This window comes from Cavia porcellus, unplaced genomic scaffold, assembly GCF_034190915.1.
Source record: "Cavia porcellus strain 051 isolate PalLab524CR breed Dunkin Hartley unplaced genomic scaffold, mCavPor4.1 scaffold_15, whole genome shotgun sequence".
NCBI lineage: Eukaryota > Metazoa > Chordata > Mammalia > Rodentia > Caviidae > Cavia > Cavia porcellus.
In genome coordinates this window covers 15,746,491-15,818,579 of record NW_026947498.1, presented here as the reverse complement: position 1 = coordinate 15,818,579, position 72,089 = coordinate 15,746,491, and positions in this window count along the sequence as shown.

The window sequence follows — 72,089 nt, the reverse complement described above, 5'->3', positions numbered from 1 at the left end:
CTTGAAGAAGTGATTAGTCAAGAAGAGATATTAATATAATCATTGTAGTATTAGATCAGTTACCATGACAGCAAGTCATTAGGAAGGGAGGTTGCCACTTGTATTTTTTTTTTTTTCCTCCTGTGGACAGCTACTTGCTGGTGTGCTTCCCTGTCATCTTATGAGTCACCACGTGGCCCCTTACCTAGGACAAGTAGATGCTGATGTCATGCTACTGAATTTGAAGACCACAAAATTGTGAATTACATAAACTTATTTCTTTCTAAATCACCAAGTTTTAGGTATTTCTGTTTAATCAAGACTGAGGCAGAAAATTACTTATGAAAAATAGGATGCTATTAGAGAAATACCAGGAAATGTGAAAGTAATTTTGGGAATGGGTAATGAGTAAAGAGAGAAACTGTTCTGAAATGAATGCTTAGAAAAGCCTAGAATAGTATGAATATTTTCTTTATACTTTATTACTTATGCTTTATACTTGTGATGAAGATTCATAAGAGAAAAATGCTAAGAAAAGTATAGAACTTCTTAAAAATTGCCTAAGTGGTCATTATTAGAACACTGCCAGCAAAGTTTGCAATAAAGACTTTTCCAAAAAACTCTCAAAAAGAAATGGAGAATATCTCACAGGTGACTGGAAAAAAGACCATCCTTGTGATACAGTTGTAAGGAACCTGGGCACATTTTATTATATCATAGAGCCATGGAGGGCCAAAATGGTAACTGATCGGTTAGGTCAGGAAACTGAAGCTCTAGCGAAGCACAGAGCTTTTAACCTACTGGAAAGCTGATTTTACCAGCCAGTACTGAGATACAAGAGCAAAGTGACAACGCAAAGGCAAAATTTCTAAATACAAAGGAAGCAGAGCATGAAAGTCTGGAAAATATCATCTTGACCAGGTGAAGAGAAAAATAAAACAAACAAACAAAAACTTTGCAAGTGTGTGTTCAAACAAGACTACAGAAGGACAGACTGAAAGGAAGCAGGTGCTATTTTTCAGGAGAATGAGAAAAAAAGCCTAAAGGCATTTGACAAATGGTAGAGATTGGCTTTCCCATCACAGGGTGAGAATATGATGGCCAGCTCACCACAAGGAATGTAATCATTAACTACTACAAACATGTGCTGGTAAAAGTATTAAAACTGGCAAAAACACATTAAGATCTTCAGGACAGGAAGGGTTCCCTGCCCGAAGGCCACCTCTTGCTTCTGTACAACCTGGCACAGTATTTCTCAGCCACTCCCACTACCACGCTGGCCCAGGAAAGACTTAGGCCACAGCTCTAGAAGAACATGTCTGTGGCACAGTGCAAGCACACTGAAAGAAACAAGTGTGGAGGGACAGTTTCCTCAACCTAAACTGCAAAAAGGAACTCAGGGAATGTGCTGGCTGCCAGGAAGTGCCTTCCAAGGGGCAGGGCCACGAAGGGGTCGAGAAAATAATAAACCTATCAATACCTTTCATCAACCATTAGGGAAAGATGCTCATACGAGTTCAACTCCAAGCCAAAAAAACTGGATTGTGTAGTTATGCCCCCCAAACAATGGTAGTGAACTGACAACTAGGGAACAAGGTTTGGTATTGGCCAGAAAGATGCTTCACTGACACTGTAATAAAAATAATGATATAATTGTATTTCATATATTTGTTAGCTTTAGTGTTTCTAAGACTTTCTTCAGAATTTTCATTGATGTAAGAGTAACATAATTAAAAAAACAAAGCAGAGATTTCATTTAAGTCTGTTGGATATCAGCCATAGGCAACATTTCCTAGAATATATATATACACATATATATGTATATATATATATATATATATATATATATATATATATATATGTGTGTGTGTGTGTGTCTGTGTGTGTTTATCTGTATCAAATATAACTACATATGTATGTGCATGCACCTGAGCATACACCTTTATGTGATGTTTTCCAAAGACCGGTTGAAACTGGTTCCTTTGTATGTCTTTATTTTTCATTTTTGTATTCTATCATGAAGAAATGTGAGTAATCTCAAAATTAGTTGATATTTCAATGTACCTATTTCAAAGTAGCTCTGATTTTTTAACTCCAAGTACTATGAGAATGTACTAAACTAAAAGATAATTTATTATTTCAATATATTTCAAATTGTGCAACTCAAAATAAAATGCAAAAAAAACCCCAAAACAAAACAAAATCTAAAAATTAATTACATTGATGAGACATATTTTTCCAGTAGATTTAGAGGACTTGCTAATTGATAACTATGTTTCACTGATAAAAACTGCATTTTTGAGGAATGTTTGCAGCTAAGTGATTCAGATATAATTATAATATACTTGATAAATTAAATTAAAGAGATTCCTGAAAACAAAAACAGCTAGTATGATAAATATTTGTGTCTTCTCTTGTATTTAGTCCAATCAAATATGATAATTTTTTGTGCTTTTTCCTGATTATACCACTAAACCAAACTAAAAAACATCTCAAGATGTACATTCATCAGGTGTCAGATTTCTTTCCAGTTTTTTGTTTGTTTGTTTGTTTGTTTGTTTGTTTTTGTTTTTTGTTTTTTTTTTTACTGGTACCAGCGATTGAACTCGCAAACACAGGCTTGCAAGGCAGGCGCTTGTGCCACTGAGCTAAATCCCCAGCCCCTCTTTCCAGTTTTTATACTGTAATCTCAACATAGATGTATAAATATACTGTTTACAAAAGTAGACAGCATATACAGATGTTCATTTACAAGAAACAATTGCAATTTCTGCTCTTTTATAAATGCTTTCTCTAAAAATATAATTGGAGTGAGATTTATAAAACACCATCACCGTCCTGTTTAAACAAAAGAGTAATTAGGTCATTTTAACTAACATTAGAAAATTAAAAATAATAGATAATAAATTACCTTTCATGCAAAATATTTTATTTTTTGCTTATTTTCACTACTACGTGTTTGCAATACATAATGTAAGGGACAGGGATGTAGCCCAGTGACATAGCACCGGCCTGTAATGCATAATGCATACATTCCTTGTGGGGGATTCGTACATGCACATAATACTTTTTAATCCATTTTTCATCTCCTTTCCTTTCTCTCTTTCTCCTACCTCTTTGGTCTCATCCTTTGTTTTGTACATGTTTGTGGGACGTAATGTTCATAGTCCTTGTGTGGAGCTGGTATTTGTGAAAAACATCTTAATTTAGCCAACATACATCCTAGAAACATAAATTAGTGAACAGCAATTTATTCCTCTGAAATGCATATTTTGTCATATTATTTGGATGTAATTTGGTTGAATGCTGAAAAAATAATTGGGAAAGATTATGCAACAGAGTTTGCATAATAAGGTAACAGAGAAAGTCACATAGAATAACATAGCACTCGCTGCCTCTGCTTTTATTCAATGGCTGGAGTGATGGGGCCCCATTTTCTGCACCAGAATTCAAGATTATGACTAATGCTCCAAATTCATAGTCTATTTATTACTTTGCTAGAGGATACTAGAATAGGGAAAAACAGCAAATTGTCAGTGTCCTGATCAACCTTCAAATATTATTCTGCCTGTGTTTCGTAGCTAGGAGTGGGCAGGAAAATTTACCTCTACAACAACCACGAGGTACTTTAGTACATGCAAGAATTCTCAATTCCATTTTTGTTCCCCATAAGGATATGTTATAAACATGTATACTGAATAAGAATTTAGACAATATTCTAACACTTCAAGTAAAATAAATTAGGTAATTTCTTACCTTCAAATATTTAAGAAATATTTGAGTTATTTTCATTTAAATATTTTTCAATTGTTGGTGATACATCCACAGATTTTCCCCTGATACATGTTAGAATATACTGATGCCTTACATTTGAGCTGCTTCTTATAAACACACAAACGTTTGTAATCGGAAAACGGAGAAAATTTCTGGAGTGTAGAGGGATATATTAATTTCAAGATTTATTCAAAGTTATCATAGTTTAAAGGACAAGTAGAGGACTCAAAGTTTATAGTAAATGATTGATGACTAGCTTGTATTGATATCCTTGACCCCCAAATAAGAACATTTTATAATCATTTAATGAAAAGCTCTTATGGTTTGAATCATTAATGGCAGCCAAAGGCACCTATGTGAAAGGATTCATTCACTGCTGGTGATCCTAGAACCAGGCATTGGAATTTCTGAGTGGGGCCCCAAAAAATAAAAGGTTAAGACTTTGGGCATATTTTCTGGAGTGGGACATCAACTTCAGCTCACTCTGCTTTCTTTGCTTTCTTGCTGCCTAAACCTGAGCTACTTTGTTTTACCACATACTCCATTGTCATGATTCTCTACATCACCACTGGCCCAAAATAACAAAACCAAGAGACAGATCACTGAGGGAGTGCTTTGAAAGCATGAGCAAAAATCAGTCTTTTTCTCTCAAGCTATTTAACTCAGGTATTTTGTCACAGCCAAAGAAATCGAACATAAAATATACTCTTCTAAGTAATTAGATAACAAACTACACCTATTTAAGTAACTGTTTGTCAGTGTATGTATGAAGAAAGGTGATATAACTCATTATTTATATTTTTAATTCAACAATTGCCAGTGACTATCTCACAAGTAAACACTAGGACCAAATGATGATTTGAATGATTAGGTAAGCAATATTTTAAAGGGAAAAATAGGATCCTTACACATAAAATGTTATTTAATCTAACTATGAATTTGCTAATATGTTTTCCACATTTTCCCATAAAGAAATAGAGGTTAAAATGCATTAGAATTTTCTAAACTCATCCAGTAATTAATTTGCCTATCTACATGTGTACAACTTATGTAGTTTATAAAAAGAAAATGCTAGTCCACACATGTAAGGCATACAACATGATGTTATAAGATAAATATAGAAAGTAAAGGAGGTTAGTAATGGAAAGGAATTAACATATTCATCACCTCCCAGTTGCCTCTGTCTTGTTTGTTCATCTTTAGTGTTGTGTTATGGGTTAAGAACTGGTGGTCAGCTTAACACCAGCTGGATTACATCAGCACAGCATTGAGTGAAGATGCTCCACCTGAGGAAAGCTGCCACGATAAACAGGTGGAGAAGAAGGGAGGTGTAGGGGGGTTGAGGCGTTAAGGAGGCAGTGTGGGTTCTCCTATGAGTTGCTGTCTGAGTTGTTGGTTCTCCTGGAGGAGCTTTGGTCCTCACATCCAGCATTGCTTTCTGGCTCTTGAGGGAAAGACATGTGCTGCTTGGTCTCTAGGATGAACTTATCATTCTGGCAGGTACCCAACTGTGATTGTCATGGGAGGAGCTCGGGGCCTCCGTGTTGCTGAGGACAACTGTGGTGCCTTTTAGCACTGGTCTTTGTTGTGAGTGTGACTTTTTGGCTGCAGAGTAGAACCCTCATCCCACTAGCACAGCTCCTTCATCCTGCTGGCATAGATTTCCTGGCTTTCACCGCAGACCCTTGGGTCTTCCCGGCACGGATCTATAAAAGAGACTGGTATGAGTCCTTCTTGTGGTCTCTGGACCTCCGGTTGGACTCGTCAGAGGCACTGTCCTGAGCTCTGGGTTTTTATCTGGACTCATGTGGGAAATTGCTGTGGGGTTTAGGCTCTTGTCTAAATAATCTATGTCTTTGGTGTTGTGGATACATTTCCTGCATTTTCTTGTGTTAACTTCCGGTGATCATTATAAAAATATTATAAACTCCATTTCCTAATCCTAGTTGTTCTCTGTGTACAACCCCTGACTACAACATGTTGAGACAGCTAAATTCTACTGATTTAGCTGGTTACTAATTGTAGTACAACAATTTTGCTTATCATCTTCCTGTCGTTAGATATCTAAATTTATTCTCCTTATGAAGGTGACACTAAGTATCTTTTTTTTTCCCACATTTCCCATTTCCTTTATTATCTCACTTGCTCTTTATGTCTAAATATTTAATTGGTACTTTTTAAAATTTCACATAAAATGTAATCATGCTATATTTTATTTCTGTTCTAATTCACTAAGAGTAGTATCTTTAGGGTCACCCATGCCATGAAAAGTGTCTTACTTTTAAAAGAAGAATTAAATTTCATCGTTTATGTGTGCTACAGTGTCTGTATAAACCTTTTTTAATCAGTAAATATACATTGCTACAATATGGAACATAAATATTAGTCACCCCATAGCAAGTTGATCTGTACAAAATATAATGTGACTGAATTATGAAGTTTTTTTTTTTTTTTTTTTTTTTTTTTTTAAGAAATATTTACTTTACTGTTCAGGAGCCTGTTTACACAGAAGTACTACTCAGCTAGCAGCTTTTGATTTCTTCAAATATGTTCAAGATTAACTAAAATAGCTTATAGTTTTTGTGTGGAGGTATATGTCAAGTTGTAGAAAATTTAACATGTGTGAGGCCCTATCAGTCTATCTGTCTGTGCCTCTGTCTTTCTGTCTCTTTCTCTCTCTCTATCCTCTATCTCTCTGTCTCTATATCTCTATCTCTGTCTCTCCCTGTCTCTCTCTCTCTCTCTCTCTCTCTCTCTCTCTCTCTCACACACACACACACACACACACACACAGACACACACACACACGCCTGCATTTAATTAGGGAAATTATCTAGTAGTGCAAGTCAGATATTGGACTTGCTTTTACAACCATGAATCAAATTCTTATATATTATTTATGATAAGTTAACTATGTCCATTTAAAACCTAATCAAGTAACCAGAAATAAAAGTGGCAGATTTGGGGCTGGGGATTTAGCTCAGTGGCATAAGCACCTGCCTTGCAAGCAGGCAGTTGTGAGTTCAATCCCTGGTATTGGTAAAAAAGAAAAAAAAAAGTGGCAGATTTTTGCTGTCCCTTCTTTATACAGTTTATCCAAGGAGACAGCATGATAGCAGCCTTGCCTGTAATCTTCAATTATTACTATATCAATATTGAACCAATGTTTTAAACTGTGACACACTTTCCTCTTCTGGCAATCAGTCTTTGCTGACATAATGAAACCCAGTTAATCCCTGAGCACGTGGAACCACAGCACTTAACTTGCTCAGCCATGCCTGTAACAATTCAATTAGCAAGTCCCTGTGGACATTCTCAACTTCAGAGAAACTACACAGGGGTATTTTCACTAGACTTGTTTTCTAATCATGTTGGCAGCATAATTGCCTGTACAAAAGAGTATTATTGCCCTTGCCAAGGAGAAGGGTCAAATTTATTAATGATCCCATATGTCTGTATTTCCAAATTGCCATTTCACGTATGTGATGGCAATTATATTTAACAAAGGCTTTAAATCTTTGTTAGAGGTTAATAGTGAAAACCATATTCCTTTCATCTACTTATCCCAGAATTAATCTGGCAAGAAATCCAAAGAAATATAGAGTAATACAAAAACCAAATTTAGAAATTACAAAGAGATTATGCCCAGTAGTCAGCAAGATGCAAGGTCCGATGTCAGTGAGGCAGAGACTTAGAATGTATAGAAACTTACAGACGCAAATGGAGACAATTGTGAGACAATTTAGAGTTCAACAGCATAACTCAAAGCTTGTAAAATTGTGTACAAGAACGGTAATTTGTGTCTATACTTATTAACTAAAGCCTGTGGAGGAAATTTAAATAGGCTTGTTTGCATGATTTTCAATAAGGAATATGTGCAATATTAATTTATGAGTGTCAAACACCACAGTATTATTTTATTTTCATATATTCAAAACTAATTTGTACTGCTGTTGTAAGAATACAACTAACAATAATAAGTAGAGATACTGGATATATAGTGTCCATTAACATTTAATAGTAATTATATTGTAAACAAGTTCAACCCACCTTATACACTTTTCTAATTAAAATAAAGGAGCTTAAATTCATACCATAAATTTATGATCCTACAATTTTTTTTGTACAAGTAAAATCATGTTCTCACTTTATTCATGATTCTTCATTACCGAAGCCTCTGTGCACAAAGTATATAGAAGGGTAAAAAAACTTTTGGTTGTGATCAGAGTGGCTCACCAATAAAGAAGCAATAAAGGTTATTGGGGAACATAATTATAACTAACTACTCCAATACATTTTGGAGGGCAGACACCTATAACTAAGTATTCCAATTATCACTAAGTCTCCAATAAATTTTTGGGGGAACAATTATAACTTAGTAATTATTGATTTCAGTACTTCTCCCTTAAAAAGCAAACACATAGTCTTACAAAAAGGCTTCTAATAAATAGAAAATGTAGATTTTTAACTACCCTGATATACTAGCTAATGAATATATACATTCACATACCACATAACGCATTCAGTTCTGTGATGGACTCCATTACAGTACAGTGGATCTGTAAGAGTGATGTCATGCCTTAATTTGAGTGAGTGCATTCCCTGATGTTTGCCTGAGGAAAAATACTAAGAATGTTTTTCTGAATTTATACTTATTATTAAAAATGGATAAATGTATTGTTTCTCCTTAAATTTTTTCCCAATGTGGCTTTGATTATAACTTAAATAACATTCATATCAAAAAATGGCCTAGGCACACTTGAATGCATTTGCTCCTATTAATGATAAATGTAGTCATCTGTGTCTGAAAATGTCACAGTGATTATTTTGTTCATACTATTCATTCTATAATTTTGCTAATATCTTCCAGAGTTTTGTCAAGTACTGAGGGAATCTTTTAAGTTTCTGACTATAATTGTGCATTTATTTTTCCACTCAGTTTATCAGTTCCTTCTTTTTCAAACGCTTTACTGATATATATATATATATATATATATATATATATATATATATATATCAGAGAGTAAATATACTAAATAGATCCAAAAGCAATTTAGAGATGACTGAAATAAGACTAAGTGAATTTGAAGGTAAATCTAAAAAATTAAACAACATAAACCATACACATCCCTCCATCCTTCAACCTTCTCCCTTATTCTTGATTCTATTCTCTTCATTCTAATTTCCTTTCATTTGTCTTTTTCCCCTCTTAAGTGTTTCATTTCACATATGAGAGAAATCATGCAATATTTGACTTTCTGTGTTTGCCTTATTTCTTTTGACATGACGGTCTCCTATTTCATCCAATATCCTATAAATGACATGCTGTTTATGTTGGATGAGTTTCTGACAACGTTGCCTATTTTCACACTTATTTCCAACATGTTGAGGCATTACTAATCTTTGTTATAATAGCATTTTAAAAATCTTCATGTAGTGATCTTAAAATATGTGACATTTCAGTTTCCATGTCATTGACTTTTATTTTCATTTAAACTAAGATCTTATTTTTGTGTAGAGACATTTAGCCTGTATCCTGGTTATTATCAATATTAGCTTTTAAGACTAGTTCCTATTAAAACTATTTTAGTAGGATCCAGCCCATTAAAGAAGCTATTGTATAAACGTCAATTCAGTTTATAAAACCTCTAGAGCACTCTCCTCTCTCTGTGAGCTACAAACATGACTCGGTTCTAACTCCAAATCTCTTCAGTTGTGGCTGAAATTCAAAGAAGCACCAGCATATTACTTTATGATTAAGAATATGAACAAGGTTTGCTCCCCTAACTTATACTGAAGTCTGGCTTTCACCACTACCTTGCGAAATGTGTAGTTAGTAACTCTTGGATTGGTAGTGGGTGTATATTTAATGTAGAAAAACACCCATTATTTTCTTTAATATTTTTTGTTGCATTCCATTCTCTTTTCCATTCAAACTCCAATTTCATTCATTTCAGCTACTTGATACTCCCCACTGGTCATTAAAACTCTTCTAATATTTGTCGATTTGTATCTCATTTTTTCTCCCTGAAAATGCATAAAATTTCAATAAACTATTTAAAAGACTGCAATATTTCTACTTACATATATTCATTTTTATAAGTATATTTCTGTGAGTACCAAATTTATAGTCTGGTTTCACACAATTTCTAGACTGGAGAACCATCTCTCAGAGTGGCAGGGACTTGGAATCTATTCTCAGAGCCTTGTGGTCATCCAGGGACCCACAGGGAGACCCACGGGGACTGGGAGGCTGTATCTAGTGATCCATGTACATCCAGGAACCATGGATGAGGCTCCTGGTGACCAGGAAGCTGCACCCATTGACTCACACCCAACGACCTGTAGTCATATCAGAAGCCTCAGTAAACCCATGGGAGATGGAAGTTGATTCCTATTAACACAGTCTCACTTGATAACCCATTTCTGAGGCTTGCAGACACTGAGAATCTGCACTCAAGGACCTGCAGTCATCCAGAAACCCTTGATGAGGCTTCTGGGGGCTGAGAGTCTGTGCCCAATTACAGTTACCCAGGAACCTTCAGTGAGGTCCACAGGGACTAGAAGACCAACCTCAGCAACCATGCAACCAAAGGAACCATCTCTGAAGGGAATCAAGTGTCTCCACCCAGTGACCTATAACCATTGGCAACCCTCAGTGAGGTCCACTGCCAGATAGGCTGCCAGTTCAGGAAGCAAATAGAACTTAGCGTCCAAATGATTTGGAGGAACACAAGAAAATGCCAAAAGGAAAGAATATAGTACAATCTAAAACTTTCATCCCATCCGGATATAATACTGAATACCTAGACAAAGATGAACTTAGGAATTACATACTGAAATTTCTAAAATGATGAGAACACAGGTAAAGAAATAACTCTAGGCAAGCTGTGAATGATATCAGATCATAAATAATTTCTGAGGTATAAAACTGAAATTACAAATATAATGAAACATTTCGTGAGTATGTCTAACGAAGATATACATAAAATAGAGGAGCAAACACAAATGATGGAAATCTTGAAGCAAATATATAGGACACAATTAGAATACATGAGAAACACTCAGGAGTATATCTGGGAAATCGAAATAGCATTGAGATCTGGCAAAACCACAAAAGTGAAATTGAAGATAAACTTTTAGAACTTGATGAAGACAAGATTGCAGTTAGTGATCATGCTAGAAAGGATGGATCTCTTAAAATAACAAGGGATTAGGAACTAACAGTTCAACAGCTGCAAGATGATGCAAAGTGAAACTATACATGGTTGATAGGTGTCAATGAAAAAGAAGGAGACAACACAAACAACATAGACTACTTACAGGAGTAACAGCAAAAAATTTCCTAAACATGGTTAAACAACAAGAGATACAGCTAAGTGAGGCACATAACACTCCAATTAGCCATAACCAAAATAAATCTACACCCAACATGTAAGAAGCAATATCCCTGAAATTCAGCATAAGAACACATTATTGAAACTTATGAAAACAGGAAACATCACCCATAAAAGAAAGCCTATCAGAATCATGACAGGTTTCTCAACACAATTCCTCAAGTCAAAAAGAGCATGGAGTGAATGATTTCAAGTATTGAACTTCCAACCCAGATTGATGTACCCTGCAAAAGTATCCTTCAAAATCAATGGAGAAATAAGATATTTCCATGACAATGAACAAAAAAGAATTCCATGATCACTCAAAAAACCATAGTAAGTTACTGAAAGACATTCTAGAAAGATATAATAAAAACGTCACAATTCCAAGAACAACAGAAAAATAATCAAGTCTGACAAGCAGTTAAACAAAAATAAGGAATCAACAACCAAAAGATAACATGACAAAGATAAGCCAATGCACATGAGTTATAACGTTTAGTGTCAATTCACCACTCAAAAAAAAAGTAGACTGGAAAATGGATCAAGAAACAAAATCCAACAATGTTCTGTGCACTAGAAACAAATTTAATTCAAAAGGATATTCATAGAATGAAAGTCAAGGGATGAAAAACAATACTCCATGAGACAGGGAACCAGAAAAAAGCAGGGATCTATCTATTCTGGTTGCAGATAGTGTGAACTTCAAACCATAAATTACCAAAAGAGATAAAGAAAGGAACTATATATTTCTTAGAGGAAAACTTCAAGAAAAAGAGACAATAATCATAAATATATAAACACCTCAAATATGACAACACCCAACTATGTAAGATAAATATTAACAGACATGAAAAATCAAATAAGCAATCATATGGTAATAATGGGAGACCTTAGTACCCATTAGGACACAGAGACAGATTAACTAGACAAAAAATCAGCAAAGAAATAACAGAACTGAATGAAACTTGTTTATAAATTCACTTAGTAGGCATGAACAGAGTATTCCATCCAAAACAGCATCAGAATATGCATTCTTCTCAGCTTCACATGGGGTATTTTCTAAAAGAGACCATATACTAAAACATGGACTATTATTAAGTAAATGCACAGCAACTGAAATTATCCCATACATATTACCTGATCATGGTGCACTGAAATTGGAAATTAATGACAAAAGAAACTTCAAAAGCTCCATAAACACATGGAAATTAATTAGCACCCTATTCAACAACCAGTGGGTCACAGAGGAGATTAAAGAAGAAATTAAGCATTATATACAATCAAACAAAAATGCAAATACAACTTTCCAGAACCTGGGGGACTCAATGAAAGCAGTACTTAGAAGGAAATTCTAGTTGTGAAGTCTCATATTAGGAAAACAGAATGAGCAAAAATAAACAACCCAATGTTATGCTTCAAAATTCTAGAAAAAGGACAATTAAAATGCAAATCCCCAAAAAATGGAGTAAATTATAGCAATCAGAGCAGAAATTAATGTAACTGAGCCTAAATATGTGAGCCTAAAGAGAACAATACACAGAATTAATGAATCAAATAGTTGGTTCTTTGAAACAAAAAATAAATTTGATAAACTCCTAGCCAACTTTATCAAAAAAGGCAAGAAAAAAATCAAATTCATGGGATAAGGAATGAGAAGGATGAAATCACTACAGAATCTGTAGAAATACAGAAGATAATTAGTACCTACAATGAAGACCTTTACTCTCATAGGATCAAAACACAGGAGAAATGGACAGATTCCTAGAAACATATGAACTGTCAAAGCTGGATCAAAAAAATACAAAACTTATAAACAACCCAATATCATTTAATTAAATTGAAGATGTAATTAAAAGCTTACCAACAAAACCAAAGTCCAGGTATTGATGGATTCACAGCTGAATTCTACAAGAAATTTAGTGATGGTTTAATACCAATACTCCTCATACTCTTTAATGAAATTGAAAGCGAAGAAATTCTTCCTAATTCATCTAGGAGGAAGATATTACCTTGATACTGAAAGCAGAGAAAGACCCAATCAAAATAAATTATATATATACAGGTCAATCTCTCTAATGAACAGAGATGTAAAAATTCTCATAAAAATACCAGCAAACAGAATGTAGCAAGTCATCAACAAAATTATACACCACAGTGAAGTCAGATTTATCCCAGAAATGCAGGGATGGCTCCACTTTCACAAATCAATAAATGTAATATGTCATATTAACAGAGCAAAAGACAAAAGTCACATGATCATCTTAATAGATGCAGAAAAAAATTTTGATAAAGTCTAACATGCATTCATAGCAAAAATACTAGAGAAAATCAGAATACATAGTCTTTATCTCAATTTGATAAAAGCCATTTATGACAAACCAACATCACACTAAATGGCCCAAAACTAAAAGCTTTCACTCTGAAATCAAAAACAAGACAAGGTTGTCCACTATCACCATTCTATTCAAAACAGTTCTGGAAACATTAGCCAGAGCAACTAAAGAAGAGTGAGAGATAAAATGAATAAAGATAGGAAAGGGAGAAGGTAAATTACCTTTACTTGCAGATGGCATGATACTCTACATAAAATACTCCACCAATTGGCTTCTAGACCTAATAAACAAATTCAGCAACATAGCTGGGTACAAAGACAATACTCAAACGTCAATACCGTACATGTCCACAAACAGCAAACTCACTAAGAGAGAAATTAAGTAAATCATATCGTTCATAATAATATAAAAAATGAAATACATAGGAATCAATCTAGTCAATGAAGTAAAAGTTTTATACATTGAAAATTATGGTATGCACAAAATTGAAGAGGAATTTAGAAAATGGAAAGATATCCTTTGCTCATGGATAGGAAGAATGAACATTATGAAAATGCTCACACTCCCAAAACTTTTATAGGGGTTTAATGTAATCCTGATAAAAAATACCATTGACATACCTCACAGTTCTTGAGAAGACATTCCTAAAATTCACACGGAACTGTAAGAGACCTAGAATGTCAAAGACAATCCTAGGCAACAAGGTTCAGGGCAGGAAGCATCATAATTTCAGACTTCAAATTATAATACAAAAAGTTATAATCAACTTTGCATAGTACTGGAATACAAATAGACTGAGGATCGATGGAATGGATCAGAAAATACAGACACAACTGCAAACACACTCAACCACCTCATCTTTGACAAAGTGACCAAGCATGTTGACTGGAAGACAGACAGTCTCTTTAAACAGTGGTGCTGGAAAAATTGACTTTCTACATGCTGAACACTTAAACTAGAACAATACCTATTACCACAAATTAAACTAATGTCAAATTGACCAAAGATCTAAATATTAAGACAGAAAACTAACCCTATTGGAAGGCAGAGTAAGTAGAAATCTTAAGGACATACAATTAGGCCAAGAGTTTATGAAGTAAAACCAATCTGCACAGAAAGTACTTCAAAGATTCAACAAGTGGGATCTCATCTTACTAAAAAGGTTTTGCATATCAAAAGAAATCACTGACAGAGTCAAAAGAAAACGCACAAATTAGGAGAATAATTTTGCTAATTGTTCCTCAAAGGGCTTTATCTTGAATGTACAAAAAATCATGCCCTCCAAATTTAAAGACCTAATCCAAATATGGGCATCTGAGATGAATATTTACTTCTCAGATGAAGAAATACAAATGGCAAATAAATATGTGAAAAAACATTGAACATCATTGGTCATTTGAGAAATGCAAATAAAACCAACATTGAGATTCTATCTCACTCCAGGAAGAATGGTGCATCCTGAAACTAACCAACAACAAACGCCAGCAGGGCTGAGAGGAAAAAGGCGCCTTTCTCCACTGTTGATGGAGTGTAGACTGGAAAAACTTCTGTGGAGATTCCGCAAAAAACTAGGATGAGATGTTCCATTTGACCCAGATGTTCTCCTTTTGGGTAATTTTTCCAGAAGAATAGGAAACGTCACACCACAGTGATGTATGTGCATGTATGTATAGGGCAACACAAATGTAATAGCTAAATATTGGAAACAACCCAAATTCACATCAACAGGGGAGTGGATAAAAAGGATGCGGTATTTTTATATAATTTATGAAGAGTGATTAACTGGAGACTTTTATATGTAAATGAATGCTACTAGAAACCATACTCATACGTGAAATAAATCAGACCTGCACATGTAAAAACTATATGTCTTGATAGTGTAAAAAACTGGAAGAGTAAGTAAGATCCAAAAATTACAATGGATATAGTAAAAGAGAAAAAACTTCTCAAAGTGAAATTTCACTCTTTGTTCAATCTCACATGCCTGTATCTGGTAGCCTGAGTAATTACTTTGAGATTACCAATATTCCATAAACAACCATTGTTAAATTGTTATGAACTTTTTTTGAAATCCGATATTGCCATTTTTGTTATTGTTTTGACATTTTGCTTTGGTTGCCATTTTTAATTGGTTTGTGTCTTAATTTTTCTGTTTAATCTATTTAAAATAAAAAAGAAACAATTTCTGGCTTTTGAATGTATACATAAAATGTTACTTTATTCTATATTCAGAATATTTAATTTTTTTACTTTTATTATTTTCATATCTATTCTAACACATATCAGTTGTATCTATTAATGGACTTAATTTGGTATTTACCTATATGACTACATTATGCATTGATGATATCAGATATTTTAAAATGTTGTTTTAAGCACTGATATAACATTTCATATTTTATTTGACATTAAATTTATACAATGCATAATTATGCTAATGAATGTTTAAACGAAACTTTCTTCAATTTTAGAAAGACTGAAATTAGGCAATTTTTCCATCTTACTGATGTAAATTTTTAAAATCTTATCTTCTCATTATTGTAGTGAATGGTAGAAATATCAATTATGAATTTCCAAATTGAAATCATGTACAAATTAAGACCATTTAGGTTTCTCTTTTAAAACTAAAATATATAATTGTTCTTTCTGGTTTTAAAATGTAACAATCTCTTTTACATTTTACTTAGCCAGTCTCAAGAATATAATTAGACATAGGAAAATGCAAACTTTATAAATCAAAAATTTGGTCCATAATTCAAGTATGTGTCTATTTTGTGCCTAGGAAATGTGTCGCTAGGAGTGAAGCAGACTTTGATGATTATTTAGCAACATGAGTAGTGTAAAGGATACTGCTGAATTAATACTCTGAGCACATCCACAATTATGTTTCCAAAGAGTTAGGATTTGAACTAGTGATCTGAGTTATGTAGATTTTCCTCTCTGATATGAGTAAATATCATCCTACTGCTGAGGGCCTCACAGCATGAAAATGTAAGGAAAGGTGAATTTTCTCCGCTTTCTTGAGCACGAACACTGATTTTTCTCTTACATTTGACGACTGGAGCTCCTAGTTCTTGAGCTTCAGGCACCTAATAAAGACCTATATGTCCTCCTAATTCTCCTGACTTTGGACTTGGATGAAAATAAAATAGTTTTTGATTTTATTTAGTTTTGTTTTTCATCTTTACCACACAAAGAGAAGATCAGGGAATTTCTTGGCTTCCACAGCCATGCGAACAAATGTCTACCGGTCTGTCTGTCTATCCATCTACCTATCAAATATCTATCTATTTCTCCTGCTGTAATTCTCTGGAGCATTCAAATGCAGAAATTAATTGCATATGTCATTGTTTTCTTTTTTTTTTTTTTTTTTTTTTTTTTTTTGGTTCCATAAATCTAACTCACTACCTTATGCTTGCCAGGCAGGTGCTTATGACACTGGGCTAAATCCAGGGCCCTGTCAGTTGTTTATTACAACAGATGAAATAGACAAATGATATGCTTCACATATATATGAGTCTGGGTTAATAAATAATCACACACATCAGAACAAAAAATATCTGGAGACTATTGAAATTTTCTAGGCATATAATTTTGATATCAATGGGACTTTGGGATCTTATATACAGTGTTACTGCACTAATAGTTTTAAAGAATCACTTTCTGATCATGCAAGACAAGCATAGTGACTTAAAGCATAGAAGAGAAAATTAATTCTAAAATGTTAAAAAAAGTTTTTGAATATTAAGGAATAAAATCTGTTTGCAAATTTAAGTGTTTGCCTCATTCTGGATTGTAAAATACATTTTTAACCATAGAAACATAAAAATTACAAAAGAAAATAAATGGTAAAATACTATTACACATTTACCTTTGGCAACATGTACATTTTATTCATAAGTAAATGCACTTACTCATAAATAAATGTAAAAGGCAACAGCTGGCTCAAGAGTTACATCATTAGCTTGAGGTATGATGCAGATTGACACTTGGATACATCAGCACACCTGTAAGCATGGCAGGAACATTTTTTTTTTTAATTTAAGGAGAAAAAGGAAAAAAAAACAGAAAAAGGGTACAAGTTATACAGAATTTCAAAAAATATATACAGTAGGAAATCACTAGTTAATAGATTACATATTGTTATCTTATAAATAGATGTTCAAGTTACAAGATTAAATCATATAAAGTGGACTTTCAAACAGTGAGACTGCAAACAGTTTATTTCAATGATCCAACAAAACTCAGTAATATGGTTATCTATCGTATACACTTAAATATATATGCAGTTATATCCTTTAGAGCACTTTCCTTTCTTTTGTACAATGACAACTACACATTTTGGGTTTTATTACTCCCTGTCATGGTTTGTGTTTGTGTCCCCCAGACTCATGAGTTTGCATTGTTCATTTGTGATGGTTCATTGTATAGTGCTTGGATTGATGGTGTCAGTGCTCCACCCACATAGGGGTGGAGCCAGGATGTAATGTAATGGCAGGAAGAAGGTGTGTCTTTCTCTTTGCTGGTTCGAGTTTGCTGTTGCCGGCTGCCATGAACTGCAGCCCAGCCATGCCTGCCTGTCTTGGAGCCAACTGAGTGTGGACTGAAAACTCCAAAAACTGTAAGAAATAAACCTTTCCTTTCCCAACTTTGGGCTTCAGGTATTTTGTCTCAGCGATGAGCATAAAGTAACTAAGACACTCCCATAGTTCTTATTACTTTTTTTTTTTTTTTTGAAAAGAGGAAAGCCAAATGAGACATAACAGAACAGAGTCAGTCAAATCAAAAGGATGGACATAATAGATAATGTAAAAACAAAATACTAGGTGATCAACAGTGGCTACCATACTGCTTCTTGCTATCTTAAAAAAGAACTGCCCATATCATCAGTTATAATAAAATTGAACAAAACAGTAAAGAATAAAACCAAAACATTGGAAACATTACAGGACTTTAAAAGAAGATAATAGTCAACCAGAATGGGTGTCATAATGAATCTTATTGTCTTCACAGTTGTTGCCTATACGCTCGAACTAGGTACTGTCAAGCAAAGCAGAATAGAGGAAAATCAGTCAAAGCAAGATGGTGAGGGCAATACAGGGTTTCAAATCAAGTTAATAGCAAATCAAAGTCGGTTACTATAATGTATACTGCTATTTTTTTTTATTTTTCCCTTAATTAAAAAGATTAAAATAAAAAAGTAAATAATTTTTAAAAAAAGAGATTGAGATAAAAGAGGGCATAACAACAAAACAGCGCAGGTCAAAGCATAACCATTTAAGCAAAATAATGTTTCACCACAAGATTTCCTGACATAAAAGTAGTTACCATAGTGTCTCTTTCCTTGAAATCTTTGAGTATAACTTCGTATACTGTAGCACCAAACATATCAAGACAATGTAAAACCATTCAAGAGAATGACAGTATTACAGGGTATTTAGAACCAAGTATCAGAAAAAGAACAATGGTTTCTGTATAATCTCCTTGTCTATAAAAGTTTTTGCTTATATTATCACATATAATAAAATCTAGTAATATACAACCTATTAAGACCAATGGAGACAGAAGAATAAAGGCTTTATGGGACTTCAAAACAAGATGATACTATATCAGCACTAGCTATTATCATGTCTTGTTTTCTCCAAAATAGCTGTTCCTATCATTCAATCTTCTCTGCCTCATTTATGTTGAGCTTTTTTTCTGTCATTTTTTGTGAGTTTGTCTTCTTCAGTTTGATTTCTGCTCCATTCATTGTGCCCTCTCTGCTACTGTTTCTGGAATCTTGGTAGTTTCATTTTTTAGAATACCCTGCAGAATTCTCTGTAGAGTTGAATTGGTGGCTGCAAATTCCCTTAGTTCCTCTTTATCCTGGTAGCACCTTGTTTTTCCATCAATTTCTAGGGACAGTTGTGCAGGATATAATCAATCTTGGCTGGAGGTTATTATCTTTCAAAGACTGAATTATTTCCCCACATGCTCTTCATGATTTGATGGTTTGTGCACAAAAGTCTGCTGTAATTCTGATGGGTGTTCCCTTGTAAGTGATCTGTTTCTTGTCTCTAACGGCTTTTAATATTCTGCTCTTATATTGTATTTCTGGAATTTTGATTATTATATGCCTGGGTGTAGCTCTGTTTGGGTAGTAGGTGGCTGGGGTCCTGTATGCCTCATACATCTGAGTATCTTTACCTTTTGCTAAATTAGGGAAATTCTCTTGGATTATTTCTGCGAATAGCTTTTGTAGTCCGTTTGTCTGTGTCTCTACTTCTTTTATGTTCTTAATACTTAAGTTATAGATCCTCTTATCATCTTCTAGCCTTTGTATTATTGCTCTTTGTTTTCTTGTTATTTTTAAGAAGTTTTTAATTTCATGCTCCCACATTACAAATCTGCCCTCCAGTTCAAATAATCTATCCTTAGTTTCTTTCAAGCTGTTATGCCATTTTTCAATAGAGTTTCTTGTTTCCTAGTAACATCTTTGAACCTGCTTCACATATTCTATGTTTTTTCTATTTTCTCCATCAAACAATTCTCCCCCTTTTTTTTCTGTTCTTCCATTCCACCATCTTTTTTTTCTTGGGCAGTGATTAGCATTTCTTTAACTATTCCACTTATATCTTGTTTTATTTCATTAAATACTTCACTTTTAAACTCATCAAGGAGGCTCCAGAGATATCGCTGTATGTCTATTGGTGCCGTGTCTGATATTGCATGTCTTCTGTCCTCCTTTGCATTTACCTTTCCTGGAGCAGTGTTCTCAGCATTGCGGACTGAGGACCCTTTCTTGTTGCTTCCTCTTCCCATTCTTTTTGTTCCTTCCATACAAGTGAATATAGGAGGCCTAGTTTTTTTCTCTTTGTCTGTTACAGTTGTTTGAATTGCACTGGCTAGGTGTTCCCGCCCACCGCAGTGTACTAGGAAGACACAGACCTGGGCAGTCTCTGCTGGGCCCCCCCTCCAGTTCAACTTACTGAAGGCTTCACCACTAGGGTGTATCTCCAGGCACTGGGACCTGTTTGGGCTAGCCTACTAGGTCTTAGTCAGCAGTGTCACCCAGGCCAGGCACTCTCCACCAATCCCACTTGAAAGGGGAATAGCGACTAATGTCACTGCAGCATCCTGTTCCGGCAAGTCTGCCCAGTCCCAGTATGTCCTTTGCTGGAACCTCGTATTCTATGGAAAGGTCCCCCTTCCGCACACTTACCTCAGGTCGATGCAGGACTCCCTGCCAGTCCCGCTCTCAACTCTGTTCGCCAATTCCCACTCTCAAAGCTTTCACAAGTCTCTCTCCCTGCCGTGCCGATTTGGATGCAGCAGCGGCAGCAGGAAATTCAAATCACGGCTCCCAGTGGTGCCGGTTCCAGCTTCTGTGCTGACATTTTATCTGTTCCTGTTATAGCACCAAGATTGCATTTCTAGTTGGTTTCTCTTACCTTAGTTTGTTCCTGGGTCGGCAGGGTATATGTCCACTTGCTTATGACTCCTTGTACCGCACCATTCCTGGATTCTAAGCTGGGTATCTCAGAGAGCCTCCATAGCTGCTGCTATCTATCTGCCATGTTCTCTCAGCCGGAACATTCTTAAGAGAAAAAAAGACATTGAAAGAAATAGAAAAAGCAAAAGTGACAAACAAAGAACAACAACAAATCCAAAATAATAACAGCATGGGTTTACAAAACAAGACAATAGAAATTTAGTAGTGTTTATAATATTGCATACTGTTACTTTCAAAAGGATAGCTTAGATTACCTGATATAGCTTAATCATATGACATTTTCATCAAGGTTAATATAATTCTTTGCAAAAGAAGGTTACTTTTAAGTATCTTTTTCTTTTAGTTTTTTCATAAGAGAATTCATGCCAAATTCTAGGGAAAAAAAAAAAACTTGAAAGCTGAGCTGAAGATTTTAAAGATTTTGATACTGATGTAAATATACACACATTGACCAATGAAACAAAATACAGTTCTTCGAAAAACTTTCCACTCCTATGGTTAACTGATATTTGACTAAGGTGACAAATACATATTAAAAATCTTTTTATAACCTCTATAGGAAAATATGATAGACATATAGAAAATAACTTCTGACTGCTGTGTCACTTTGTGTTCCAAGGTCAACTCAAAATAGACCAAACACATACAAGTAAGGCCCAAACCTACAAAACTATTAGAAGAAAACTAATAGGAGAGCTATTTTATAATGATCTGGGAAATGAATTTTTAGATTTGATCTCAACAGCCAGGCAACAGAAACAAAAGCACCAAATTAGAATTATATCAAAATAAAATCATTCTGCACAGCAAAGAAAACAATGTAATGAAGAAAAGAGATGGATCAGAGGAAAATATTTGCAATCCATATATCTGATAAGAGCTTAATGTACAACAGATAAACGATTCAACTCTGTAGAAAGAAAATCGAGCAGGATCTAAATAGACGTTTCTCAAAAAAGACATACCCAGAGAATAAAAACCATGGTATTAGGAATCACTGGATACAAATTAAACCTGCAATTACCACACCATCTGGCAGTTTCAACTCAGAATATTTATTAAATAGATTTGAAATAAGTCACTACACATTGCATTATATGCATATTTAAAATTGTCAAGGGGGCTGGTGATTTAGCTCTACAACATAAGCATGCCTGCCTTGCAAGTGGGTAGATCATGAGTTCGATCCGTGGTACTGATAAAAATGAAAAAGACAAAAAAAAAATTGTCACATTGTACTACATAAATGTATTCAGATAACATCATTAAACACTTTGAAATCAGTATGTTGCACAAAAGTCTTCATTTCTGTTGATTGCAGCCTAAGTCACAATAAGCCAGTTACAGTTTCAACTTAAATTTCTGCCAAGGTGCAACCGAATACAGAAGATAATTCACATTACATATATGCTTTGAAAACAAAGAAGATCTTCCATTCAAAACAACATGAATGAAATTAGAGAAAATTATTCAGTGAAATAAATAAAAACCAAACTCAAATAAAGCATGTTTGCCATACAACATGAGGTTTTTTTAAAAGCTGAACTCATATAAATAGAAAGGAGAATGGTGTTTATCAGAGCCCAGGAGTGAAAGGAATAAGGAAATAAGCATCAAATGTTACAAGTTCCAGTAAGCAACAATAAGGAATTTGATTTTTTTATATTAATTACACAGCAAAATGAATATAGCTGAAAACTGAGTTTTATATGGAAATGAAAATGTAAATTTTGGAGTTTCTCACTATAAAAAAGTAAAATATTTGATATGATGTATATATTATTAACTTAAATTTTGCACATTTTATTCAGGATTCCTAATACCACTTTCTACCCCATAAATGCATACAAATATATTCTGTGCTTCTGTAAAGATAGTCAAAATTAGTTTTCCATTGAGGAAATCCTAATGGGATATCAAAGAATACAGTAGGAGTTTGAAGTCAAAGTTGTCAAGCATCACTTGATGGAGACTTGTTCTGAACTGGTCACTGAGTCAGAAATTTGAGCGCTCCTGGAGAAAAGGACTTCAGCCTTTCCTCAGAAATCCATCAGCATTAGCACTGGCAACAGCTCGGGACAGGCAGCAGCTTGTCAGGGACTAGTGATTCTTTACAATTTCATAGCAGAGATACAGAGGCAGAAACATAGACAGAGACAGACAGACAGAGACAAAGGCAGAGAAAGAGACGAGGCAGAGACAGAGACAGCCACAGATACAAAGAGAAAGTGTTGCTAGTACAGGTGGAGAAGAGGATGGCTCTCTTAAAGAGCCTCTGTAGTCTAGGAAGGCAGTTCCCAGGAGAGCCTTTGCCCAGCAAATGCCAGGCACTGGATTCAGTCTCTAGCACTGAAAAATAAGTAAATAAATAGAGGCTCTGAATTATATAATTTGCTTGGGAATAAAGCAAATGTGAACTGAGCCATTGGACATTTTTATGTGTGTATGTGCCTGTTCACAACTCTCTCATTGATTCTACAGGGAAACCGCTTTTAAGCCTCATTTTACGTTCTCCACTACATTTTCCTAAGAGCCTACAGAGGTAACAACTGAAGTGGAAATCATTGGTATCAATAATTATGTCTGAGCTAATGTGTGTGTTAGTATACATATAAATTGAACAGCACAGTTTCTACTAAACCTGTAAGTACTTGTGAAGATAATAGTCCAATAAATATTTATTTATCAAAGAGGAACATGAATTTAAATTGCAATGTTAGAGATATTTTCATTTATTTTGACAAATTAAAATGTTCATCTACAGTCAAGTATTTATTCTTAATTGTATTGCACATTATTTTTCAAAATCTTGGGCACATCAAAGAGGAAGATAAATTTGTTGATATACTTCCACATGTGTCAAATTAAATAAGTTCATTTACTCCAAAGGAGACACCACTGATATCATTTTAAAATTACTGTAATTATATACAAGAACAAAATTAGTCAGATCAAGATAAGCTACACTTAAAGTGAGTAGACTACGAAACAAGAAAATGCACATAACACATATATTATATATGACAGCTTATATATGTGTGTGTGTGTGTGTGTGTGTGTGTGTGTGTGTGTGTAAAATCTAATATCACCAATAAATATTTATTTTTGAGTTTTTTTGAATGTTTCCAAAGACTACAGTATATTATGGACAACTGTTTATCTCTGACATTGACTAAATTATTATAAATGAAAATATTTTCATATAGAACATTATTCAAGAATTATTCAAAAATTAATATTCTTTAAATAAATATAGACCTAAAACACATTAATAAGTTACGAACATTTTATGTAACACTTCTAAGAAGATGAATTTGAAATGTGTGCTGATAAACACTAAGACAGGGAAAGACAAAGATCCATGAATCTTCTATTAATTTATAATCAAACCCTTGATCAGGAAAATAAATGTCAATTTACTAGTTTTGAAATAATGCTCAAATAAAAATATTTATATAAATTAAATTAATTAAAATCATTCTTCATACAGTAATGTGAAACAAAATCAAATTTGTTTTCCAGTATAATACTTGAATGTGTATAATTGTAAGCTAATCTTTTGAAAAAAAGATAACAATAAACCAAGATAATGCTGCAAATAATCTTATCTATGACTGTGTTTCCCAGGAGTTAATGTACATAGTGTGCGCAAGAACAGACAGAGGTTTGTACTTCCTCCTTCAGAAGAACCTCGGGTGTCTGGCTTCCTCCACCAGCATCCTCAGACTTACTTCAGAGATAAGTCCTGATCTAGTGGCCCCATGGTGATTGACTCTGAGAATTCTCTAGACCTATCCTCCAAATAGCAAAGAGCCTGCCCTCATCTCTCTCCAACATCACACGTAGGAACTCAGAGGATGCCTCAAACTCATCAATGGTCAAGATTCTGAGAATAAATTTTCCAAGTTTGAGCACTTGCATTATAGTTAATGTTCATATAAGAGGTCTATATTGAGGGATTCACACAAAATCATTTTAATAACTGCTTGAATTTTGTGTCAAGATTTCTAGCAGAATGGATTTTATTTCTGGTTTTGACCGTGTCTTTGATCTTATTCCACAGTAATTGTTATCCATCTTGCTTTTATTTTTCCTGTTTCTTTTTGTACCAGGAATCAAACTCGCAACCTTGTGTTTTCCAGGCAGCAGCTCATGACATTGAGCTCTATCCCCAGACCTCTATCAGATTTTTAAATGCTCTTACGTATATATATATATATATATATATATATATATATATGTATGTATTTTCTCAAACATTATTGCATTTGAGAATTAAAAAGGCTATTCTATTCTGTGAAATCATAACAACGGCATTCATAGTTTTTTATCTCACCATGTCAATTTTCTATTTTTTTCTGTATGCTTGATGGAAACAATCTGACTTTTCAAGTATGAACAGAGCAAGAAAATAAATAATGCACAGAAAGTAGCCTCGATGATAAGGAAACCAACTGGGACTCAAATATGAAGGACAGTGATAGAGATAAAAATGAAGCAGATAATCACAGATTGAATGTGAATGACTACAAGGATGCAGAAAGGTCACTTTATAGCAGAAATTCCTCTCCATAAAAATAATGGTTTGCAGCAGACACCAAAGGCAGAGAATCAAGAACTCTGGAAAAGGTCAATAATCCAATTAGGAGCTGTCAGTCTCTAGCAGCCATCTGATTCCTGGTCAGAGAAATTTGGTGCCCCCAAGAGAGAAGAAAAAGAACCGGTGCTCCTTTATTAATGATTAAAATAAATATAGAACTGTCTAACATTTATTTAGTTAGAGAAGGCAGAATTTCAGAATGTTATTCCTTTAAAACACATACCATTACATGTAAAATTAGTTCTATATATTGAAATGTAATATTAAATAGATCATATTTTCTTAATTTTGCTAGGAATATATCATAATTATTTAAGTATACTGTCCTAGAAATATACAAGAGAAAATTTGACAAATAATAAAATACTTTACTTTTCTCATATATATATAAATAGAACTAGATTCTATTCCTAGAAAATACTGCAATTCTAAACTCTTTTAAGAGGATAGTTGAGGTTTTATAATTATTAGTGGGGTAAAAATTCGTAAAGCAACATGTACACTGTTATTAAACATAAATGTTTTCATTACCTGATTCCCAAATTTCATATAATATATAAAGTTTTTTCACTTTCATACAAAAATGCATAAAAATAAGCTCAGCTTCTCTTCTACAATTTAGAGCACATTAGAAGACAGGAATCTATTCCCTATCACTGTATATATAACTGAACGTGGCAAGTTGAGTCTAATTTCTAACCCAGTATTAAGAAGTCTGCCTTAGTGATAGAATAAAGAAAAGAGGTTGCCATACCAGAAAAATTAGAAAATAATTATACTCAGTTCTATATGTGCCAAGGAAAATAAATGTATGTAAGACAGACTTAGCTAGTTTTGTAATCACCTAAAATGGAGCAATCCCTTAACTTTCTGAAAAATCTCAGGGCTATATTTCGTTTTATAATTGGACCTCACAAAGCAGAACAATTGCTTTAAAAAAAATCAATGGATGATGAAATTAACTATGAGATAGAAAAATTAACATAAGCTACCCTTGATTTTAAGGAATCAAGCCACTACCTGGAAAAAATATAAATAATGTGTCTGCCTTGTTTCTTATTACTGAATGTGAATTCACAATTCTCTCCCTAGATGAAGCTTAATAAAACCTTCAAATTCCTTAAGCATGACACACATATTTACTTAAAGCCACTTTTGTAAATACATTCACTTTAAACCTATAAGCACCACATAAAGTAATGCTACACTTATTTGTAAGTAAATATGTCACTTGAAAAATAAATTGTGTGCAATTTGCTTTGAAATTGTAAATATTTCCCTTTTCTTGTGTAAATCATTGTATGAAGAACACATTAAATGCAGGATATAAAAGCACAATCCTTGGAGTTAAAGTATTTGCTCTAAAATGTAATAGAATTATTTTCTGATTGACATAAATTAAATCTTCCTCATAAAGATCCATTTTTATAAGACAACTGATTGAAGGATTGTTTATATAAATTTTCAATTTATGCTTTGTTCTTCTGTAGTGTTAGCAATTGAACCAAAGGCCTTCATAATGAGCTATATCCAGTCTCTCTTTTTTATTTTTTGAGACCATCTCTTGACAAGTTGTTAAATTGTCCATGTATCTTTGATATTACAAACCCATCTCAGAAATTAGATAAATAATTTTCAATAATTTTGTGCAAAACTATACATAGAAGATTTATGTTGTTTTATTTTCAGTGGAAAACAATATATCATATTTATACATTTCTGAAGAAAAATCTTTGTGTATCATTCTGGAAATAATGGTGCCAAGATAATAGTTTATTCATTATATTTTCAACCAAAATTTTTCTGGATATACTTTTCTTTGGATACAGCTGCAGTGAGCTCAATTCAGCTTCTTTACATTGAAGGTTTGTGCAAATTATCATTAAATATGTCTTACAGAGAATTAAAATAATGAGGAATACCTCACTGCTGAGTGCAGTATGATATGAATGAACAGAAGGCACATTTTATAGATAAATAAGTTTGTAATAAAAAGATTATTGAAACTGAAGACACCTTCTTACTCAATCAGTTAAGCATTTACCTCAAAGCAACGAATTTATGTTAGATCCATATAGCTTTGCCTTTTCAAGATCACATAAATTGAATTAAAATGGAGTCCTTTATTTTGGACATTTTTTGATGTTTCGTTATAATTTATATGTTTTCTATGTATAAGCATTTTGCCTGTTTTATTGTAATGTTGTTTTTATTTTATGATTCAAAACATCACAACTTTAACAATTGTGCTGATCAAAGTTTTGGTTATTCCCTATTTTCCTAAAATGAATAAAGCTGCTGTGTTCATTCTTGTATGAACATTGTTATTAACACATTGTTTCCTGAGATTAATGCTTTAAAGTACAAAAGCTATGTTCTCTGGTTGGTGGGTGTCCTAAGGAAATCTTCACTTGTTCTCCATGGCAGATATACTTTTTGTATAGGGAAAAGGAGGGAGTTTAAATTCACATGGTTATTTATTTAGATGATAATACATAATCTTATTTTCTTGGAAAAACTATTAGAATTAGTTAACAAATTCAGTAAAGTTGCAAGAATGCAAAATTAACATACTAAATAATAAAAATTATACTGCGTAATCTTACCAATAGATGATGAAATAAATAAAAGATAAATTAGTGAACTTGAAAAAACTGCCACAGAAACTAAATTGCAGAGCAGGACTCAAACCAAACCAATGGTGACTTTGAGTCTTCTCAGGTTTAGAAATACTAATACATGAGAAAAAATGTATGTCTTATGATTTATGAAAGATGAAATAACAACTGATTATAAAAATTACAGAGTTCATTAACAAATTAAATGTTATGTATATAAGGCAGGACTGAGTGAGCATGTTCTTTGAACAGAATTAGAACTGTGCATGATTTATTATTGTATCCACATGGTCCCAGAAAAGTAAGACTACAAATGTCTGCCTACTTTGAGGACTCTGTTGCTAAGAAAAAAGTAAGTACCATGTCAAAGTAATCTACAGCATTTTACTCAACTACAACTCAGGCATTCAGTCCTCTAAGAAATTGTATCTACAGTCACAGGACCATACTAATAGTCTCCCAATGTAATACACACTTGGGGACAAGCCTGAAACTTTATCAAAAAACAAGTGTTAAGGGGATCTTGAGACCATGGTTTTTAAAGCTGGAGATTATTATCTCATCGCACAGTGTGTCACTTTGCAGTTTTGTTTGTGTTCTCATCCTGAGGACTGAATAATGAATGTAATTATAGCAGTGGGGAACCTGACAAGACAACTAGAAACAAGCTCACAATTATGGATATTAGCTGATCAGAGTGACAGTTACTGACTTGCTTTAAATGAAGAGGTGTGTTTCTAAAAACAAACTTTATGCATCAATAAAACTGTATGAGTCATTAGAATTCTCACTTTGTATAAAGGAAATAAATTAAATCAAAATATTCTATCCATGACCTAAACTTAGGGTGATGGAAAGGAAACTCCCATTTTATTGGATTCTAATTCCCTCCTGTGACTTACTGTCTTTGTGTACTTATTAATATTACAAATTCTGAGTCTCAGAACAATCCCTGATAGAATTTGAAACATTTATTTTATTAATATTTCCATAAAATGACAGTCTAGTGTTCATATCATACTAACTCTAATGAAAACGTAGCGAAAAATTTTAATATTGGTTTTCAGAAAAAAATGAATTTTGAAGCTCACTTCAGTAGTTTTATTTTCTTTGAATCTTTGATAGACTATGAGACTAAGGAGAAGTCTGTACCACATGATTAGAAGCTATATAGAAGTACTTTCATGATTCATTAAATAAAATATAGTTAAGGACATAGACTCAAAAGTCAGGGTTTCTGGGTTTGAACTTCCTCAATTATTTTGGGGAGATCTCTTAAAGTCTATGGGGGTGTAGTCTTCCAATCTGCCGAATAAAGTCACTTTATGCTGATTTTCATGAATAATTGTAAATTTACTAGACAATACATAGCATATCGACAGACCTATATTGTTGCCTACTTTTACATGACATTATTTTCAACTGCATTATAGACAGTGTCTCTCTATGTAGACCTGGCTGGCCTCAAATTTATGGCAGTTCTCCTGCTTCAGCCTCTCTAGTGCTAGAAACATAGGTGTGAGAAATTCCATTTATTACCAAATATTCCAACCGTACATAATTTTTTGGAAGGAAACAGTAAATGAAAATGGGTTCTCAGAAGCTATGGGGGGAAGTGAACATGAATATACAAACACCTTCAGCTACCTGAGTGTGGATGAATCTTTAAACCACTTTAGGCTTAAAGCACAACAAGAAGACTAAGATAATCTATATGAACATGATTTCTGGTCCCAATAAGAGATGAAAAATTCAAAAGGTAATTACTGAAAGTCCTTATGTATGAAAGGTATGATTGTAAACCTTTAAACTCAGTGTATACCTATTAAGAATCTTTTCTTATCTTTCCACAGAATGTATCTGAAAATTTTAAAATTATCTTTCTCTGACTCTTTTTTTAATGTTTCTGTATAATAAATAAAAATAAAATTTAGACAGAAATCTCTTGGGATGGTATAAGATTTCTTAGGAGAGATTTTGTTTTCTTATCAAAGTCAAAGTTGGAGTAAACTATATTTTTATCAACTTTTTTTGCTTTGAAATAGAAAATGAATTCTGGAGCTTCAGTTATTTTTTAAGTAATGAAAAAACAGTCAATTAGTTAACTAACTAGAAACATAAGGAGGAAAGTGATGATATACTTGACCTACTTCTGTGTTCCAAGCTGCTATCCGCATACCTGACGAAATAACAACAAACTCCTTTAAATTGCTATTAGTTGGACTTTCTGGGTGGCTATTTGCATTCAAATAAATTTGTAAATCAATTCAGAATTTATGAGGATTATATTTCTACTGCAGCTACAATCAGCATATTCCATGTTCTCTATTAATGAATATTATTTGAGGATGTGTACCACATCAAGGCTTTCATAGCTTTTCAGGAAAGAATTTGTTAATTTTTCTAGTACTCTAGAAGACAAAAAATCCTAAAGAATAAAAAGTAAAAGCATTAACAAAACTGACTGAAGTAGACAATACACACAATACTATTAGTATACACTGAAAAAGCTTCTGGAAGGTATTGATAACTGATACTATAGTTCTGACAACAAATAACACTAGAATATTCATATTGTGTGCCTCTGATATGTCTGATGCTCCTCATTTTTATGAATGTTACAGCCTAATTCTAAATATTGACGTTACATCCTACTGAGAGTACAAAATAAGAAGTTAAATGAACATGGATATGGCTCCTTTTCCAGTACAATTTTATTGTAAAAATTGCAGTATATTTTTCAGTGAAATTTTGAATACTTGTATTATAGAATCCTCAGGAGAGATCAAGTTAATAGTAGAAAACTTTAATAAATCAAAAAAATTTAAACACTTTAAAACTTATTAGGGTAAATCCTAGCAAACAATATAACATTATAAAAGTATCATGATGGAGTCATCATATAATTCATGGAAAGACAACGAACTAGAATAATCAGTTCAGAAATCCTCCTAAAATCATTAGCTTCTTATTAGATTTTCCATCTATTTTGATCCTATGATTCCAGGTATGAAAAAGAGATATATCATCATAGATGCAGATATCCTTATAACATCTTTAGTTCCTATTTTCTCTGTCATCCATTATGGACATTTCTCTAACTTGTTGCTAATGGTTCAGTGGTCTCTGCAAACTCAGGATCTTATAATCTGCACTAATTGCTGGAATCCTGTGAAGTATCTATGTTTCCTTAGTTCTGAGGCAGCCTCCACCACTGCCAATTATTTAAACGGCGTACTTGTCAATGTTTGTTCAAAGCACACACCCTTTCACCCTCTGCAATGCTCAGTGCGGATAGGAGAGATAAGTGTTAAGTTCTTCTCTACTTAATCCAATCTAACATTCTTATGTTTCGGGTGCTTCCTGCACAGGCTACCAAGAAATTGTGACATCCTTTTTTCTTTGGATTCCGGTAAAATTGGGTTCAATTTTAGTCAGCTAACTAATCAAACTATTAGAGCCAGTTACTTTTTAAGCAATGTAGTAGCAAAGTGCTCTGAAATTTAGGTCTTTTTTCAAACTGATTCACAGCATCAAGTATGTATTGATTTCATAACTCCTGGTGCTAAAAAATAACAGCAGAAATGAAAGAGAAGTCTCACTATCATAAAAAGTTACTAAAACCCCAAATCCTGAAGCTTTTGCTACAGGATGATGATGCCCCGGTACATTGGGGTATGTTCACAGGTTTAATGTATTTCCTCTTTGCCCTAAGGATAATCACGGTTCATGCTTGTGGCTCCAGTACTTAGCTCAAGATAACTTGCTGATTATAGTCCTAACTTGTCACCAAAAATTTGTCATGAAATATCTTACTTTAATGTTGAAATCTTTTTTTTTAAGGTAAAACCCATAGAGATGATGGTGCATAATTTCTAAATAAGATTAACAGGAAAGAAACCACTGTCACTGTATTGTGCATTTTCAAAGTAGTTGCTCCTATTACAAGCTATGTAGTCCACCAATAGTTTTTGGAAATAGCAACACTGTTCTATTTACAACATTTTTCTTTCAGTTCTGCTGTTTCCTTTTTAAAAATACTTGTAGTTCTTGATCACTGAAAATTTCAAATCCTAGGAAGTGTATCATGTTTACTGATTGTCTTAATGTTTGTCTGTTATGTTAGAACGAGAGACAAGTTATGTTTAGACATAACCCCAGAAACAGTTCATATATTTTGCGTTTGTATTAAAAATCAATCAGATCAGCCTCAAAATAAATGAATGCTAACTACTAATTGCATTTTTTTCCAAACTGGATGGACAATAGCCTTATTTAGTGCACATATATTTCCATAGAATATAAACCTCATATTAATTATTTGTTATTTTTATCGGAAACTTAATTGCATATAGATTTTTGTGAAATTGTAGAAATTCACCAAATAAAAACACAACATCAACTTTAAATGGAACCTGGTTTTGTGAATATGACCAAGCATCCAACTAAGCAAATTCAAATTCAAATAATTTGAACGCACCTACCTCCAAAACCACTTGGGAAAGTTTACATATTCACAGGCAAAACAACAATAATGAAATGTAAGACCACGTGCACAAACATAGGCATGGTTATTAGTGTGAGAAGGAGCCTGAGTCAACTGAAAATGATTCAAAGACATGTTTATTATTACAATGACTTCAGGAACACAAAGTGAGCAGACTCTATGCATTTAAATAATCACAGTGTAGGATTTTAGCACTTTTATTCACTTTACCTTCACCAGACAGAGCAAAAAAGAGCATAATGAGGAAACCAAGAGGCAACAAAAATTAGGAATTAAAGTTCCACTACAAAGTACAGTCATACAAAAAGGATGATACGACACAAAAATGGACTGGGTTGACATGTAGAAGAGAACAAGAGGGTCCTGAAAGCAACTCTACATTCCAGCATGAAAGATTAGAGGAGGTGGTGCACTGGAAACACTTAGAGAAGAGCCGCCAAGTGTGCAAGATGATGTGAGACAAGAGAAGCCAGCAAACCCCAAAATGGAAAATCAGCCTAAAAGATGACACATCTAGGTTAAACCAAATGCTAGACACACACATAGAAACATTCTATTTGATGTTTTACCTCTTGTTATGGAACTTATCACATATATATACCAAATGACTAAAAATAGGAGAGCAGCCATTATGCATGAATTATACTTGGAAGTTATCAGCACCTGATGGATTTTTACTTTTATCAGCAGTACTTTTCTTTCTCCATTATGAAATAAATGAATAATTAATCAATGAGTCTCAGATTTTACACACTGTCCAAAGATTTCTTTAAAGATAGGATTCTTTAGAGAATAAATAAAAGGAAAAAAAACATAACTAATGCATCTTATATGCTAGAAGTGAAGAGATCAGAGGAAGAAGGAGGCATGGGAAAAAGTATTAAAAAGATAAAAAAGTAGTGTAATTATGGTGCATTGCAAACATACATTACTATGGGAAAAATTAAGGAGTACTAGGTAAATATTTCTTAAAACATTAACTTAGAAATGATGTTATCTGGGTTGATAATTGTTGAACCAGGGTAATTGTTAATGGGCTTTATGGTACTACATTTCTCTGCTTTTATACTTGTTTGACATTTATTGTAGTAAGGAGCTTTTTAATAGGTATGTTTTAAACTTTCTTTGAAAAATACTAATAGGATCCATCATTTAATTGTGCTGGTAAAGTAAGTTTAGCCAAGATAGTGTTGTAAACATTTGTTGTTCAGGTGCTCTGGAGGCAGAGGATAGAGAATAATTTGAGTTCAGAAGTTTGACCAGAGCCTGTACAACAAAACCAGATCATATCTCACAAAATAAAGTTGGCCATTTAATAATATTCTATTTTTACCAAAATGTTACAGTTCTTTTTTTCAGATCAAACTCAAATTCACAATCTCATGCTTGCCAGTCAGGCACGTACACTGCTGAGCTAAATCTCTGGCTCTACAATTCTTTCCATAAAGAGCATGACAAATCAGCACATTTACTAATAACTTTTTCTCATTTATGATGGAATTTACTGCAAAATCTGCTTTAAACAGGTAGCCTTTTAAGAGTTTAGATCCTGGCTCTGCAAAACTTGTCACTCAAAGCCTTCTTTTGAGTGTAAACTAGGAGATTCTTACCAGACATGCACACTGCTGTCACTGTATTCATGCACCACAGTTCATGATATCTAATATCCTCTTTGTTGGACACAGCGTAAGAAAGAGTGGAGACATTGGCCCCATCCTTTAATGTATGGGAGAGCAAATAGTTAATGACACAGGAAGTCTTTGGAAAACTAGAGTAATAATTGCTATTATTGCTGAGTAAAAATATTGTTCTTGGAGATAGGATTTATGCAGAAAATACACTGTTTTTTTTTATTTTAAAGGAAACCTGAAAAGTAAGCATTAGCTCTTTTAGTGATCTAAAACTGCAATGTTATAGAGATTTCACACAGTCATAGTCAGTGGTTGACTTCCTGTACTGCTTTTCAGTATGTTGACCCTCAGATGTATTCTGTCATTCTTACTTCCAAAACATAGTATCCCTTTCAGTACAATGATACAGCAACAGCCCAAGGTATATACTGAATGTGAAAACATGGGGCAAGCAGGTGGAACATGGAGGATGTACAACCAGTGAACAGATAAAAATTCAGGATAGGAATCTGGAAACAAAGTCTCAGACCAGAACAGATTATGGTAATTAATTGTAAAAACAGAGCCTAGGTTTCTACCAAAGCTTAGTATATAGATGTGAGATGAGAAGAGTCATCAAATTTTGAAGTATGTAAGTCAACAAATTGACAATCAATAAGGAAATAAAATTGGTGGAAAGGTACAGTTTGATATGGTTTACGGACAATATATTATAGACCACTAGTAAGAGCTGTTTGTTAAAAAGAGTACTCATTTTCTGAAATTCTCATCGGTTTCTTTTTCAGAGTAACATATTTTTCAATGTATAGATTTATTACTTCCATTTTTTGATTGATTCTTTGTTATTAGATTTTTGGAGGTGATACTGTCAAGAGTCTTGTTTCTCTTATTTCTCTCTCAGTGAGTTAATTTTGCATGTCTATATCTGGTAATCTAAGCAATTCTTTTAAAATAGTAATATACAATATTACAGCCATTGTGAAATTCCTATCATCTTATTTTGAAAGCCTACATTGTTATTGTTTGGGTTATTTTGTTCTTGAATTTTTGTTTGTATGTCTCCATTTTGTCTGTTTTTTCTTTTTAAAATAAAATTTAAAATATGGAGAGTACTCAAAAATCAGTATTGGACCTCAATACTGATTGCAAACTTATACATCAGACAATTAAGAAAATGCCCCTCACAATGGTATCAAGAAAAATGATACGCTTACATAATCAAGAAAATAGAAGACCTCTACAATAAAAAATATAAAATTGTGAAATAGGAGTTTGAACAGCGTATTCAAAAATAGAAAGATATTCCCTGTTCCTGGATACACAGAACCAATATAGTCAAATACCCATATTTTCAAAACTTCTATATTGACTTAACGTAATCCAAATTAAAATTCCTTAGAGAACTAGAAAAAGGAAATTTAAAAGTCATATGGAAACAGAAAAAACCAAGAATAGCATAAGTAATTCTGAGCAGAAGAGCAAGGCAGGCTTATTTTAATCTTGGACTTTAAATTATAATATAAAGGTACAGTGATAAAAAAGGCGTGGTATTAGAAAATAACAACAAACAAACACACATACAGAATACAAGATACAGAACAACTCCACTCACACTTAGCTAATGTCATTTTTGACAAAGGGCCAAATCTCTTTGCTAGAGGAAAGACAGCCTCTAGCAAATACAAATGGTGCTGGGAAAATCGGCTGTTCACATGCCTGAATTCCTGTCTCTCAACATTCACTGAACTATAATGAAAATGAATCAAAGATTTGAGCTTTGGAACAGAAACACTTTACCTGCTCGAATATGAAGTATGTAAAATTCTTAAAACAGAAGTGTAGGCAAAGGCTTTCTGAACAAAACCTTGCTTTCTCAAGGAATAATACCCAGAATCACAAATGGAATCACATCAAATTAAAAATCTTCTGCAGAGCAATGGAAACTAGCCATGGAGTAACAAGGAAAGCTGCAGAATGGGGGAAAATTTGCAGCTACTCCTCAGACAAAGGAATTATATTTAGAATATAAAATAACTCAAAAAGTTAGAGCCTCCAAATTTAAAGGCCTAATTAAAAATGGATATCTGAAATGAACAGACACTTCTTGACAAAGAAATACATATGATCAGTGAATACATGAAAGTGTTGAATGTTGAAGGCTGTGAGAAATGCAAATTAAAATAATACTAAGATTCCATCCCACTGCAGATTGAATGGCTATCATCAAGACATCAAACAATAAAAATTTCTGGAAGAATAGCAACTCCACTGTTGGTGGGATTGCAAACTGATAAGACCATTATGCAAGTCAGAATGGAGCTTTCTCAAAAAGTAGAAGTAGAAATTCCATCTTATGTGGCTATTCTCTCTCCAGTATCATGTACAGAGTTACAGACATCGTACCGTACTGATGTGTGCACACTCACATATATAGCAAATCAAGTCATAGGAGCTAAACCTTGGAAACGGCATATATGTGTGATAACAGTTGCTTAGATTTCAAAATGTAGCATTTATACCCAATGTAGTATTATTCTGCTATAGAAATATAAACTGGAGTCATTTGTAATGAAACGAATGCACCTTGAGATCGTAATTTTAAATGAAGTAACTCAGACCTATTAGCATAAAAACCAAGTGGCTTCTCTTTTAGGAAAAAATTATATAAAAGAAAAGAAAAATAAGTTATTTTAATACAGGGAAGACAATGCTTTTAAAAGTATACTTTATTTTAGTACAATTTTCTTATAAATTTTATGTGTTCTTTAGTCTATTAGTCTCTTGTTCAGTATGTATAATGATGATTAACTTTGTAAAATCTTCAAAAACGATTTAATACATTTAGTTTTAACTCATTTATTTCACAATCAGTCCTCATCTGTATTTAAATTCTGTGAAAATATTCTCACTTAAGTAAAAATTTCATTGCCTTCTGAATCAAAAAAGGACTATAAATTTTTCTTTCATAAAATCACTTAAAGATATACATCTTTTACATAGTGCAGTATACAGTAATGGTTAAATAGTAAAATACATAAAATGTAGTTGAAATAATCTTGCATTTATCTAAAAGATGAGCAATATTTTGTTGACATGTTCTCACAGTGCTGTAATTTGCATCATTAAGGGTAAAATAGCTCTGTCATTTTTCATTTTTTAAAAGGTTTTTCTGTCTTTTTATTGACAGCATTTAAAGTTCATATTGTTAAAAAAGAAATTCACATGAAAATAATTTAAAGTAGATATTGAACTTTTGCCAAACTTGAAACCTCAAAATAATTCAAGACCAAAAATTAGCATATATATGATTAAGAAATAATGTTGTGAGTCACCCTTCTGGAGGCCAACTTTGAATATCAATAAATTATCAATACACTTATAATTGTTTATATTCATTCATGTTGTTTTCATGACAGCATAGGTATTGCTATTGGATAGCAATATCTTTATGATGTATTATGTAAAAGGTTCAACTCTTCTACATTAAATTTTATTAAGCATTTAGAATAAGCAATACATGTTAATCAATAATGAGACAGGAGAACACAGCTATGGAGAAAATGTAAGTTGACAAGAATGCTTAAAAAGGTGCTACAAATTACTTTGGAAAATAGGAAACAAGTCTCAATTTATGGAAATTAAAGTACAATATGCTTTTACATATCTATATCAACATTTAAAAATATTTCATTTCTTATGAGTTGTTTTCAAAGGCATATAAAGCTTTAATGCTCAAGAACATGGGAACTGTAGATGAAATGTTTAATGAAAATATTTAACCTCACTTCTGAAATGGATGAATGAAGAAATGATGCCTGACTCATCATATGAGCTAATAAATCACCCCAATCCAAAAGAGGTGCTTAGTCTTTGCCTAGTTGTGAAATACATTTCAGTGAACTGAACTGCTACCAACACACGCTAAGCAGGAACTGCCCACACTTCGTCTATTATCCCTAAGAAGTTCAGTGGACCTTAATGCACGTCCTGCTATCAGTGTTACGCCCACTGTGCAGTCTCTTTCCAGTTTCAAACACTGTGCTATGCTGACTGACATGTGGTGGAAAGGTGACCTTTAAGGCTGGTCGGGCCTGGGCTTTGCTGCCCATTAAAAAGCATTATCAGTCTCCAGGGCATCCTGCCTTGACTTTCATGCGTGGGATGTCGATTCCTTTTTCTGACTGTTTAAGAAAAACGATGCAACCCTTGTACTCAATATGCTTCATTTGGCTTCCAGCTGGATTCATTCACCTGCCTGTTGTAGTTGATGAAGTGCTCTTCAGGAGTCCTCATGTGTTGTTTAATACATTTTAGCTGATATAACCTACAGTATATGACGGCGTGATCTTGAGTTTCTGAGAAAAGAAGAAATGGAGGCCATGTATTGCTGCAGAGATACTCAGTATCACCTGATTTTCTAATATCTAGAGATAGTGAAAGAATTTTTAAAAATGATAATTAAAATATATTTGTCATAAAATATTTATTAAAAAAGAATTAAGCTTCATGGAACATAGTTAGCATTTTACAGTTCTCAAGCCATCACTATACTAATTTAAAACAACAATCTTTTAAAAAAATAATTGTGTCTTCACTTTAAAAAACTTAGCTTTACACACAAAAGACAACACCCACACAATATGCATATACATAAACTCACAACCTTAAGCTTGTACATAAAAGTAAAATAAAATTATTTATGTGCACATACATACATTTATGTGTTTTACTTAGATACAGAATGGATCAATTTTAAATAATTTTCATTGTTTGCAAAGTGAACTAAATCTTATATGAGAAAATAAAGTCATATTTAAAAACTATAAATGCAAATATATGCACTAATTCATTTATTTATTTAAAATATAGTCATAAAACTTTTATAGTATTTAGTGGTAAAAGTGGGGTGATGAAAAGAATATCAATTAATTGAAATAAATAGGATAATTTTCCACAAAATTTCTAAGGGGGGGTCCCTTAGCTTCAAGTAATCTACTTGACATCATCGTTGCTGCTACTAACACCACTTTTCACTGCAGCGTGAAAGCCACTCAAGAAACTCCGCTTACCGTCCTTGTCGGGTAAATGTATCCACCTGGCCAGGTGACCATGCAATGCAAATAAGGAAAGTAATCTCTTTGAGACTAAGAAAAATATTTTATAAAGTGGAACTTGCTGGTAATCAAGGTAAAGCTTGCAATGCTAAGGATTTAAAAATTCAGAATAAATAAAACAGTATTTGTTGTTATATAAAAATTTTCTTCAAAGTTTATTAATTAATGTGTTTTCTTTTTGCCACAGCACAATATTTATCTTTCTTTTGCCTACCATCCTTCTTTTAACTTTTTAATTTATTTATATTTTGGTTATTTTCATTTTTTAAAAATTCTATGAAATGTTTAACTTAACTTTTACAAATTTAAAATAAAATCTTCCTATAGTTATTTTGACAGTTTTATCGTAAAGGAACATTGGATTTTGTAAAAAGCTTTCTCTTCATCTATTTTTATGCTCATAGAATTTCACATTTAATTCTGTTTATATTATGTATTAAGTTATTAATTTACTTATGTTAAAACATCCTTGCATTCCTAGAATAAGCCAACTTGTTCGTGTTGTACAGTCTTTTCAATTATCTGTTCAATATTTTGTTTGGAAAGATATTAGTAAGGAATTTTGCACCATTGTTCATCAAATATACTTTTTTGTGCTTTCTTTCTTGTCAAGTGCTTATTTTAGGGGGCAGTTCTTAAGGACTCTGTGTCACCTCTCAGTACCACCTCAGTGGGCTATAAATTTCCAGCACATGCATGCTTGGGGAAATTAGTTTTCAAATTTTGTTATATAGATATAGATATAGATATAGATATAGATATAGATATAGATATAGATATAGATATATAGATACATAGATATATATTGCGGGGGAAAAACAAAAAAGTGAACAAGAAGCAAGCCCTCACTGTGACTATGCGCCATGCGTGGGCCACTGAGGGGAGAGGCAAACACCATCCTTTTCCCGTGAGTCAGCGCCACTGGTAGACTGTGGGGGAGAAGAACAAGATGCCAACAAGAATCAACCCCTCCTGCTGACCATGAGGTCAGGCCGCGGCAGGGAGAGCCAGATGCCAACCCTTCGCGTGCATGGACTGGAAGATGAGAAGAGCCAAAAGTCAAACTCTACCACCCACAGTCATAAGTGACCAGCAGATCTAGATAAACACACGCTGCAATGTTAGCTACTGAGGTAAAACCCAAATTAATGCTTTTAGTGTTCAGTGTTTCAGTGATTTGCAAAGTCTAATCACCGGTAGTCTGATCACCTATTCAGTGGATAACAATATGCAGTGTAGTATCTATGGGGGGTCTCCTTTTGAAGGTAGTTGCCATTGTTAATTCCTTATTATCTTGTTTAGAAGTCCTGTATCATTGTCATTACTTTGTTGATTTGGATTTTATTCTGTTTTGTCTTGTTTGATTTTATTATATCCAATGGCATGGGCAGCTGTTTAAAGATTATAGGTAGTCATTCTGAATTTACTATTATCTTTCTTTGAAGTCCTTTATTGCATTCATTTTTTGTTTGTTTGTTTTTATTGATTCTACTTTGTTCTGTTTCATTTGATTTTTTACAGTGTCTGAAAGTATGAGCAGCTATTTTGAAAACAACAAGAGCCATTGTGGTAACCATTGTTGATTATCTGTTATCTAGTTTTGAAACCATATAACACACTTTTTTGTTGATTGCTTTATTCTGCTTTATTTTGTTTGGTTTTATTCTCTTTAAAGTAAAAATTACCAAAAAAAAAAAAAAAAAAAAAAAAAAAAAGACTACTATGACTAGGATCTGTTTAATCACTGCATAATTTTTCTTAAAATAAGATATTATTTGATATTTTATTCACAATTTGAAGAAAAAATAGTGGCTTTATTATTTACAATTGTGTATTTGGATACTTCCTTAGGAATCTTAAAATTGGTAGAGTTTTTAAAATATTTTAAATCAATTAAAATTTAAGAGAAAGCACATGTTTATTGTAAACAAATCTAAAAGAAATGCAGTTTCTGAATATAAAATGGTTAGAATAAAGTTAAAATAATACTAGGAATATAACTTTTATTTAAGGGTTAATGCAACTGATGTTGACCTTGGTGGGAATCTGTATCATTAAAAGAAAAATAGTCAGAAGTCAAATGATGTGCTTTCACTTTTACTGTTTTTTGTTTTTCCTTTTTAAAGCAATTATCTGTTTTATAGCCTCTCCTTAGGTGTCTCAAGGAAATATTTGTAAGATACCTTGCAGTAAACATAAATGTTATTCATGTAAAATGTATATTTCTCGAAGTAAATAGTATCAGCTACAACAGAGTTATGAGGTAGTACTTGTAACTGATTGTAGAAATGCTTTAAATATTTCAACTTGTATATATAACCTTTTACTGAAAGTGGAATATTTTTGTGTCTTTATTACTGTCTGCTTTTCTGCAATCATGCTTTCTCCTACATAGTTCCCAGCACATACTAATGTTTGAAATCCCACCAAGTGACTTAGGAAACTTGTCTAATAAAATAATTCATAGTAAAAAAATTAAAAATAAGTTTAAATCAGTGAAACTTCTCTAATCTTACACTATTGATAACGAGCCAACTATTACCTATAAATTGAAAACTATAATTATCTCATGTTTAATTTTTACTCTCTTCAAAGTTTTGGCAAATAACTCATACAAGAGTATATAAATCTCAAAGAACATGGATAGTACACATCATAAACATGAAGAGTAACAACATCAAAAAGAACTCCAAGTGAGAAAATGGAAATAGGTGAGAGGGGATAAAATAAACAATATGGATTATGTACATGTACCAACAGTCCAAGATGATGGTAGTGAAAACATATATTGATAAATTAGGAAAAAATTAACCTCTTGTTAAATAATCGTAGAATGTGATCTATTGTCAAGTTCTCTTCATTTAGATGAATTTGGCAGTATGATGTTTATATATTTAACCAGGATATATGTTTATATATTTAACTAGCTGTGGTTTCGCTAAAAAAAAAAAAAAAAATCTATTAATTCTTAATGTCAGCAGCTTTCACTCCTCCTGGCTTCTCCTGCACATATGCAGCCTTCTCTCTCGAGACTCACTGCGGTGGTGTCCCACTTTACACTAGGTCAAGTGACAGGAGGTAGGGGGAGTCTCGACTCCCTATTTACTGTCCTCCCTGGGATCTAATCATTCATTGCATCTTATTTCCCCTCTCAAAGGTTTCTATATCTTATGGATTCTCACAGAAATAAGGTTAGTTTGGTCATCTACATTGTTTTGTTTCCATTAAACTTTTGACTATATATTTATGTGACACTAATTTTGGTTTATTTTTCTCCATATAAAGGCAGAATTGATCATATTTCCACCTGGTTTCAAATACTTACTTTTTATTGGTGATCTTGGTTGTCATCTTGATTATTTCAGCATGTTGGTGAAGCACACCATGGTGTGCTTTGTGCGTGTGTCTGAGGGGGTGGTCACAGGCACATCGTCTTAGGGCCTATACCTGGTGCTGGATTCTCTTCCAGTGAATCCCCTTTCCAAGGCATCCATCCATGCAGGAAGCAGCTTTGCTAACCTACACCCTTCTGCAGTAATTCTTCTGCTCATATGTTAGAAAAGGCTTTTAGTTGTAAACATCAGGATCCGTGAAATAATTCTTCATATGTGCAGGAGAAGCCACATAAAACTAATCCCTCTATGAATCATGGATGTCAGGTATGTTGTCCGAGCAGTGTAAAAGCTCACTAATATTTATTGATTTCTGTTTCCAGTATTTTTCACCTGCTGTGTGTAGACAATGCATTAAAAAACAGTTTAATGGGTTCCAATGAGCAAATTTTTAAGTTATTTTTATCAGTAAGTTTGTATTCATAGTAAATGCATTCGTAGTAAGGAATGGCGTGTATCTCACACCATGAGCCTTTTTATTTTCCTGCCCCTCCCCTCCTTCCATCTTCTCCCATACTCAGATTCCTTTATCATCTCCACAAAAACTATCATCATATTTACTTTTGTGTATCTTTTATTTTCCACTTCATTAGAGAATAATCGAATGGAAAAACTGAAGAATGATTTTGTGAATGCAGTCATGCATAAACCTCTCTGTTGTAAAGAAGTAGTTTTACATAAACTATTTTAACATGTTATGCAATATATATGCATAATTTAATGTGCATTCAAAAGTATCTAGTAATTGACATGTATAATATGAAAGTTTGTGATTACTATGTCAAAACACTCATGATTATACTTGTGACAAAATATTCAGGATCATGTTTTGAAGTTCTCCTATTTGTGATGTCTTTAAACTTTTACCAATTGATAATTCCTTTTCGTTAACTATGAGGTATAGATTGATTCTAAATTCTCTTTTATATCATAACCCAGAAAATAGCTATATGAAAGTAAAGTTTTATGAAACTCATCCTCTTAATTTAGCATATATCAGAATAATTTGAAAAGTCTATTGAAATCCAGATATTTGGATCTAAATATTTAGAGCATTGAATTTAGTTTATCTGGTTTGATGTGGACAGTTTGAAAGGAGATACTGTTAAGAAAGTTGCATTTAAATTCTCCTGCTCTGTACCCAAATCCTGAGTCAAAGGCAAGTCAAGTGTCCTTTGTCTAATTTAGTGTTGAAAATCCTTTCCTTATATCAAGTTGCATAAAATTATTCGTAATATAATTATTATTCTTTTGAACAACTTAATGAGAGAAAAATAATGATAAAAATCCTTTAAGAATGCCTTAAAGTAAAACAATCTTGAAAGCTTTGTCATACTTAGAATTTTTTTCATTTTGCTTTCATGCATTTAAATCATGGAGATGTCCTGCAGCGAATTACAGATCCTAACTATATGTAATGAAATTTCTGAGACACAACGAGGAAACGGAGCTAATTCGTAGTCTCCTTACCTACAAATATAATAATTAGAGACATCACAAAGACATTTCTAGAAGTGTTGATGTCAGATCTTTTATAAGGCAACCTGAATGCCAAACAAAATTTTAAAATTTAGTGCATGAGAAGTGATGTTTACAATTTAATTCAGTGTCACAATAGGTTTCAACAGTATTACAAAAATCACTCAAACATAATTTTTAAATGTCTGGGCAAAAATATTTTGAAAGAAATTTTATTATGTCCCACATTTACTTTTCAAATAATTGAAAAGGGGCTGTTTGTTCTACTTTTTGAATTGCTGTGTGGTGATAGTTTCTTTAAATCATGGGTAAAGCAACTTTTGATACTGTTTTCTATTATGTATCTTTGTTGCAACTCCAGAAATGAAGTAATAAATCAGAATATCTAAACTATATGCAAAACCTAATTAAATGCCTGCCACATGAACACACACTGAAATTAAACTACGTAAAATAAAAGAAGTGAATAAAAATCAGAAAATTCAATTATGCAATTTGAGTTGAAGAGGGATTCAAAATTCTTGTCAAATGGAGGGAAAGAAAATAGAAGACAGTTATCAAATAATTATGTAGATTCATATGTTAGAAAAGGCTTTTTGTTGTAAACATCAGGATCCGTGAAATAAACATGTAAAACAAATTATTTTTCTAAAATGTGTGAAGTCAATTGGAGCACTCAAACAATTGCAGGAAAATATTTTAGATGTACCAAGTCTCCTCGTAACAAAAGAACCAAAAAAATATAATCTAGCACAGACAGTGCCCCAGTATTTTCACCAATATAGGAAGAAGTAGCTTTGCAAACACAAATTTTGTTTACATAGTGTGACATTTGAATGTAAGATAAATACATATATAACATAAATAACATAAATAATGTTATGTTACAACATAAATAATGTTGTAAATGTAACATCATGCTAAGATTAGAAGAAAATAAAAAACAGAAAACTGCTCAGTAGAATTATATGGTCAAATAAATCTAAAGGTCAAATAATGTAAAGTGACCTTCAAAACTCATACATTAACAGTGTCATATAAGAAAACTCAATATTTTTACAGATATTTTGTGTGAAACGCTATAATGTCACAGAACAAATTAGTTAAACATTTGGAAAATGGTTGTTTAATATGTACCTGTATTTTGGTGATCCTATCTGCACTGTCCCTCTTATCACATACTCACATATTCAGTCCTCAAATGTCACTCGGATTACAATATTGCTTTTGCAAAGATAATAAACCATCATCTATTTAGTAAATGTAACAGCTGTTTCTACACTCTCTTACAGGTCACATCTTTTGCAATATTTCAGACTATTCACCATCTTTGGCTTCTTGAATTTTGTTTCTCTCTGGTTTTTATTCTTACTGGCTATAATTTCACCTCTGATCAATGCTTTTTTACTCTAAATTCCAAATATGACACCTGTAAACATCATTTTTATTTTCGGACCTTTGATAAATCTGTATCTTATATCCTATTATGTGTGTTATTTTTTTTTGCCTGCCATAGCTAATATTTGCTTTCTACCATTTTACCAAATTTTTATTTAACCCTCAAGATATAGCTGAGAAGATTCATTTGCTTGAAGAATTTCTATACAGTTCAAAATATTTTTTAATAGCTTGTATTTCACAGAACAAAACAATGGCTCTGCCATTCAATTTATTCAACAGAACAACAAGATACTTTGGATTCAAAATTCCTATATTTAAGTTTCAATTCATATTGTACTTAGAACGTAACTATTTACAATCTCTAAGATTAGCCTCCTTATAGATTATTTATGAAAATTAGATGATTTATGATCGTTCAAAAAACATTTGGGTTGGGGATGGATCTCAGCAGCACAACACCCACCTGGCAAGACAAGATCTTGAATTTGATTCCGGGTACAAAAAAAAAAAAAAAAAAAAAAAAAAAAAGGAAAAGAAAGAAGAAAGCCCAAAAAATATTTTCTAGGACTTTGGCAATGCTCTCTACTTATATGATATTCAAATAGATGAGTTTTCCCCTACAAATGTCTACAAATGCCATTTTTATTAATAGTATTTTATTTATTCTTTTCTCCTCATTGCAAACTTAATTAGATTAATGAATGGATTCTCTAAGCAGAAAATGCAAGCCAATGACAAAGCTTAGCCTGGTTATTCATTCATTATTGAGTTAATCTGAAAGCAGCAATCTTAGTGAAAATATTTGTATGACAAGCAGGGTCAATAACTATGACTCCATAATAAATATCAGATTGCTATCAGATGTTTCTCTACTAAAATTTGTTGCTTATATGAATACTCACAAGTGAAATCCAAATCAAAATGACACAGTAAACTCCCTCACATTTAATCTTTACCAGATTACTTTAGACTGCATCTCTGCTAAAGATATTCAAACATAAATGTGATATCAGCAACTTAATAGTTCATATTCACAAATGCACCAAATCATTATCAAGGTATATAGAAAGACAATTTTTTTTGCTGTATTTCTTTGGTTTTCTAGTTATTCCATAATTCACAGGAAGGCCAATTACATTATCAAAAGGTCTGATCATCTAACGTCTTGGACAACAGTTGGTTATCAGTGTTATCTTCACAATGATCACTATCACATCGATTTATGAAAACATTTGTAAAAATTTTTTGTAAAATGGATACATATAGTCAATTACCAATGATAGATGTAAAGAAATTTACTAGATTAGGTGGGGAAAGACAGAATTCTACACAGACTGCTACACAGACCTACCGGAAAATAGGTCTTAGAAGGTTTTCTTAGAATGACAGAAGGGAAAACTGTTAGGACAGGTGTAGAAGGAAAGCCTCTGGCTAATTAAAAATGAAGAAGGAGAATTTTATTGCTCATGAGTTACCTAACTTCAGCACAGTTGTGCCTAATTCTGCTGGAATGACATGTCCTCATAGTAATTTATCTTTTGAAATATCTTCCAACTTACAACTAATCTTTCAGTATCTCTGTAGAGAAATATAATGACCCTCTCAATTTTAAAAATAATTTCATTGATTTTCTTTTCATTACATAATGTCTCATATTTACGGAGTATAGTCAATGCATATATGTAATATATAATGATAAAATATTGCATATTTTTATTTTATTGTATATATGCCTCCATTACCAGTTTCAAATTATGTAGGATATAAAGTTAATTGTATGAGTGTAGTAATTTGAAATATATTCTAGATAAATAAGATAAAAGTAAAACCCAGAGACTTATTTTCATGTTAAGATCTGCATTATAAAATAAACATATAAATGCTTAAGTAACTAAAACTGACAGGGTAGGCATTACAATAGTAAGAGATTAATAATAGCCTCCTAATGAATTTTTAAGGACTGAAATTTTATCAGTGTTCTTATCAATTGATGATACCGAGCAAGGTTATTGTGAGGTTAACTGATTTTAATTTGGAAGTGATTGTGCTATGCTCCGTGCTTTGCATTTCTCTGTAAACATCCCATTTGCTGTAATTCACTCCACAGTGGCATCACTGTGACCCGCTGGTAATCACTGGCTGCGCTATAGTCAAGCAGAAGGACACTGGCCAGGCTTGTTTGGCAGCACAGCGTGCCACAAAGATTATGGCAGAAACTATTTCAGATTTAAAATAAATGTCCATCCCAACAAATATTGCTGATGATGCTAAGTTTCATTTTATCTGCACAATTATAGAGTCACAGGTAATATTTATTCCAGGGTAGGTGATTCTCTTAGAAAACCTCCTGAGCCAAACGGCAAGGACTGAAAAAGTACTGGCTAGGACAGTTACATCAAAATAAAGAAGCCCATTCCGATTACTGTGTGTATATATTCACGACAATAGTAATTCTTTAGTTACGCACATCCACAAAATCTGAGACAATAAAATTTGCTGCCTACCTATGTACATCTGAATTTAATTTCTACTGGTAATTTTTCAAGTTAAAATCTGAAACTTATCTACCAGTTGTTGTGAATCGACTTGTCTTTGTAATTTGAAAGTAAATTTCATAGTTATGTTTCCCAATTTATTCTTTTCTTTATTAAAACAAAAGGAAACTTGCAATTGTTAAACTAAATTTTGAATTATCATGTAATTAAATTTTAATTTTATTGAATATAATTGTTAGTTCAATTAAAAGTTCAAATTATTAACATAATTCCATATTAAATACCTGAAAAAGCACATGAATAATCTAACTTGCAGTTTAACATATTTCACACATTGTTTTACATAGTAGGAGGTAATTTCACTCAATAAAAAAATTTTCTGGAAGTTTTGGTTTGAATAAAATAACATAATGATACTTGAGCTCTATTTTTCTATTTCTAAACCAGGTGACAGGCATTTACCTTGTGTTTGAGGTTTTTGCTTTACTTTTGTATTTACTTCAATACAATATTTATCAGTTAAACTAAGGACTACAGTAAAGGTAGTAGTATGCCATGATTTAAAAAATCTGGTATTTCATTCCTCAACTATTCCAAAAGAAGCTAAAAATACATATTAGGTATGTAGATATATTTCTAAAAACTATTTCAACTATATAAAATGAAAAATTTAGGTAGCTGACTTGCACCAAAAAAAAAAACATTTATTAACTTGAAAATTACAAAATGTTTTAGCATTTTGTGCACTAAATGTCTTCATTACAATAAACACTTAAACATTTGTTTTCCAGTGCACAATATCGATTCTTTTGAACCATTGTGCTAATGCTGTCTGGACATTGTTTTCTGCCTATATTTTGTACTCTGAGTAATTATTATGAAGATAGCAATGTACAATGTACTAATTAGAGTTACTCTCCTGTTACCCTGAATTGCAATTTTTTATTACTATTTTTGTTCTCTTCAAAATTAAAAAAAAACACTAAAATTAAAGGTAGCTGAAAATATCTCTCTAAAAATAAAATTTCATTTCTCACTTTACTCCACAACCATTTCCTACAAAAGATGTCACTTGGGGAAGATATCAAGAATGGGAGTAGCTGAGGCAAATGGAACCTCTAGTTTTGGTTTTTTGAGGAATGTCCACACTGGTTTCCACAGTGGTTGCACCAGGCTACCCTCCCACCAACAATGGAGAGGAGTTCCTTTACTTCTCACAGTTATGCAGACATTTGTAATAGACTGTTTTTTTGATAAAATGTATTCCTTCTGGAGTGAAATGAAATCTCAACATTGATTTAATTTACATTTCTCGAATGATCAGTGATGTTAATTATTTATAAATGAGCTGAGGAAGAGGTGATGAAGGGAGGGGAGAGGAATGAGGATAAAAAAAGAATCAAAGATATATCATGTGCAGATATAAACACCCTATGCTGAATGCGAACACCATGTATATCTAAAGTATATGAATAAATTTAATTATTTAAAATAGTACTACTATAGGTGATATAACACTCAATTAATTAGCTTTTGAAATGATTTTAAATTTTTTCAAATAATTATAAATTGCTAAAATAAAAACTCCCATCTATATTTATGATTTTTAATACTATATGAACATAATCAAATATTAATTATATACCACAAAAGTAATGCTTTATGGATTCTGTCTCAATGAATGTTTATTTAAATTTATTAAATCAATATTAATTATTTACTCAGATACTTAAGTCAAACATAAAGCAGATTTATCAGTGAAAGTGGGATGTGTGTTCTGTCTTTTCTTTTCTTTTCCTTTTTTTTTTTTTTTTTTTGCTTTGCCCATACATCTCAGTGAATACAACAGCACTGAATGTGACCATGACCAACACCTTAGATGATGTATAACCAAGTTTTTAATGTTTTAAATCACAACAGGACAGCCTGAGGTTCGTATCTGTGTATTCAACACATCCTATAACGTTGTACAAAACGGTAAATGTTCACTCATGCTGTTTTGCTTGTCTTTCTGCCTAATCCATTAGATAGAATGTGGCTTGGCACCTTTTGAGGTGCATGATCTTTAGGGCTAATCTAAGTCGTAACACCGACATCTGTCAAAGTTTCCGCTGTCTGCAGGCTAGAAGCAGCCTTGTATACTGCACATCCCAGAGGGGTTCCAAAACAGGCTGGAAGGTCTTAGGAACAGTTGGTGTTTTAGTTTTCCAAGTTCAACATCCTTTTTAATGAAAAAGAAGCCTAGAAACACTGATGCCATTTGAGTGAGAAAAAAAGACACATAACAGACATAGTCATGAATCAAAATAGATATTTACCAGCAAACAAAGTAGGCATTTGTGTCTCTACATTTTTCCAATGTAAGGTATTACAGTGAATCTGCTACTTAATTCAGAATTACATCAAGTAGTTTTAAACCATGATGTATTGTATATCCAATAGAATATTTCTTAAACAGTATATTTTAGAAGGTTATACACATATGAATTTACACATTTTTTCATTTAATTTGCTAGAATAATTATTGAGTCTAACATCCTGATATTTTGCCTCTGATATTATGAAACAATTTGTGGATTACTCAACCAATAATGGTCACAAATAATTGATATATTTAATTTTCTCTTAACCCATTTACCAGTGAAAATCTATGAAGTTCAAGTATCCAAAGGCACATCCTTTTCTCTAATCCCAGAACATTACTTCAAAGTGGCATTTTGAAACTACTGCTTAAATTTTCTACTTAGTTTCCCCAATATCTAACCTCTTTTTGGATTATGTTGAAAAATGCCCAGTATTGTATTTCCCTTTGAAAAAGGACACTGAAGTTTATCTTTTAGAACTGTAAAATTTCCTGATGCTTATGAGGCATTAAATTGATTTAAATGATCTTAAAAATAAAGATTTAAGTCAAAATTTTTAGAGAAATTTTTTAAAATGATGACTTATTTTGTATTTTAGAATCATTTACATTATTAATCTAAGTACAGTGAATGTTTTAAGTTTGTAGAAGACTTTGGTTATTGCATTTTTTTCTTATTTTCCCTGAAGTTCAGAGCAAGGATCATGATAAGTGTTAAAAAGTATGTTGTTTGCTTTAACTTAATGAAATTATTTTTATTAAAACATAAAAGGAAAAAGTAAGCAATTTGAATTGGAAAGATTTAAGGAGCCACATTAAAAGCAAAGGTTGGTACTAAATGCTACTAAATTATTTCTAGTGTAGATTAATAATAAATTTATAGTGAATTCAATCTTAATAAATAAAACACTTAGAAATTACTCCACTATGTGACAGGATTCTAAAGGAAGTAACTAAATAGTTTTCATTAATCTCATTTATTAATTTAAACTCTGATTTTATCTTTATATAGCTATAAAATTCATGCTATATTGGATATTTAAATAAACTATGAAAGCTATCATTTTGTTTTGAAGTATATGTTTTAGACACAATGTACATTCTGTTTACCAATGTACATATTAAAATTCTTGCTTTTATAGATTTCTAATTTTTGTCTTCTACACACTTTGTATCTATTAGTATTTTTAGTTCTCCTAATACATATAAGAAAATTTATTTAGAATACATTATCACAGCAGAACTTCTTTAGTTTTTTAGGTACTTCTACATATTCAGTACGAGGTATATAATACTACAGCATTTTAATTTCAATAGTAAATAAGACATACTAGTATCACATGATAGTATTATTTTATACTATTTGATAATGTCAACATATAAAATTTTGATTATCTGAAATTTGTAAAGTTTGTCTTATTGCCTCTATTTATCATTTTCATGAGTGTTTGACATGAGGATATATGTCTTTGTATAATTTCAGTTTTCTTTTATGTTAGCTATCCTCATAGTACTCTTTGTGCATCTTTGATCTAATATAATTTTTGCTTTGTGCCAAATTGATCTAATTTTATTTGAATGAGCAGATACGCTTGCCTGGCATAATTAAAATATAATATTAACCTAGGTTACCAATTTATGTATCTTCTGTAAATTATATTAAGATGATTCTTAAAATTGATATTCCAGAGAATTTTAATAAATTGAGAACTTTAATTCTTATAAATTTTTATTAAGTTTGTTGGTACAATTTAGATATATATAGGGATATATATATATATGCCTATATATATATATATATATATATATATATATACAGGCATATATATATATATATATATATATATGTACCTGCACATAATATATCTTAATTCCTCTTTTTTCCAATCCCTTCTCCTCCCTTCAATCATTATTCTCTTTGTTATTTACAGTCTGTTTTAAGATGGTTAGCAAGTTTGAATTTTTCATTGTTGTTATATCCATGATATTCAACTTTCATTTTTATAGATTTTTTTAATTTTATGATTAATTTTCAAAAATAACAATTCTAAAAATAAGTTTTAGCTCAAAATTTTCTCATTGCACTTCAAAACTATCAAAAATTGGTCAAAAATTCGCTCATTTCCAAAGATTCAATTAAAATTAAACTCTACTTTTTATACTAGAAAACATCTAATCATGTTTTCTGACACTTAAAAACCTCATGTATTTAGTTATTATTTCTGTAGAAATGTTTATACCTTCCTGGATTCACATAATCCTTCATAATTTACTTTTCATTTTACTTCAGAGGGAAAATACCTTAAGATACTATTCCTTCTTCCACATATGAAAATGTTTTATAGTAAAAAGGATATTTCTGTTTTTTATTTATGATTACACCCTTTTTAGGAGATGAAAGAAGGCAGACGGATACGTATAATGACTATTAATAGCAATTTGGATTTGGTTTAAATCAAATCATCCATTTACTAATGATTTGTACTTGATAAATTTGTTTGACATCCATTTAATACTAAATTACTTTTAAATACTTTTAATAATTTCTGTGTAAAATAATTGTCAAATTGAGATTTTATACTCACTATATTTTAAAATCTTGTCTTTTCACAACATTTTGTTCTTTCTCAAATATGGTATGCTTGTATCTTTTCATTAATATTATTTAATTTAAATTTTCAATGATTTAGAACTTTGGTTTTTCTGCTGTTTTTCTTTTTATATCTATGTTTTATCAAAGCATACCATGCTTTTAAAATATTTTGTGCTCATGAGTCCTAATTTGTTCTGTGGGATTGTCTAAGATTATTGTTTAACAACTAGTTGGGTAAAAAGGTATGTTTTATCCTCATAACCCTTTCTCAGGCTGGTTTCTTTACTGTCTTGCAATACCACAAAACATTAATTCATTAGCCTTAAGAGCCTGAGTGTATAATATCCAACCCTTTAAAAATTTTTGCATTTGATTTCTTTACAGAATTCACTCCCATCCAAATCCCTGCAAAACTGTTTCGGTGCCAATCAGTTTCCCCTTTTCAATACGTTTTCTAAGACCTCATTTCAACTAACATGTATTTCAAGGGTCTTACCATTATGTGTGAGTCTTAGTTCCAATTCCCATGGATTTATAAAATCTTTAAAATAAAATAATTTTATCATTAAATGTAGGACTCTGTCTCTTGAATCTCATATTTAATTTTATGTTTTATTTTCTGAAAACCTCCCCATACTCTGGTTTCTCTTCTGATCATATAAATCTGATAACATCCCAATATATATTACAGTATTTTTACTTGGAGAAGAAATATCTCCTCTTACTGGGTAATGCAATGTCATGCAATTAGAAAACAATTTTGTAACATATTTTACTTGAAGGACATGGCAGAATTTTTACATTGAAAATAATAATTGCATATTTTGCTGTACGCTTCAAGCATTGTAATCCTCACTCCTAATATTCAAACAATGTGAACTGCCTAAGTAATATGACTAAACATGTTTTGCCTTATGCTAAATAATTTTAAATTTAAAACTAGCATGAAGGTGCCTACAGTATTGATTTAAATACACTTAAAAAATAAACCCCAATAGCTTAAACTAAACAGAATGCAAATAGAGAAATTAATGTTGTAAAGATCTTTATTCTAGGAAACATTGCATCGGGTTCTTCTTTTTTCTTAAAAGGTTACATAGATAATTTTTTTTTCTTAAAATTCCTTGAAAAATAAAAAAAAGCATGACTGTTTCAGCAACCTAGTACTTCACCACCATATAACCCGACTTAATAGTAGTTACCATAGTGTCTGTCTTTTTCCTTGAAATATTTGGATAAAACTTCATATACTCTAGCTTCAAATATTTCCTAACACTGCTTTGTTTTGTTTTGTGTTTTTCTCTTTTTCCTCTTAAATAAAATTAAAAAAAAAAAAAAAGAAAAAGAAAAAAAAAGTGAAATAATTCTCCTTTAAACAATTGCAGTTGCATAACTAAATTAAAATCCCAATTCTACATGAGAGGATGGAAGCCAGAAATGCTTAAAAACCTCGTTGGAATAGTGCATGTGTATGTACTGGCCCATAATGACAACCACTCACCTTAGAATGTTAGTAATTAAAAAGAACAATTTTCAGTGTGAAAACAAAAGCACCATTATAAAAATGTATATCTAACTTTCTACTAGGATTTGGTATGTGAAAGGGTTTTGGCCCAGACAGGACACTGTAGCCAATAAAGCCTCAACGGGAAGCAGGAAGCCCCTATCTCCCTCGCCCCTAGGAATTTACCTTTGACGCCATCTTCCTGCCTCTGGGAATTTACCTATGGCGCGAAACCTAGGACCAATGGGCTACCTGTACATCCCTAACGCCTGCCTTAGGTTCCACCCCAAACCGAGGCTATTTACATACACCACCACCACCACCACCACCCCACCCCCCCCACCCCCCCACCCCCGCCATGTGTCCCCAGGAGAGATCTCCGGGTGCCTGCAGTGGGGGGTGCTGGTCATCTCTCTCTGTGTTCTCAGAATAAAGGCCGCTTTTTATTTTATACTTCACATCTTTTGGAAATATTTTTCATCTTTTGGAAATAATCCTAGCAATATGTGTTTAAAAAACAATAAAACTTAAACTACATATTTGAGCTTACTAATGTTTAAAGTACTAAATCTGCCTATTCTCCTCCATCAAAATTGTTAGTAGATATATAAATTTTGAATTATTTTATTTGCTATAATTTGAAGAGGATTTATAAAAAGCTGCACTTTTCTGATTTAGTCTCCAGCTCATGATGCTAGGGGAAACTGGTTCGATTTCTATGAGGTGAGACCTAACCAAAGAAAGGTAGATCATTGGATGAAGAACTTTGAAAATGATGTTGGGACCTTGCACTCTATTGTTTAGCTTTACTGTAGCTGTGACAAATTCCTGGCACTTGTAATGTAAAGAATAGTAGTTTTATTTTGGTTCATATTTGCAGAGACTTAGTTCAAGCTTGACTGGCTAAAAACTAGAAATATCATAATGAGAGGGTGTGGGCATGGTGAAGCCAATCTGCTCAGTTTATGGTGATCAGGAAGAAGACCCGAAGAACACTTCCAGCATGGAAAAAACAGGCATCAGCTCCTGTACCAGACGTCATTCTGACATTACCTCGGTACCAGGGATCGAACTCACGACTGCCTGCTTGTAAGGCAGGCACTTATACCGCTGAGCTAAATCCCCAGCCCCTCTTAGGTGACTCTTAAGCTGAACAAGTTGACAAAGAACAACTGAGCTGTCACGTGGCCTCACTTCTGTCTGTTCGCTGTCCAGCCACCATGAGAGGAGAAGCTTCCAGCATGCGCGCTGACCATGGTGCACTGCATGGACACTGTTCAAAAGGAAACAAGATCAGGCAAACAAGGACAGAAACCTCTGAAACCCAGAGGAAAATTATATCTTTCCTCATCATTCTTGGATTATCTCAAGACCTAAGGTATTTTGTCCCAGGAAGAGAAAATCAACACGAGTAGTCATAATTTTCATACAACAATGTACTAGATCATAACTAATTCATTTTATTTCAATCTTCATGGGTTACGGCAAAATATTTTGGTACATTTTTACACTATGTACTGATAAATTAAAAATAGTACTTTCAACCTTACAATCTCGTTTATATACCTTGAGAACTTTCATAGGCTTCTAATTAATCTGCACTATATCATAAATTTTTGTAACCAATATTTGCTTTATGGTGCTACAGAAAATACAAAAGAAATGCCTCCCCTCTACGTGTGTTTTGGTATGCTTCATTTAATTTATTTCTGCCACCTTTCTACCAGCCCTGCTCAGTCTCTCATACCCAATATACTATTTCACTTTTCTGAGACAGTGGATTATTAGTTTCCACAAATGAGAGAAAGCATATGACACATGGTATATATTTTGGTGTGTTGCATACTTTCATTGCACATAAGGACCTAATAATGATGTCAATTGACAGAATTTTATTGTTTTAATGGTTGAATAATATTTCATTAGGCACATACACCACACTTAGCTCATCTATTCATCCATTTATGAACATCTTTTTTGAGTCCATTTCAGATGTCTGTCTTAGACACTGATTTTATTATCTTTGGATGTAAGAATCTTCTTTTGATAAGTGGTCTGTTATATACTCAGCTATTATCAATAGATTGTGCTATACTAATGCTATTACAGCCACTATCAATTGATTAGTTGATGGTGATAGCTTGTCAGTTGATCATGCCATATTTCCAACACCCCCAAAAAGATTTAGAATAATTGTGTAATCTGGAAAACATTACCATATGCTGTATTTCATTCATACACTAAAAGAAAATAATATCTTGCATCATTTTCTTACAATATATATTTATTAGTGTGTCTGCTATTTTTACTAAACATATCTTTGTGATTTATCCATGTTGGATTTATTGGAGTACTCCTTTTTATGATAATAAAATAACTACATAAATACACCGAATGTGTTTATTTATTTTGAATTCCACCGTGATATTATGCAGCCAGAAAATTCTTGCCAGATTCTGTCCCTTGATCTACAATTTAGCACCTTGCAGAACTTTGAACCAATTATTGTCCTTTCATTACACATTAGCAAGTCTCTATTATTCTATTATAATAACACAACATGATCTAGGAAAGAAAATATGTTCTGAGAAGTATTGTAGATACCTAAAATGTAGAAGCAGATTTGGAACTCAGTAACAGGTAGAGGCAAAAATCAGGTGAGAAATTCCTATATTGTCATAAATAGAACATTATGTATGATTATTTCAACAGGGTCTTAGAAGCAAAATCAGAGGAAGGGAAGTAGGAAAATTCTAGGACATTGATAAACTATAATCAGAAGTTTGGCAAAAACATAGCTTATAAAAGAAGTTTTGATGATGTCTTAGATGAAAATAAGGAAGTTATTGGATGCTGGATCTTTGTTATAACGTGGCAGAGAACTTTGATTTAATCATGCTTGTATGAAAGAAATTTATAGCAGACCAAATTTAAAAGTGATAAATTAGAATATGTCTTAAAGGAGATAGTGAAGTATAAAAACACTTAGAATGTCACATTGTTTCTCTTAAGTGTATATAGTAAATGTGAGCGGAAAATGACTTCAACGTGGACTTATAATTAATAGGAAAACATAATTTAGAGATTTGAAAAGTTCAAATATGGTCATTTTGTAGCAAATAAATGTATTTTCAGGGACTAAATTAATGGTATCTGAAAGCAATGAATTTTTTTTTTCAGCTGTGGAATCAAAGCCAAATCCTTAACCATTTATCCACACTGGGCTTCACAATTAGAACTAACTCTAGAGAACTCTTCAATAAGATTGGTATCAATGATGTCAGAGTACTTTGACAAAGATTGTGTAACAATGTCCTCAGTGGCACTTGTATACTGGAGCTCCTTCTTCTGTCATAGGTCCAGAGTGTCAAAGACTATAGGGAGGACATTTGTCAAAACAGGACTTCAACAAAGAATTTAGTGTTGTTTTACAGGACTGCCACAAGTCTCCCTTCCCCACATCTTAGCAAGACACCCCCAGTTATCCTTGCTACACTTAAAGATGCCAAAATATGGCTCAACCCAAAAGTACGAAAGGGGTAAATAACAAAGCTCAATGAGACCCATATACTGTTAAGTTGGAAGCATGCAGAATTCAAAAGCTGTTTAGCATAGGGCTTCCTCCACCTGGATGTTAGAGGATATGAAGAAGCTGGGGGCCCTGCAAAGATGTATAGCATAAAAACCACCACTGACAGCCTTCAGCAGGGCCAAGATGGGGAACCAGAGCTGCTGCAGGGTTCCCCAGTAGGCTTAGTAGAAACAGGATTCCCACACTGTAGAGTCTTTGACAGAAGCTTAAGAGAGCTGCAGACATAAGAGCCATGACAGCTGCCACCCAGGATAAGCTGGGGACAGAGCTACCTGAGGCATTAGAAGCCTGACTTTGTGTCCAAATGGTGGTAGAGGAGGTCAAATGAATTTTTCCTCCAGTTTTGTGATTTAGTATTGTTATCTCTGTAGGATTTTGGATTAATGTGGGCTATTTAACCTTTCTTTCCTTGGCAATTTCGAAATCCTTTTGAAATGAGAATATTTATCCTATGCCAGACTCATTATATTTGGACATGCAGCTAATTTTGATTTCACAGGCTCACAGTTGGAGCAGAATTGGCTTCAGAATAAATTGTGCCTTCAGACTCAAGCATATCTGATATAGATGCACCTCTAGACTTTAGAATTTGAGTTGACATAAGTCTGATTAAGGAAACTGGGTGATCGTGCAATGATAATCCATTTTGTATGTTAAAAGGAAGTGAGTTTGGGGACACATGGAGAGGATGCTTTGGTTCTGATAGTATCCCTTGGAATACTCATGCTTAAATTTAACTGTCATTGAAGTGATATTGAGAATTGTTATGTTATCTTTAAAAGATGATGAGAACATTCCTACTGCCCTTACATGATGGATACAGCTGGTGCTGGTACAAATGAGAATATTCTTTCTGCTCATGCAATGTCTTATGCTCTATTTTACTGCTGTTTGACACAGCAAGAAAGACTTTGTCAAGTGAAAGATCTTAAATCTTGGGTTTCCAATCTCTATAATCGTGAGACAATAAATTCCAGTCTTTTTAAAAAATCAAATTAACCAATCTATGCGATTTTGCTGTAGCAGCATTCCTCAGACTTAATACCAATAAAATGGGTATAGCAACCTCAATAGCCTTATTTTTATCCAGGCTCTGCATGGAAAGACATAAGAAAGCTCCCCCAGAGACTTGTTTATCTTGACTGAGATACCTGCAAAATCTTAACAGTTCTTCAAATTATTTGTACTTTTAGGCAGATAAGGAATATGGCTAAAATCCCAATTGCCTCCAAGAATTACATAAAACTTTTCTACATTTTCAGAAAAAGAAGATATCTCAAAGGAAAAGGTATGAGATGAGTGTATCTTTCCTTTCCTGGAGATACTTTTTATAGTAATGCTTCTGTCATACCATAGATGATGCATTAAGAATATTATATTGCTGGGGCTGGGGGTTTAGCTCAGCGGCATAAGCGCCTGCCTTGAAAGCAGGCAGTTGTGAGTTCAATCCCCGGTACTGGTAAAAAAGGAAAAAGACAAAAAAAAATATTATATTGCTAATTACTCAAACTCAAATATAAGCATATATATATTAGCCTTTCTCATACTTGCTAATGCAAAAACTGTTTTTAATTATTGGTAAAATGTAGTGTTTGTTTACTATTGTATTTCCTTGATGTCATTAGGAAAAATTATTAGAATAATTTAATTATTGCCTGGAAAAAGACAATTCTTCAGAATGTCTAATCAATTTTATTATATGATATCTCCTTTCAAGAGAGTTGATGTAGACCAAAGGAAGTCTTGAAATTCTGCAAGAGAGATTTTTCTGTGGATCGATCAGGTTACTAATCATCAATAATTCTAAATACAATCAACACTTTATAATCTCAAATAATTTTGGAAATGATACATACAAATGTGAATGACCCTTATATATGTTTTATTACCACTTACCAAAAAGACACTTCTATAATACTTAGGTTTTATTCATAATAGATCATATTATATACAAATAATTTGTGAGCATATTTTCTTCTATATTTAAAAAGTAAAATTGTCAAGACACTTCAATGCATTAATAAATATAATTAGGTCTGTGGAAATTTTCTATCATTGTTAATGCAACAGAAAATAGACTTTCTAGAAAAAAATATCTGTATTGTATCTTATTTACCTAGCTTTCTAATCTCAATTTTTCAATGTCTTTATAAGAGTGCTTGGTTTGTTTAACTCCTCAGTTTAAATATTGTCTCAGTTGCTTTCTCATTGTGGGAATAAGTACAAGACACACACATCTTAAAGCAAAGATGTTCATCTTACTGACCAAATCAGTCCACCGTCAGAAGTGGCTGGCTGAGGAGAGTGGGTGGAAGAACGCTGCTCATCCTATGGCAGCCAGAAAGCCAAAGGTGAAGAGAGGATCTGGGAAGAGAGATGCACTCTTCTAGGTCCACCTTCCTGTGCCACACATCCAACTGATCTCCACACCCTAACAACACATTCAGCTACTAAACTCATCAGTAGATGAATCCCCTGTTTATCCACTGTGATCCAATCACCTTCCACACACATGAAAATCTGGAGAGACATATTAGCATAACATTTTACTTTTAGTCACAACAATGTTCATGTCCATCTCTTGCAAAGCACAGTCAGTCCATCCGTAACAGTCTTCAAATATTAATAGTTCCAGATTTGTTGAAAACTCCAGCTCCTCTGAGACTCATGACAAATGCTATCACCTTACACCTGTTTAAATGGGTTTATACAAACTCACTAAATGAAAAGATATTCATCATCAAGGTAGGAAGACCTGGAAACCTCTACAAATTGTACTTAAGATTACCCTATAAACTTCAGAGACTGACCTATCAGCAAGACTCTTTGGAAATTATTATTATTTTTTTTTTGGTGTGGTTGTTGTTTGTTTGTTTGCTTGTTCCTGTTCCACAGGACGCCTTTTCATTATGTCACGTATTGGATGAAATGAAGTTTCTGAAAAATAACTGAACACTATATTAGTATAGAGGAAATAATAAATGTTTGAGAAAAATATTAATTAAAGAAAATAGAAAAACACAAAACAAAAGCATGATTCATTTTTGAAAAGGTAAATTATCAAAATTCCAGATAGATAAACTTAAAAAAATAATATCTCTGGTAAACAATATTAGCAAGAAAAAAATTGCAACTGAAGTCACAGAAATACCAAGGATCACAAGAGTCAAATACCAAAGTTTATGTGAAAAAAAATTGAATTAAATCAAAAGAAACAGATACAGAAAATCTACTAAGATTGAATCTAGCTGAAATAAAATATCTAAACATACCAGAAATGAGTAAGGTATTTGAATCAGTAGCCAAAACTTATGATCAAAAAACTTTAGAACCAGATGATGTCACATAATGTTTTAGTAAATATTGTAGAATTGACTCCAATTTTTTAAAACTACTCCATATTGGAGGCTGGGGATATAGCTCAGCAGCATAAGCACCTCCTTGCAAGTAGTCAGTCGTGAGTTCGATCACCAGTACCAATAAAAAGAGGGGGAAAAAAGAAAGAAAGAAAAAAAAAATAACTCCACATGTAAAATTCAGGAACATTTCCCAGCACATCATGCAAATGCTGAATTACCCTAATATCAAATCTGCAAAAAGAAACTACTAGACAAGAAAGCCACGGGCAATATACCTGAAAAACTTCAGTGTAAAATAATAAAAAAAATTAGCACACCAATAATAAGTGAAAGGAATTTAATTCTCCTAGAATAAGAGTTATTCTTAGGATTTAGGAACATTAACCTAGACAAACTGTATATTGCATTACGTTTCTTCTTATTTATGTCTTAATTTACGTAGAATATTCTATATTGAAATGGTTTCCAAATTATGAAAATATTTCATTCTAAATGATGGGTTAAACTTCCACTGTCTCAACTTTATCTTGTCTTATTTATTTTTTTGTTTTGTTTTGTTTTGTTTTTTGTCTTTTTCATTTTTATCAGTACCAAGGATCGAACTCACGACTGCCTGCTTGCAAGGCAGGTGCTTATGCCGCTGAGCTAAATCCCCAGCCTCTATCTTGTCTTATTTATATCAAATTTATGATTCTTTTAGCTTCTTTTTATGTTTTCTATACCAATTTCAGTACTGCATTTTGCTATCTCCATATAATTTATTTTTGTATGTTTAGTAAGATGAGACAGGAGGCCTTCTGTCATAATTTAAGAACTTCAACTGACAGTCAATGACAAAAGCCTCTTTATGCCACAGTATTTTCATGTAGTTTTTATACATCATAATCCAACAATAATGTAAGTATGAATATGCTTATCAAATATAAAGTTCCTGGGTCTACATGTGTCTTACGATCACAGTATCAGAGTGACACAGTATAGTGCTAGGTAATAAATATGGTGAGTATTTATAATTAAAAAAATGGTAGAGTAAAAAATGCATTGCCAATAATAAAACTAAAAATAATTCCCATTATTTTGAATATCCTTATCTTATCATTCTTGCCAGTTTCTGAAACAGTTTTGGAAATCCGTTAGTGTCTATTTAGATTGTGATAAAAATATGAGTGCTCCTGCCAAGTACCATTTAGGAGCAAGACAGACTCATAAAACCATGTTGTTTCCTCCTTTACCTTATTCACCATACCTGGGACCTGGAGACTCCTGGCATGAACACAGAGCTGCAGGGAAATGGGTACACTTCGAAGCGATAACGTTACCCTTTGTGTAACAGTAACCTCTTAAAGAGTGAAATACATCTTCCAGAGATCCACATAATCAAATTATTAGCTTTGAAAGATAATACAATTTTTCTCATTTCTGAGGGTCTTATTTTTGTCATAAATTTTGGTATACAGTTTCCGGTTGAGTCAGAAATAAAACTTGAGTCACAGTAGAGAAAAGGTTTAGAAAACATTGTAGAATCTACTGCTTGAATCTGCTCTTTAGGGTTTGACTCCGATGTAGGTTCCTATCTTAATTATTTTCTGAAAAAAGCAAATTGTAATAAAGGTGTTTAAAATACTATAAAAATGTGTTGCATGGTCTCTGTACATACACTTGTAATCCATGAAAGGAATGTCAAATGATTAAAAGGAGTTTTCACAACTTCATGTGGAAGCCCAGATTTCTTGGCACCTTGATAGTTTTGGTGCATTGGTTGACATTTGCAGCTCGCTTTTAGCACTGCACTTATAAGCAAATACAAAAGGTGCCAATTTCCGTGTAACAGAAACACAATTATGCTTACAGGACCCAAAAAGGATCAGGAAGACTGTGTCTATACAGAAGAATCACCTATGCCCAGGGGAACACACCTATGTAGGGGGTGGAACCTAGTCCAGAGGGGCGGGGCTATCACTTGGAAAGTCTGTAAAAAACTATTTATTCATTCACTTACCAATGTATTGATTCACCATGTTTACTAAGTATTCCATTATGCTTATATAACATTCACTTTTGTGTTTGCTTAAGATAAACATGAAAATATATAAAGGTCTCTGTCATTATGTAGCCAAAAAGAAATGCAAATTAACAACAGCCCTAAAACATAGGCACAATATAAGTACATTAAAAAGTGGTAGGGGGTACTGATAGAATAAAAAGTATAGGGTAAGGCAGTGTCATAAGTTGAAGAAAGAATCACGCCATTATTCTTCTTTTGGTGAGGTTGGAACTTTGGGCGGCTTCTATGCTATGCAACTGCTCTGCCCCTGAGCAGATCATGCCCCTCAATTTTTTTTTATAACTGACCAAAGTAGGATGTATTAGGAGACAAAAACAAAATTTTCAGTGGTTTGAGGGTTAGACATATGGGAGAAGAGTGTCTGGGACAACAGAAACTAACAGGCTGAACATCTTGAAATAGAGGATTTTGGGCATGTTCCTCTTCAAAGAATATGAAGAACTCACTAGCAATAGCAGAATTTACCATAGATAGTCATATTATCTGGATGGTTGGGCTATTGTTGGAACTTTGGCTTTAAATTGTAAGCTGGAACTGTTGTTGGGCTGGAAAAGTTAAATCAGCAGATTCATATTTTAAACGTCTGACTCAGGTTTCTGTGTTGAGACTCAACTTTGTGATCCCGGGAGTACAGATATACTGACATTAAAAAACAGACCTAAAATCCTTGGAGAGTGGATCAAGATACAAATGGGAACATTTTTAGATTTTGGTTATGCTGGATGTATTGCTAAAGTTGAGCAAATTTCATCAATTATTAATGTGGAACTTGAGAAGTAGAAAAAGAGGTTGACAAATCTCTGTCATCTTGATACACTGTCATCTTTTGTCATATTTATTATCAGGTAACTGTCCTGATAAAAAGATTTTAAATGTGTAGTAACTTGTTTCACATATCTAATCCTAATTTATGAAATCATTATTATGGTTTAGATCTGGATGTGTTTATGAGCTGAGCTATTAGAAGGAGACTGTACTGTCTGTGTGTGTACTACGCATCCACCTGTAGATTACTGATGAACAACAGCGATGAGTTGCCAGGAGGCGGGACCTAGCCCGGAGGGGCGGGACCTAGCCCGGAGGGGCGGGGCTATCACCTGGAAAGATGCTTCCTCCTCCCTGGTTTCTGCCTTCTGCGGCTTCCTTACAGCCATTACATGAGCTGCATTCTCTGTTAGGCCTTCCACCATACACTTTCTGCCTCTGAGCCGGCCAACTTTACACTGAATCTTCTAAAAACCCTGTGCCAAATGAAATCTCTGTTCCTTTAAATTGGGCTTTGGGTAAGCCACTCAGACAAACGTGTAAGATGTTCAGCTATTAATAACAAGTGTCAAAACATATTCTTGCATTGCAATGCGTTTGCCACACTACCGGTAAACCAATTGTATCATAATTATAAGGAGTTGTAAAGAGTAAATAAATTGTTCCATAGTGTACTCTCTGAGTATTTCTCAACCACTATGGCTGGTGAAATGATAATACTTCAGAACATAGTGAATATTGAATAAAATTATCTTAATTGGTAGATCCCTGGTATTGCTGACTATACATTATTTTTCTCTATAAAATACATTGTAGCAAATTAAAATTATACTGAATGATTTAAGTAATCTGGAGGCTGTAAACATAAAATATTAAACTCCATAACTGTTTCTGGTTCTGTCAGAAACAGAAAACTGAAAGTTAAAAAAAAAAAAAACACAGATATTGATATGAATTGTGTTGTATTGCACGCAGTCCATGCCCTTTCACCATCCATCACCCAGCTTACAAATCGCCTCACCACACCAGGCTGGGGAACAGGAACTCCTCATCACAACAGGCTGCTGTGGGCTAACTTCTCAGAGAAGGTTCAGAGAGCCCTTGTTCCACACTGTGAAATTGGGCTCTTTCAAGAGTCTGTTGCCATTTCCCAAAGTATCCTAAATTGACAGGAAATGTAAATTTTACCAATCCGGCGAGCTACTCATAATGTTATATTTCATAAAGTTAGAAATTAATTGAACTTTAAAAAATATCTTAACAACTTTAAGTTTACTCTGAAAAGAAAATGTTAATAGAGTAGGTCACATTCACTAGGAAGCAAAGCAAGAAGGAAGAGCCAGGAGGCAAATGGACCTCTTTGGGTCAGAACCTCAGAGTTTGCCCCTCTTCAACACGCCCTACCTACTCACAGCACTTTGTTAATGTAAATCATTCACAAAAAGCATCTGGAACTTTTAGCTTTAGAACAGTGTGATGGTAAATATTAGGGGAAAGCAATGCAAGGGATGTTTAGGTTTTTTGGTTTTTTTTAATTTATTTATTTTGTTACTACTGATGTCTGCATGCAGTGTTTGAGTTTAGGAACAGTACTAAAACACCACAAACATCTAAATCTAAAAGTCACACCTACTTCCTGTGAAAAGCGTTGACCTTTGAGTCCAGTTTTGAGGCCAAGCTGTCCCCAAGCAGCAATTTACCCTCAATCACGTGCATGTTTTGAACCTGAGAGCATTGGACTAATTTGCTTTAATTAACAAATCCATCATTTCCACAAGATTTTCTTTTTTCCTTCTGTGTTTATATTTTCCTGTAGTTGATGGTTTTGTTCAATAATAAACTATCAAAGATCATACATTTGTGTATAAGTAAATCAGAAAATGCATACACAATGATTTTCTTTAAAAAATAATTGTATCCAATAAAACTAGGTAGCAATATGATTTTTATCAAAAGCAAATGTAAGTGACACATAGGCTGCCACACACAGACTACAACTTTCAATCTTCTAAAATTTATGAAATACTAAGGTCACATTTATATAAGTTGAAGACAAAATATGAATATAATTAACTTTATGTTTTAAGAAAAAGTTAGTGTTTTATGCAAATATGATGTGCAATTAGCCAAAATGTGTTTCATAAAGAGGAAATTTAAAATTCTTGGTTTCTATTATGAGATTTTTATTTAAACATGCTCATTGCCTACTTATGACTAAGTAATCTCTGCTAGTCTTCCAAAGTCTAGCTGTTCTAAATACAGTGTTAGATTATCTCCATATAAAACTGAGTTCACTCACAGAGCACTATAATGTCTTATATGTAACATGATGAAAGAAGAAAAATAAGATTCATTTTAGTATGTTAGTGGTAATATATTTTCAACTACACATCATTGATTATTTTTATCTACATTTCAAAGATGCAATGTTATGAAACCAATGTTCCTTTTAAATAGTTTATATACACACAAACTGTGCACATTTGTTCATCATAATCCATAGTAACTATGCAAATCAGTGGTAAATGCCATTGAAGTAGTTTAGAAGACTAAGTTAAGCTATATAACTTTAGGAAATCAAAATGATATAGCAGTATAAGGTAATGGTTTGGCCACTATAATCAAAATTTTATTGTTGGATAAAATTTGAAAATAAAATTTCAGCCATTCAGTATTCATATTTAACTTTGAAATATTTAAATCTAGTTTAATTACCGGCAAATTGCTTGAATCTGTGTTACAAAATATGACACATGACTTATTTGATGAAATCTATTTAATTCAGGAAAAAGAATAGTCAAATATTTCTTTTAGCAATAGTAAAACAGTTAAAAGGAAAAATTGATAAGTTTTGTAGTCTAAAATTAGTTTTTTAATGCCAAATCTCATTAACAAATCAAAAGAAACTACTCCTTTGGGAAAGTTATTTGCAAGTCACATATTTAGCAAAGGATTTGTATTTATGGCATTATAAGAGAGCTTTCAAAAGTCAAATAAAAAAGAAATTCAACTAATTAATAATTGGGCAAATTGTATTACTAACGTTTCAGTGAAGAGGAAAACCAGCTATGAAAGAGCACACAAAAGCTTTTCAACTTTATTAGCAATCAAGAAATTGCAACTTCATACAAGGGCAAAATACGATACATGTCCATGATACACCAGGTTCTTTCATAACAGAATATGCTACATGCTATTTTCAGTTTTGGCACAACATGTCAGTGACTCTCAGATAACACTTGCTCATGATGATCCTCAAAAGGTGTCTCTCCTCACATCATTGTTCATGGCTAATCCAAGTCTCCCAAACCACTGCTCCCCCAGAGTCCAGGAAAAACATCTTGTTAAAGACTATATGCAGGTATGGAAGATCACTCAGCATAAAACTCTTTAAAAGACTAAGGGGGAATTACTAAAATAATGCTTTGAATTTTTTGATCCTTCTTTACTATTCACTATTATTTCTTAAAAGATTGAAATAAAACTTCTATATTCAAACTGTGGTGTTAATCCTTTCATATTCATTAAAAACCCTCATTCACGTGACAGTGCTTATGCTTATATTTGAACAAAGCACTACTAGAAAATGGATCTCCATGAGAATCTCAGTGCTGAACTATGACTGTAAGATTGAAATTTTAATTTTCCTTAGCAAAATTTAGGAATTTCTTACCATGATGTAAAAATTTATTCCAATTGTTTTTCACTTTGCAAACAGACTTGGATGAGTTCAAGTATAACAATAAAGATTATTTGTCACAACCTTTATTCTTTCAATTATGAGGTAGTGCTATTCAGAAAATTGTCACACACACACACACACACAAAAAAAAAAGAAATGGGTTCCATAAACTACAATTAAAATAACAAGACCATAATTGAAAGCAGAGTTAAAATAAAATCCCATTGTATGATTTTGCTATTGTACATATCTCAGTAGTCATATTTTTAACTCACTATGATTTTACCCAATCATGTATAAAAATGGGGACAGCTAGCAATTAGTTGAGCATATATCAATCCTACATCCTTTTGATCTCTAAGAATGTCCAATTGATTGAAATATTGAGGTCTTATATTCAGTGGTTTAATTGTTACAAAATAGAACTGAATTGAAGGAAAATAAATAAAACAGAATAATATGAGTCCAAAGTTTACATTTTGAGAACAGATATTTACATTGTTTCTCAATTAACTAGCATTATCTTTAGATTTCATTATCTATGGTATCCAATATTATTTAGATAGTTTTCTTTGACGTAGCAGACCTTACTTATTATTCTTTATATAATAGTTTGCTTATTGTATGCCTTAAAATTTGTATACATATTCATGTTTATAATGTTATAGATAATCTATAAATATATGATTAAATGTTTTAATCATAAAATTCACATTATAAAAATATTTTATTCTAATAAACAATTGATTCCATTAAAACTGCATGTGTAATTTTTTTGAAATTTAGTTCTTGAATGCGAAAGTGTTGCTTATTTGGGAAAATGAACATGAAATTTCATACTTCTACATTTGGAATCAGAATAACATTTGACTAATGGATACAAAAACATAATTGAAAAAGAAAAATACCAAGGCCTATACACTATTGCTTTCATTTCACACTATTTTATGTTTACTTGCTTGTAAAAGGTCCAGGTGTTCTGCCCAGTGACATAAAATGAAGTGCCTGCTGGCACATATAAAATTACTTCAGGGCATGTTACAAGTATAATGTTCGCTGAGTTATGCTACCTACATAAATTAGTTTACTCCAGCATACCATATGTAAAGGCAGTTTTTGCTATTAGTTCATCAAAGTCTGGTTCAAGATAAAATTGTCTACATTTAGATCTTTATTGCATGGAAATTTTAGAATAACATGTACAGCATTGAGGACTCAGAGTTTCTGTGACTTTCTTATCTTTCAAAATCTTCATTTCTAATTCCCCCATGTAGCTTTTTTAACCAACAAGTTTATAAATCAGGAAATATTGCACCAATACACTTCATGTACAAAGCCCTCAATATTAACTCCAGCACCACATACACACAGAAGAATTGATTTATATCATAAAGAATGAGCTTACCTAAAGCAAACTATCTTAGTTACTTTTTACTTGTTGCTGAGACAAAATACCTGAAGCCCAAGTTGGGAAAGGAAAGGTTTATTTCTTATATTTTTTGGAGGTTTCAGTCCACACTCAGTTGGCTCCAAGACAGGTGGGCATGGCTGGGCCCCCATCATATTGGCTGCAAACAGCAAGCCAGAACCAGCAAAGAGCAAGACACACCTTCTTCCTGCCATTACATCACATCCTGGCTCCACCCCTATGTGGGTGGAGCGCTGACACCATCAATCCAAGCACTAAACAATGAACCAATCCCAAATACACAATGCAAACTCATGAGGCCTGGGGGCCACAGACATAAACCATGACACAAACCAAATAATGGAATACTCTTTTTTAACAAAATCAAACCAATAATCACACACAAGTTCATTTCAGGCTTTCTACCATCAGTAGAAAAATCATGAATCTTTAAGATTTTACCATCTGTACTTTTTTTTTATCAATAAGTTCCTTTCAAATTTACAAATACATATTTCTACTGCATTTTTATCTATAAAGTTGTGGTTTTAAAAGTGACTCAACAAAGAGATCGCCTAATGATTTCATTTCAGTGACAATATTTGTGTTGGGCCACATACTCTTCCGAGGTATTTTAGTATTTCTCAGAGTGTAGGCCTTATACATTGGATTTTTGTTCCTTTATCTTTTTGTTTTATATTTTTTTATTTGGCAGTTGGTTTTGCTCAAGAATCCAGTTGACAATGGTCCTGTGAAGTACAACTAAAAGAATTCAATGTTTCATAATTATTTGAAAGTGAATTGGAATGTTTTGTAATTAGTTTCACGTTTGTAATTTTCCATGTCTACATTTGCTAAAACGTTGCAGGAGGAATAATCTAAGTTTACTATTTCATTTCCACTACTTTGTCATTTTGGAAAACAGAATGTTGCCTTACTTGCTGAAGACTGACTTGGTTTTTATTTCTAAAATATAACCTCTAATATGAATTAATGCTTTCATTTAAAATTTTTATTGAGATACAATTTATATGCCTTGTAGCACACCAATTTATGTGTACATTTAGTGAATTTTTTGAATATTAATATTTTCATTCAAATATCCCTGTTTAGAATATTGTCATTATTTTATTAAGTGTACATTTTTACATTCAGTCCAAGGAATTTAGGCTAAAATTAGCATTTTTTTCTGTTTATTGCTTATTATGGATATTTCTTTCTAAAGAAATCATACAATGTGTGGTTTATAATAATTAGCTTATTTCATCAACCACAGCTTGTAAAAGTCATCTTTTCTGTTGAATGATCATACACTTGATTATTGATACTGTTAAAGAATACTTCAAGCTTTGCACACCAAGCTGTGTAGTAGGAGCATAGGATTAAATCTGTTTAACCTCATGAGAAAATTATTTCTTACTATGCCACATCACAGTTCATCATTGCAAATAAAGCATGAGAAAAAAAAATTCCCAGCTTCTTAAACATTTGCTATTGTCTATTTTTAATTTGTATTTAACCTTGCATGACAGTGAGTGTGCAATGCTATTTCATTAAGGTTTTCATTAACATTACTCTAGCCAGTCATGTTGAAGGTATGTTCAAGTGTTTCTTAGGCTTTTATATACATATTTTTTCAACTATGTGCTTATATCATGTTTATTGCCTAAGGTATGTATTTTTATTTTCTTTCATTGCCAAGTTTTCAGAATATACCTTAAATTCTAAATATTTTATTTGCAGTTTTCCAATATTTTCTTGCTTTAAATTATGTTTTCACATTACTAATTAGTATGCATCTTGGAGTCAAATTTATCTCTTTCTGTCAATTTTTTCTCCATGAGAACTAAAGCAAAACTGCCATAAATTCTCCTAGAGTTTTATCTATGTAGGTATTAAATTTAGGTTTCTCATTGATTCTGTGAATTTTAAGTTAATGTCTATGTAATGTATAAGTTAGGAAATCATTATTTTACCTCTAATAATGCATACCTATTAGAATCATTTAATTACTAAAATACTACACATGATTTTTAACTCTATGTGGAAAAATACAAATATAATGATTTATTTTGTTATGTAACCTCACTGACTTATTTTTATTCCAACTACTATACTTACTGCATTACTGTACCTTTGCAATTAGTTTTGAGTTACAAAGAAGGAATAAAATGCCATTTTAATCCTCATTTTGGTTATTCATGCCCCCCTAAATTTTTATGAAAATTTCAATATCAGCTTATGTATTTACAGAGAAGGAATCTGGACAGTTAAGTCTGTGAGTTATATGTAGGTCAAAGTATTCCAACTGACAGAAATAATGACACATCTATCCATGTACTTAGTATATTTAAAAAAATATTTTACATTACCTTTTGTATTTTGGGGAAAGTTAGTGTCCCCTGTAGTTTAGGTGGTCTTGAGCTCACAGAACCTTCCTGCTCCATTCTTCCAAGTTCTGGTTATAGGAGTGACCCATGTTGCTGCACACCATTTAATTAATTTGTACACACTTCTTTCAACAATAGATTGTGCTGTTCATTGTGTAACTTGTGGGCTTCT